Source organism: Suncus etruscus, chromosome 2 (genome assembly GCF_024139225.1).
Source record: "Suncus etruscus isolate mSunEtr1 chromosome 2, mSunEtr1.pri.cur, whole genome shotgun sequence".
NCBI classification, from domain to species: Eukaryota; Metazoa; Chordata; class Mammalia; order Eulipotyphla; family Soricidae; genus Suncus; species Suncus etruscus.
In genome coordinates, this window is record NC_064849.1 from 41,002,327 (window position 1) to 41,074,415 (window position 72,089).

At 38.4% G+C, this 72,089-nt stretch overlaps 3 non-coding genes across 3 annotated transcripts; 2 read left to right on the forward strand and 1 right to left on the reverse strand.

Moving 5' to 3' along the window:
• Window positions 1-34,199: 34,199 nt before the first annotated feature.
• Window positions 34,200-34,306, forward strand: LOC126003097 (U6 spliceosomal RNA). Its single transcript, XR_007493639.1, has one exon. It is a non-coding gene; the product is annotated as a U6 spliceosomal RNA (small nuclear RNA).
• Window positions 34,307-41,920: 7,614 nt separating this feature from the next.
• Window positions 41,921-42,058, reverse strand: LOC126002993 (U4 spliceosomal RNA). The gene has a single exon (XR_007493551.1). It is a non-coding gene; the product is annotated as a U4 spliceosomal RNA (small nuclear RNA).
• A 26,912-nt stretch (window positions 42,059-68,970) lies between these two features.
• Window positions 68,971-69,076, forward strand: LOC126002152 (U6 spliceosomal RNA). The gene has a single exon (XR_007492927.1). It is a non-coding gene; the product is annotated as a U6 spliceosomal RNA (small nuclear RNA).
• The last annotated feature ends 3,013 nt before the right edge of the window (window positions 69,077-72,089 follow it).

Here is a 72,089-nt window from a genome sequence, read left to right on the forward strand (position 1 = left end):
TTTATTATTTTTTATTTTTAATAAATAAATGCTTTAATTGAATGACCATGAGATAAGCAATTACAAAGTTGTTCATGCTTGAGTTTTAGCTATACAATGTATAATACTTTAACCAGTGCACCAATATCCCCAGTTTTTAAAATAATTATTTTCTTTAAGCACCGTGCTTACAAAATTGTTCTTGATTGAGTTTTAGTTATAGAACTGTACATCATCCTTCATCAGTGCACTTTTTCACTACCAATGCCCCAGTTTTCTTCCTACCCACCCACTCCCATCTGTTTTTGGACTGGCATTTTTACTTCTCTCTCATGCTCCCCCCCTTTCTTGTTGACACTGTAGTTTGCACTATTGTTAATGAATGTCACTTTATCCCCTTTCAGTACCCACTCTTGTCCAGAGTGATCAGTTCCAATTACCAGTCATGATGGACCTTTTTCTACCCTAACTGCACTTCCTGTTCTTCCTGGCAAGATTCCTACCATGGATTGGTCCTTCTGGTTCTCGTCTCTAGTGTATCTGAGTATTATTTCCATATTATCTTTTTTCCTTCTTTCTTTTCTTTCTTTCTTTCTTTCTTTTTTCTTTCTTTCTTTCTTTCTTTCTTTTCTTTTTTTTCTTCCTCTTCTTTCTTCTTTCTTTCTTTCTTTCTTTCTTTCTTTTCTTTCTTCTTTCTTGCTTTCTCTCTTGCTTCCTCTTCTTTCTTTTTTCTTTCTTTCTTTCTTTCTTTCTTTCTTTCTTTCTTTCTTTCTTTCTTTCTTTCTTTCTTTCTTTCTTTCTTTCTTTCTTTCTTTCTTTTCTTTCTTTCTTTCTTTCTTTCTTTCTTTCTTTCTTTTCTTTTTTTTCTTTTTTTTCATTCATTCTTTCTTTCTCTTTCTTCTTTCTTTCTTTCTTTCTTTCTTTCTTTCTTTCTTTCTTTCTTTCTTTCTTTCTTTCTTTCTTTCTTTCTTTCTTTCTTTCTTCTTTCTTTTCTTTCTTTCTTTCTTTCTTTCTTTCTTTCTTTCTTCTTTCTTTCTTTCTTTCTTTCTTTCTTTCTTTTCTTTCTTTCTTTCTTTCTTTCTTTCTTCTTTCTTTCTTTCTTTCTTTTTTCTTTCTTCTTTCTTTCTTTCTTTCTTTCTTTCTTTCTTTCTTTCTTTCTTTCTTTCTTTCTTTCTTTCTTTCTTCTTTCTTTCTTCTTTCTTCTTTCTTTCTTTCTTTTTCTTTCTTCTTTCTTCTTTCTTCTCTTTCCTTTCTTTTTTTTTTTTGGTTTTTGGGTCACACCCAGCAGCGCTCAAAATTTACTCCTGGCTCTACACTCAGAAATCGCTCCTGGCAGGCTCAGGGACCATATGGGATGCTGGGATTTGAACCACCGACCTTGCAAGACAAATGCCCTACCTCTATGCTATCTCTCTGGTCCCCTCTTTTATCTTTCTTATGTCTTACAAATGAGTGAGATTACTCTATGACTATTCCTCTCCCTCTGACTCATTTCACTTAACATAGTAATCTCCATATCCATCCATGTGTAAGCAAATTTCATGACTTTATTTCTTCTAATAGCTGCATAATATTCCATTGTGTAGATGTACCACAGTTTCTTTAGCCACTCATCTGTAGTTGGGCACTTGAGTTGTTTCCAGATTCTGGCTATTGTAAATAGTGCTGCGACAAACAGGAATAAAGAGGAATTTTCTGCATGGTGTTTTTGGGTTCCTAGAATATATCCTTAGGAGTGGTATTGCTGGATCATATGGAAGCTGAATTTCTAGTTTTTTGAAAAATATTCATATTGTTTTACAAAAATGCTGGACCAGTCTACATTCCCACCAGTAATGAAGGAGAATCCCTTTCTCCCTGCATCTATGCTAGCACTGGTTGTTCTTGTTCTTTGTGATGTGTGCCAGGCTCTGTGGTATGAAAGGATAGCTCATTATTGTTTTGATTTGCATTTCCCTGATGCAAACATTTTTTCATGTGCCTTTTGGCCATCTGTATTTCTTCTCTGTGGAAATGTCTGTTCATTTCTTCTCTTCATTTTTGGATGGGGTTATATTTTCTTCTTGCTAAGTTCTATCAGTATCTGGTATATCTTAGATATTAACCCCACATCTATTAGGTACTGGGTGAATAGTTTCTCCCATTCCAAGGGTGGGTTTTGTATTCTAGTCACTGTTTTCTTTGAAGTACAGAAGCTTCTCAGTTTATTTATTTTTAAACCTTATTTATTGATTGATTGGTTTCTGGGCCACACTCATTGGAGCTTAGGGGTCACTCCTGGCTCTGCACTCAGAAATCGCCTCTGGCAAGCTGGGAAACCATTTGGGATGCTGGGAATGGGGTGCCTCCTGGGTCAGCTGAATGCAAGGCAAATGCCCTACAGAAGCTTTTCAGTTTAATGTAGACTCATTTGTTTATCTTTTCTTCCATTTGCTTGGCCAGTGGTGTTTCTTCTTGGCAGATAGCCTTTAGTTTCAGTATCATGGAGTGTCTGTCTATATTTTCTTCTATGTACTTTATGGTTTCAGGTTTGATATCAAGGTCTTTATCCTATTTTTTATTTGACCTTTGTGAATGGTGGTAAATAGAGGTCTGAGTGCACTTTTGCATGTAGTTGACCAGTTTTCCCAACATCTCTTGTTGAAGAGGCTTTCATTGCATCACTTTGTATTGCCCCTTTATCAAAGATTAATGATAGCATACCTGAGGCCAGTAGAATATTCAAGTCTATTTCATTGATTTGAAGATGTATTTATTCCAATACCATGCTATTTTAATTACTACTACTTTATAGTACAGTTTAAAGTTGGCAAAGTTCCTAGTTTCCCTCTTTTTCCCCCTGCCATCTTCCTGCCTGCTTCTGTAGCAGATATTTTTGTCTCTCTCTTTCTTTCTTACTTTTATTTCCTTTTTGACATAGTAATTTGCAATATTATTACTGAAGAGGTATTGTACATACCTCTTTTTCAACATCCAATTCTTTTTTTTTTTTTTGTTTTTGGGCCACACCCGGCGGTGCTCAGGGGTTACTCCTGGCTGTCTGCTCAGAAATAGCTCCTGGCAGGCACGGGGGACCATATGGGACACTGGGATTCAAACCAACCACCTTTGGTCCTGGATCGGCTGCTTGCAAGGCAAATGCCGCTGTGCTATCTCTCCGGGCCCAGCATCCAATTCTTGTCCAGATCAATTGTTTCTATCATTGTCATAGTGGTCTCTTTCTTCTATAATTGCACTGTTCTAGTTTTGTGGCAAACTTCCTACGATGGGCTGGTCTTTATGGCCTTTATCTCTATTGTCTCTGGATATTAATACCATATTATATGTTTTTAATATCCCACAAATGAGTCTTATCATTCTATGCCTATCCCTTTCCCTCTGACCCACTTTGCTTAGCATAATACTCTCCATATCCATTCATGTCTAAGCAAATCTCATGACTTCATTTTTCCTAACAACTAGATAGTATTCCATTGTGTAGTTGTACCACAGTTTCTTTATTTACTCATCTGTTCTCAGGCATTTAGATTGTTTTCAGATTTTGGCTATTATGAATAATGCTGCAATGAATATAGGATCTAGCAAAAATCTTGACTTCTCACTTCCACTCATGTACATTCTATCTATAATTTTTATGCCAGCCTTTAAAATGTATTAAATATAGTTACTTCTCAATCATTTGTCATTGTCACTCTTGACTAAGCTAGTGGTTTCTTTCGCCTGAATGAATGTATTACTTCATACCAGGTTTCTCTACTTTTACCCTTATTCCTGTATTGCCCACCTAGTCTTGCTGCATTGGTAAAGGATAATTAATTATCTGTCTTCTCAGAAAAGGAGAAAGGGAATAGGCAAAGGACAGTTATCAGGAGTTCAAGATAAATACTCACCCAAATTTGTTGGGCCTTAGCAAAAAGTGGCCCATCAATTGCAGTATTTGCAAGTGAAGAAGGAAAAGGACATAGCGCAGATCAAAGATTCTGATGTTCTTGCCCAAGAAATTTTTATTTACGGGTCCTTGACTTTTTATTTAAGGGTCACAAAATTTGTCTTTTTCTGTGTTATCTACACATACTTAACATATTAAACAGCATGAGGATGTATTTTACTTATATTTGGAAATAAAATGGTATGATCATAGTTCAGAATATGATAAGAGTTAATTCTCAACACTGAGATCATCCAAGGACCTGACTATATGAGACCATTCAACTACCTGATTATATGAGAGCTTCATTACTTGGTTGCAAAGAGACAGGCGTTTGAATGCTAGGATGCATTGGAATTTCTCAAGACAACTGATAAATAAAAAGGAAACTGTAAGGAGAACACCAGATTCTCTGTGGTCTGACACTCAGCAGAAACCAGGTATTCAAAGCATAGATTAAAAACTTGTCTCCTGCCAGTGCAGCCCCATGAAAAGTGTATACAGTGAATATCACATGCATGACAGAACCATAGCTGGTTAAGAATCAGACATTATGCAGTACCTGAAAGACATTATTAGAAACAGAAATTGAGCTGCTGAGAGTAAAAGAAAGATATATTTCCCTAGCTTTTTATTCCAGAAGCTGAGAAAGACAAACTCGAGTGGAAAAAAATCTGAATCATGTGTTTCTTAGGTAACATGGCTTATTTAGCTTATTTAATGGGTAAAAGAAAAACCCAGAGATAAAATTAGTAAGAAAACAAAATGATCTTTATTTGTAATGTTTTGCAAAGAGAAACTGCTCAGAACTGGCTCTCCAAGTAAAGGATAGAGAATGATTTGGGGGAAAATAACCCTCAGGATTACTATTAGTGAGCAGGTTGGGGTGGGAAACAATAACAAGTGTTCTTACAGAGTTATTCATGTCTGTATTAGCAAGCATTTGTAGATGCTGATGCCGCAAAATTTAGGAATAAACATAGCTACTATCAAGTCAGCAATTTTGGGGACAGGACTCAAGTTATCATTTATTTTGACAACTGAGTTTAGACAGACTATACCTATTTTTACAGTTTATCTCAGTACATAAAGTGCTTTTCTTCCTGCTTACATGTATGTAGTATTAGTGTATTTTGTTACAATGGTGGTTTAAATATGGCTTATTAATTATTTGTTAGTTTGCCTCTTTAATATCTATGTTATGGCTTTAGGATGAACATTTTCTGAAAGAAAAACCTTTATAATAATGCTGTTAGATCCTGCTATGTAAACTAGTGCCCTAGTACATAGTAGGAAAATATGCAAATAATTATTTGCTGAAAAATGAATCGGGATGGAGAGTGGGTTCAAAGGTGTGAGCTATCTTTGAGTACATGCCTTACATGTATCAGGCTTTGAGTTTGATTCCTGGCATTGCATGGTCCCTTTCATCATCCTTGCAAGAACTTGAAAGGCCTGAATATTGCTGGAATGACCATGGTGGCTAACTGGTCCAGTTGTCTAAATATCATGAGAAGAAGCTCCTCTGCTCACTGAGTATTGCTTAGGAGAACCCCCTCCCAACATTACAAAAAAAAAAAAAAAAAAGAGTAGACTAGGGGCATGATTGGCAAAATGAATGGCTTAGTGAGTAAGATGAAGGTCCAACTGAGAATGGGACTCATCATGTACTGAAAACCAATCATGTTTAGGCTGTTGTTTTTTCCCGTTGACTGATTTTGGCAGCTAGGATTTATCCTCATCCTGACTCTAGTGGTTTATCTCATGAATCATTTTAGACTGCTGAAAAAGACCAGAGTTCATTCTTGTAACATTATTTACTGATTAATAAAAACAATGATTTGGTAGAAAATTTCAAAATTCAAGTTATTTTTATTTTAGTGTATTATAATAATAGTTTAAACCTGTGTTGACTGTATGCAGGGAAAGTACCTTAAATTGTATACTAGCTCTCTGTCCCTTTAATCAATAAGAATTTGTTTGTTTCTTTTTTTTACCCAGCATAGCCAACTTTGTTTTAGGTTCTGTTTTAAGCGTGGAGAAATATTTTAGTGATCTAAATGCAAACGAGCTTACATTTTTTTTTTAAATAAGGGACAGAAAATAAACAAGATAAGTATAGAAGCATAGAATAAGTTATTGAGGAGTACCAAAATAAAAGCAGGAAAAGGCTGTGGATGTAGTTCAGGGATACAGTCTTAGATTTAACTGTAAAACAACAACAACAACAACAACAACAAACAAACCCAATAAAGAAAATTAAAAATAACAACAGCATAGGGAGGTTTAAAAAATTGTCACAATTTTTCTTATAACCAGGGATACTTTTCATGAGACTGAAAATAAGGAGAAGTCAGGGAATGTCAGAGAGAAGTCTTAAGACCTTCAGTGTAAGTGAAGACTTGTTTTTTCCTGAGTAAATTGGGAAGTCTGCCTGAGAGTATTGAACAGAATAGAAGATGATTTAACAAATATTTTGAAAGGATCAGACATCATCAAACGTTTTAAAATAAGACTTTCCTCCGAGATGGAACAAGACAGAGCAGGAAGGCCAGTAAGAAGGTCTTTGGGCTGTGCTTTGGTGGTAGCAGTCAAACTGGTAAAAAGTGCTCAGACTCTGAACATATTTTGATGGCAAAGCCTTCACTTCTCTATCTTTTCAGCTAAACTTGGATGTTAAAACCGTTTCAACCAAAATCATTTCAGGGCTTATCAAATAAATAGTACCTTTTCTCTTGGTTCTTTGAAGGAACTTTCTTTGTAAGGTTGTTTTGTTTTTTGGGTTTGGTAGTATCCTGCCCTTAGGGGACCATGTGCTGGGTATCAACTTCAGGGCTTTAGCATGTAAAATGTATGCTTTAACCCTGGAGCCATCTCCCTGACCTTCTTTGTAAGTATTATTATTATTTGTTTTTTGGGTCACACCCAGGCCCGCTCAGGTGTTACTCCAAGCTCTATGCTCAGAAATCGCCCCTGGCAGGCCTGGGGGGTGGGGTGGGGTCATATGGGATGCCGGGATTCGAATCACCGTCCTTCTGCATGGAAGGCAAATGCCTTACCTCCATGCTATCTCGCTGGCCCCATTTTTAAAAATTTTTTTTATTTTAATCATAGTGGCTTACATATTGTTCAAGTAATATTTTAGGTACATATGAATTAGGGGAATTCCCACCACTGAATGGTCTTCCCTCCACCTTTGCTCCTGTCCTGCCTCCCATAGCCTCCACCCTCAACCCCCCGGGGACTGCTAGAATGAGTGGTCCCCTCTGTGCCTAGCTTACTACTTAGTGATTTTTCAACTGTTTAGTCATGGTACCTCCATTATAAACCCCTCTAATTGGGAGGTGGGACTAGATAGTTAAGGTTATGTGGTTTTGCTTGAAGAACAGAAAAGTAATAACATGGGGTAAATATTTTAAAAATATTTTTATTTAAGCACCATGATTACAAACATGTTTGTAATTGAGTTTTAGTTATAAAAAAGAACACTCACCTTCACCAGTGTAACATTCCCATCACCAATGCCCCCAACTCCCTCCTCCCCCATCCCTTGCCTACATTTGAGACAGACATATCTCTTTCACTATTATTGTCATGATAGTTGTCAGTATAGTTATGAAAAAAATGCTCCACATCACTAATCATCAGGGAGATGCAAATCAAAACAACAATGAAGTACCATCTCAAACCACAGAGACTGGCACAAATCACAAAAAACAAGAACAACCAGTGCTGGTGGAGATGTGGAGAGAAAGGAACTCTTATTCACTTCTAGTGGGAATGCCATCAAGCCCAGCCTTTATAGAAAACAATATGGAGATTCCTCATAAAGCTGGAAATTGAGCTCCCATATGATCAAGCTATACCATTCCTAGACATGTGCCCTAGGAACAACAATAACAACAACAACAAAAAAACATAATACAAAGAGGCCCTCTGCATAACTATGTTCATTACAGCTCTATTTACAATAGACAGAATATGGAAACAACCCAGATGCCTGACAACAAATGAGTGGCTAAATAAACTGTTGTACATACAAACAATGGAACACTCAGCCGTCAGAAATAATGAAGTCATGAAACTTTCCTATACATGAATGGACATGGAAACTATTATTCTGAATGAAATAAGTCAGAGGGAGAGAGATAGACACAGAATAGTCTTACTCATATATGGGTTTTAAGAAAAATAAAAGACATTATTGTTGGTTTGGGTTTGTTTTTACTTTGGGGCCACACCCAATGATGCTCAGGGGTTACTCCTGGCAGTCTTGGATAACCACATTGAATCACCTGAAGGCCAGAGTTGACATAATTCAGGGTACTTGTGCTAATTAACTTACAAAAAGTGAAAGGACTCTTTTCTGCTAAGCCTGCCTAGACTCCAAGGACTATAACCTCTTCAGGACCCGCAGCTGCGCTTATCTTGTAACCCCTGAATTCCATTTCTGCACATTTTAAGAAGCAATCTATAGCCTTGCCTATGGAGTAATTTTGCAGTACACTCCCATATTTACAGAAATCAAGATGGCTCCTCTAATAATCTAAAAAGTAGGAAACAAATAGGTATCCTCTCAAATAAGAAGTTTAGAGTAGAATTATGGAAAATGTTAAGGGAGCTTAAAAAAAAGCATCGATAAACTTGACTGGAGCAAAATTAAGCATCAAGAAGATTTGTCAACTGAAATTAGAAATTTTCACACTGAACTAACAGATCAGAAAAACTGAGCTTACCGGGGCCCTTATCCCTAGCCTGAGGAGTGCTGGGAGGCTTGGCAGGTCCCCAGCCATCCTTGTCTTTTTTCCCTGACCCCAGGCCTTCCCTGGGTGCCAGCTCAGATGGCCAGAAGTGGGTTCAGGTGGACTTTTAGTGGTCCTCAGGTTCCCCCTTCCCTCCATACACCAGGGGCAAGGCATATGGGGAGGAGGGCAGGCAGACACCTGGCTTCCGGTTTCCTCTTTGATTCTGGAGACCAGCTCTTGCCAGGTATGGGGTTTGGGGGAGGCCCCATACCAGAGCCTTTCTCACTAGCCTGGGGAAAGCTGGGAGGCTTGGCAGAACCCCAGCCATCCTTGTCTTTTCCCCCTGACTTCAGGCCTTCCCTGGGTGCCAGCTCAGATGGCCAGAAGTGAGTTCAGGTGGACTCTTAGTGGTCCTCAGGTGCCCCCCTCCCTCCGCACTCCAGGGGGAAGGCATATGGGGAGGAGGGCGGGCAGACATCTGGCTTCCGGTTTCCTTTTTGATTCTGGAGACCAGCTTTTGCCAGGTATGGGGTTTGGGGAGGCCCCATACTAGAGCCTTTCTCCCTAGCCTGGGGAGTGCTGGGAGGCTTGGCAGGCCCCCCAGCTGTCCTTGTCTTTTCCCCCTGACTCCAGGCCTTCTCTGGATGCCAGCTCAGATGGCCAGAAGTGGGTTCAGGTGGACTCTTAGTGGTCCTCAGGCTTCCCCCCTCCCTCTGTACTCCAGGGGGGAGGTGCATGGGGAGGAGGGTGGGCAGACATTTGGTTTCTAGTTTCCTCCTTGATTCTGGAGACCAGCTCTTGCCAGGTATAGGGTTTTTCTCCCCTGGACTTTTGTCTTTCCCTGGGCACCGGTCTAGATGGATTCTATAGGGGTCAACAGACTTTCCCTCTATCTCTCCCTACACTAATGGTAATGTGCTCTGGGAGGAGGGCAGGCTGTTTTAGCACTGTTTATGTTGGGACAGTCAGTGGAATTTTTTTCTCTTTGTTTTCATATTGATAGTATTGGGTGCATATATTCTATACATCCATAAAATCCATCTTGTATTGGGACCTTGATACTGCCCTACAAAGCTCATTTCGAATATTTTATGCCTCAGTCCCAACCCTTACTTACCCCCATCCTCCCATGTAGGTGCAGCTAATGACATGAAGCTCACCACATAGAGTGATAAGTGCAATTAGAGAAATAACTACACTGAAAACTATCATAACAATGTGAGTGAATAAAGGAAAAAGAAAGCCTGTCTCGAGTACAGGTGTGGGTGGGGTGGGGAGTAGGTAGATCTGGGAAATTGGTGGTGGGAATCCTGCACTGGTGAAGGGGGGTGTTCTTTACATGACTGTAATCATACAACTACAATTATATTTGTAATCACGGTGTTTAAATAAAAATAATTAAAAAATAAAATTAAAAATTAAAAAAAGTGAAAGGAAAAAGTAAAGTGATTTTATATGTGTATGACAACACAGGGGATTTAATTTGTTTGACCATGTGTAGGCACATGTCCTACTTGATGAACTATCTATCTCGACCTTATTTATAAGTTTTGAAGAAGAGTATCTTTAGAGATTTATGAAAAAAATCCTTGAAGTTTACATTCTATAAATTGAAGTATGAGGAAGCAGGTGAGGTGAAGGTAAGTGAAGTGGGATATAGTTGAAGAAGGACATGATTTTTTAATTTGTACCATGTCTGGTTCTTAACATTTATTGGTGCCACAAGTTAGGAAGATAGAACACCTTGCCAAAAGCATTGCTTTGCTTTCAGTTTATTGGGGTTTGACCTGAAAAAAGAAACAGGAAAAGTTAGCAGACTCTTGCATAGATGAGGAGAGTGGATCTGACATTTGTTGGAAGCTACTCTACTTCAGGTACACCACAGATGCTGGGATCTAAGACCAAAAAGAAGTAACAACCTTCAAGAAACTTTCAGTCTTGTGTGTCATGAAGTTGAACATATGGATAGTTTTGAGACAGGACTAAGGGCACATGGGAGGACCATCTGTCTGGCTCAGCTTTAGAGTATCAGAGGACTTTCTAAGAAGAGAGATGAGTAGGAATTATCTGGGCACAAGTGAAAAAAAAAGGAAGATGCTATTTTAAAATGGGTGAGAGAAAAGAATGTTATGAGAAGTAAGAAGAAAGTAAATTCCGAGTGTCTTAAGTGAAGAATGCTAAAAACTAGTAAAAGATGAGCCAAATTATAATGGCCACATAACTTCACAATATAAGATTTTTTGGGGGGGGGGTTTGAGTCACACCGGGCAGCGCTAAAGGCTCTACACTCCAGGCTCTACACTTAGAAATCGCTCCTGGCATGCTGGGGGGACCAGATGGGATGCTGTGATTTGAACAACCATCCTTCTGTCTGCAAGGCAGACACCTTACCTCCATGCTATATCTCTGGCCCCAAGATTTTCATCTTGTTCCTGTCCTCTGACATGTTTTGTTTTATTTTGCTTAAAATTTTTTTGGGCTATGCCCGGAAGTACTGGTGATTGGTTTGGTCAGAAATGGGTTTGAAGGAGAGGATGAAAATTGGATTGGCCAGATACAAGGAGCTTTGCTTATTGACATTCCATAGTGTGTGTGTGTGTGTGTGTGTGTGTGTGTGTGTGTGTGTGTGTGTGTATGTGTGTAAAACGGTTTGGGTTTTCCTGTTTTCTATCAACAAAGGTATTTTTTGGGGGGGGGCAGGTTGTAATGACCAAATAAGATAATTTGTTTTAGTATTGGGGCTACACTGTTGGTGTTTAGGATTTACTCCTGACTGTGCTCAGGGATCACTCCTGGCAGAAAATAAAAATTATTTTATTAAATAATAATTCCTAAGAAAAAATTGGGGGGGGCCACCACCAGTAGTGTTTGGGAGACCATATGGTGGTATGCATTGGATGGGGCCTCTAGCATACAGAGCTTGTGCCCTAATTCTTAGGACTTTTAAAAGAAATTATGAGGCGGGCGTGGTGGCACTAGAGGTAAGGTGTCTGCTTTGCCAGCAATAGCCTAGGACGGACTGCAGTTTGATTCCCCAGTGTCCCATATGGTCTCCCAAGCCTGGAGCGACTCCTGAGCGTGTAGCCAGGAGTAACCCCTGTGACCCAAAAACCAAAAAAAGAAATTATAATGTAGTATATGCAAATGTTAATACTTATATACCTGAATTCTACATAATGTTATAACACAGTTACTTTTAATACATTTGTCTTCTTTTTTTACATTTAAATTTACCCCTTTTTTCAGTAGTGCTAATGTTGTACATCTCATCTAAAGAATGATGCTTTAGAGCAGCAACAACAATATATATTTTTGTCCCTTCTCTCCACAAATTCTCCAGCTTGAGCTGAATCAGCTTCTTTTTATTCTTCCAATCTACTCTCTTGCCACCCAGTGAGAAGAGATGTTAAATTATGTGTTTATTCCTTAGGAGACTTTGCATTACAGTTATTTTAGAGATTATGTGGATTATTATTCTCTTTCCCTCTCCAAATCTCTAAAGTACAATAAGGGAAAAGATTCAGAGAGGTAAAGAATTTTTCAAAGGGTATGTGCCTAGTTAGAAAGCCCAGATAAACCCTAGACTGGAATTCAAGTTTCTGACTAGAGTTGAGGGATCAGCTCCCTTTGTTGCCTCTGGTCAGAGGTAGCAATCAAACAATTGAGGAATAAATAGCTGTCTAAAGATCCTATGAAATGTTGCTTGACGTGATTACTTGTTCAACACATGTAAGCAGTTAGCTGTTTTTTGTTATAGCAATTAATATCTAAATACTTGTGTGCATGGTTCTAAAATAGGGTAACTGACATGAATGCTGAGATTCATACAGTAATACTGGAAAGTGATTCCTCAGTGTGCAAAGTATTTTACTATCAGTACTTTTAATATACTGATAAAACTTATACCATACAAGTTCTCTCATATATTTTAAAAAACATAGATAAATATCTATATATGTATAGAATGAATTTAATCTATTGTCTGTCATCTAACATCTAAAGTTTGCATGTGACTTTTTGCAAGAACCTATTGCATGAAGTGAAGCCTGTTCATAGGCCAGCATTTTAAAACTCACTCTTGCTGTGTTAAAAGGCTCAATGAAAGTCTTTGATTTTCATGCTGAACTCTGAAGCAATTTGTAGTGGGTCAATTATGGTTTATCCTATAGAGTTCCAGCTGAGTTTGTGACTGAGCCAGCAAACAGACTCCAGCAGGAAATAGGACGTAGGAAACAGGAGATGCTTCCATTTATTGGGGTGAGAGTAGATATGACTTCTCCTGTCTTTATAGCACTAGGGCGAGCTTTTCTTATGTAAGGTTACTTTGAATCTTTAGGCTGGGACCTATTCTCTGAACATTACAGCTTTTCAAGTCCTGATACATACTTATCTCTTTAGTAGCTTCTATTTATTTTAGATGGTTAACTCTTTATGATGCTGCAGAAAGTAAGTAAGCTGTGGGGAAGCCACCATAATATTTTTCTTCCTGGAGGATCAAAACAATAAATGTTTGTAGTCTGTTCAGACAACTTGATCCTGTGATAAAATGAATGAATAAACTTAATGTCTAAATAACATAATTTATTTATAGCTGAAACTTTATTAAATATGTCTGGCAATTTCTCAAATTGATAAGGCCTAGTCATGATTAACAAAGAGGCTTTAATATTTATCATCAAAGAAACATAAACCCTTTAAAATTGGAATAGTGAAGAATAATATGACAGTGATACAATCAACAATTTTATTTGTTCTGATAGGCAGTAATTAAACTGATTAATCTAAATTAATCTAAATTCTGTAAGATTAGTGAGATGAGTCTGCAGTAAGTTTTTGTTTTGTTTTTGGGCTACACCTGGTGGTGCTTAGGGGTTACTTCTGGCTCAGAAATCATTCCTGGCAGGCTCAGGTACTATATGAGAATGCTGGGGATTGAATCCAGGTCGGCTGCATGCAAGGCAAATGCCTATCTGCTGTGCTGTAGTTTGGGCCCTGCAGCATTTTTCTTCAAGTTTTCCCATTGTTATGTAAATTAGAATAGCACAGGTAAATCTATGATAGCAAATAGTAGTCCTTATTTTTAGTGAATTAATATTACCATTATTTTAGTAATATAGCTTAATTTAGCATTTTTGCTCATGCTATATGACTAATAGAATTGGTGGGAGGTTTATACTTACTATAATTAATTAGAAATTCAGAAAGTAGTGGTTACAACTTCCAGTGATACCCAGAAAGTTTGGGAATTCTGCAAAGTCTCACCACGGTTATTAAGGATTCTACTAGCAGAAAAATATGCCACTTCTACTCACTGGATAAAATGAATCATGTATTAATACTGTTTCTGGAGACAGCGAAACAGTCCCTGATTGGGTACCTGATGGGAGATCTGGAAGAGAAGAATCAGAGTCAATTATACTATAGAGAAATTTGAGCTGTTCAGATATTATCTGCAATACTATTTTTTCTCTTCTTTACTTCAGTAAATGAGATGAAAATATTTCCATGATAAATGGTTGATTTCCAATTATGACATAAATTAGGTTTAAAAATATCTAAAATTTTATTTATTTATTTTTGGCCATATCTGGCTACTCCTGGATTTGCACTCAGAAATTAAATTATTGGCAGGCTCTGGGAACTATATGGGATTCTGAGGATTGAAACTGGATCAGCCATATACAAAGTTGATGCTTTACCTGCTGTGCTATCACTCTAGCCCTTAAAACACTATTATTTTAAAATATAGGTCATCTCCTTTGGTGTTGAAAAAATTTGGTCTACTCCCTGGTGCTTGTGGGCCACTAAAGCTATTCCTAGTATAGAATTCAGGGCCTCATACATGCTGAGAATGTGGTCAGTTGAGCTATCTCTTGGGTCCATAAGCTTTTTTTTTTTTATATATATATACCCTCCATTACTGGTTCTATATAGTTAAAGTATGTAGCCTTTGAGCTCATAGCGATTTATTTATGTGATACCCAGAAAGCTTACTTAAGTATTGAATTGTTGGTGTTATAATTTATGGGATTTACATTTCTCTTTATCTTAGGTTTCTCCCAAATCTTCTTTTATTCAATTATTTGCAAGTCTTTTAGAGAAAAAAAACTCACAATCACACTTGTATACAATAAGACAGAACCTTAAACTAAAAGCTACAGCTTATTAAACTGATTGTATGTGAGGCACATTATTAGGTACTTAACCTACATTGTCTCATTTAATCTGCAGGAATTTTGTGCATTAGGTATCATGATCTCTATTTTGTCTGTGTAAATAGACTCATATTAGTCAACTAGCCCAGTGGCGCATAATTTATGAAACTGGGACTTGATCCAAGTCACTTTGACTCCATATTCAAGCCTCTATCCACTATAATTTGTAGCCCCCATAAATTCATACTAATTTTGTAGTAAAACAACAGTTATCTATCTGATCTCATAGATGTGGTGATATTAGTGGCATCTATACCAGAAAGACTGTAGAATATCAATACTCTGCTTAGAGTTCTTGAGCTTTGGAAGGAAGCAGTTGATCTGGTAGTTAAGACTTTGAAACTAGTCTGTAGAAGAGAACAGTTCCTTAACTAGTCTCAGTTTCCTCCTCTATAAAAGGCGACAATGAAAATACTACCTAATTCATTTACAAGGCTTAAATGAATCATTATTTTTGTTTTGTTTTGTTATGTTTTTCCACACCTGGTGACGCTCAGGGGTTACTCCTGCCTATGCACTCAGAAATTGCTCCTGGCTTGGGGGACCATGTAGGATGCCAGGGGATCGAACCGAGGTCCATCGTAGGCTAGCTCCGGCAAGGCAGATGTCTTACTGCTCCATGCCACAGCTTCGGCCCAATGAATCATTATTCATGATGATAAAATGTAAATAGCAGTGCCTAGAAGACAAGGTGTTATTTTGTTTAAACAAAATCTTTGATTTTTGGTGGTAAAGGCACAAGTTGTTGATTTTTTTTGAGGTGCACAACCAAAAATGCTTGGAGGTTACTCAAAACACAGTACTTGGTGACCAAGAGTCAGGGATTCAACAAAGAAAACAAAAGAGTTTTCAGATATGATATCTTTGAGATTATGTATTGAAGTAACAATGGTTAAGGTCATTCTATTGAAATAGGTGAGATTTGGTTTGGGAATTTTTCTTTGCCTTACCTTTCTTTGATGATGGGAAATACGTGGGATTTTAGGGACTTGAGCCTTTCTTTTATTGATGTTCTTTAAGGTAGTTGCTCCCTTCAGAATAGGGTGGCAGAATAGAGTTCTTTCACAAGTACTGGCTACAGCTGTTTGACCATTTTATCTTTGAAGGTAAAATATTCATATTGTACATGAATATAAGAATATTGTGTAAGAATGTGTGTAAGAGAGAGAGAAAGATAAAGAGAAGTGAACTGTCAAATTCAGGTTCCCTTCATGAAGATGTTTATGAGTTCACATGAAATATTCATGTGGAGGAAAAACTGGATTTTTCATCTGAAGGCACATGAAACCACTGAGGCATATCTGTGACCTGCCTAGACTTCTCTTATGCTAACCTGTAACTCTTTATAAAACTTGTGAATTCTGTCAGCACTGGTGAAGGGAGATGTTCTTTTTTATTTTTTATTAATAATTTAAACCCATTTGTAATCATGGTACTTAAATAAAGATTTTATTAAAAAAAACAACTTGTGAATTTGGAGATGTTTTCCAATTTAGAACATGGAACTGGGTTTTTTAATTTGTTTAATTGATTATTTAATTAATTTCTTTGGGTATCAAATTCAGGACTTCATACACACAATGCAAATGCTATAATTTATCTATATTTATATCTATATAATTTATATCTAACTTATATCTCTGTTTACTTATCTATCTACCTAGCCCAGTTTCAACCACTTCTAGAGGTGGGTTTATTGGGGTTTTTCTTTTTTTTGGGTTTATTGTTTTTTAAGTTGAATTGAAAGTTGAGAATTGTCCTAAACCTGAGTGTGAATCTGGGCAGGTAAAGGGGGAATTAATTCCTTGGAGGTGATCACCAAATGGTTAGAAAGAGTGAGTATATTGGTCTGGGACAATAGTACAGAGGGGAGGGTGCTTGCCTTGCACATGATTGATTTGGTTCTATCTCTGGCATCCCATATGATTTCCCAAATATTCCAGGAGTGTTTCCCAAATATTCTTGAGTACAGAGCCAGGAATAATTCCTGAGCATTGCTGAGTGTGGCCAAAAATAAAAACAAAAAAAGAAAAAGAATATACTAACATTCCCAAGAAAGTAGAAGCAGAAGGTTGATGCTATTCAGTTTTTGATGAGAATGGAGTGTATTAACAGCTCTTACATTATTTTTTGTGAAAGAATGTATTTATGTGACTGTTTTTTTAGATGTCTAGCTACACTTTCCCTCCTTCATTTCCTTAGATGAACTCTAGTCCAGAATAGATGCTATTCAGTTACTTAATTAAATCAGAAAATTAGGACCCAATTAAAGACATGGGAGGAGGCTTCATTACTTAGAAGGAGATTAGGGAATGAGTTTCCTGAGTGCAGGAACTCTTCAGGGGATTACTCCACCAGTACAGTCCTGGGATGCTATATAATCTTAGTGAATATTTGGTGCCAGGAAGGCTATACTAGCAATCCGCATGGTGTCTCTAAATAAAACAGAATGAAGTCCTTTATTTTATTTTTTAATATTTAGTTTAAAATTTTTTTCCTTTGGAATTACAGACAGATTAGCTATTGCACAAAAATCACAGCCAAGGATAGTAAATTGTGTTGTTTAGAAGGAATATTATTGTTTAAGCAGAAATATTTTGGTTTATATTTTGATTTTTTTTTTTTTTTTGGTTTTTCGGGCCACACCCGTTTGATGCTCAGCGGTTACTCCTGGCTAAGCACTCAGATATTGTCCCTGGCTCGGGGGAATCATATGGGATGCTGGGAGATTGAACCTCGGTCGCGGTCTTTCCTTGGCTAGTGCTTGCAAGGCAGACAGACACCTTACCTCTAGCACCACCTTGCCAGCTTCATATTTTGATTTTTCTATAATTAATTTAAGGTAACTTTTTATTAAAACTATTTTTGAAGTTAATATAATTCTTATACATTTCTAAGCATTTTAAGTTTACTGTTCAGTGTATTAGATGAATCCATATTGCTAAATAACCAATATACAAAACCCTTTTTATCTTGCAAAACTTAATCTCTATACTAGATTGCTATTCAGGCTTTCTTTCCCAACCCCAACCACTGCTCACGATAAGTTTACTTTTCGTTTTTATAAATTTAATTATGCCAGGCACCTCCTAGTGAAGTAATTTAATATTTGTCCTTTTGATATGGCATATTTCTTTTTTTTTGGTTTTTGGGCCACACCCGTTTGACGCTCAGGGGTTACTCCTGGCTATGAGCTCAGAAATCGCCCCTGGCTTGGGGAGACCATATGGGACGCCGGGGGATCGAACCGCGGTCCGTCCTACGCTAGCGCTTGTAAGGCAGACACCTTACCTCTAGCGCCACCTTCCCGGCCCCGGTATGGCATATTTCATGCAATATAATGTCCCCAAGCTTCATATATGACAAGTAGCAGAAATTTCTTCATATTTGAGTCTGAATAATATTTAATTGCTTGGATATATAAAATTTTATTTATCTATTCTTTTTTTTTTGCCACACCTAGTGGTGCTCAGGGGTTACTCCTGGCTTTGTGCTCAGAAATCATGCCTGACAGGCTCTGGGGATCATATGGGATGTTGAGAATTGAACCCGAGTTAACTGCATGCAAAGCAAACACCCTACGTGCTGCGCTATCACTCCAGCCTCTATCTATTCATTTTTGATGGCCATTGGTTTGTATTTACTTTTTAACTATTGTCAAATATATTGCTAATGAAAATGGGTGCCCAAATATATGTATATATATTTTGGTTTATTTTGGGCTACACCTGGTGATGCTCAGGGGTTACTCCTGGCTATGTGCTCAAAATTTGCTCCTGGCTTGGGGGTTGCCCAAAGATTTATGTAGGTCTTGCTTTCTATTATTTTGTTTATATATTTAGGAATAGAATTGCTGGATCATATGGTAATTTCATTTTTAATTTTTTGGGAAGCGTCATGCTACTTTCTATAGCTTTCTCTTAGTCATTTAATTTATTTTTAACTTTTCCCAAAGTCTCACATGTACACAAGTTGATAGTATAAAAAGAAATTAGCTGCTTCACAATTTTCTTCATAGTAGTTATATCACAAATTTTGACTAGTGACTATTTTCTCTGATAATTGAAATATATATATATACACACACACCTATATATTAACTGATCATAGCATTTAAGGATTATCAATGAAATTTAAAGACAGTGATTAATTTATGAGGTCCCATCAATATTGAAAACATTCTTAAAATTATTAATACTTATTTTTTGTTGATTTTTAACTTCACAGACATTGGTATACCCCCCAAATATATCAATAGAGTTACTGAATGCCCACTACTAGTTTTTCCAAATACCATGCATGATCTCATTCCCACTGTTCCCCTGTTCTTCTGGTAATTTTCTTTTCACACTCCTGCTCTTATTCTCTACTGTGGTTGTGCTGAGGTCTAGTCTTAAATATAGATGATTTCCTGGGACTTATTTTTTCCCCTCTCTTAAACATTGTTTTTTTTCTCTTCCCAGAGGCGTTCAGAATATGAGTCTTACTACTTGGAATCTAATGGACCCTTTTATATTATTTTTATGATAGAGTTTTCTCTTCTTCTTACTTTGTTATTTAATCTCCTTGCCTCCTTTATTTGTCACACACAGTAGTGCTTGAGGCTTACTCCTAGCTTTGTGGTCAGGGATAACTCCTGGAAGACTGGGGATTGGATCTGTGTTGTCCATATGCAAGGCAAGTACCTTACCTGCTATATTATTGCTTTGACTCACCCCCTCACCATTATTTCTTAAATAGAATCTGTATTATTTCAGTGCTATAGCTCTTCTTGAATTTTCTTTAATTCTCCTGTTTTGATTTCTTGTCTTTTTGTTCTACTTTGGGAGATTTCTTTGACTGCATGCATATTTAAAACTTTATGTGTATTAAAAATTTCCAATAAAAATTTCCAATAACTTCCCTGTGCCCTCTTTGATCTTCTTTAAAAAAAGCTTTTAGTTCATTTCACGAATTTACAACTGTACATTCTCTTCCATTAATGAGAATTTTTAATATAAATTAAATTTCTTTTTTTTTTTTTGCTTTTTGGGTCACACCCTATGATACTCAGGGGTTACTTCTGGCTTGGGGACCATATGGGATGTTGGGGGATTGAACCATGGTCTGTCTTAGATTAGCATTTGTAAGGCAAATACCTTACCGCTTGTACCACCATGTCAGCCCCTAAATTAAATTTCTTTCTTTTTTTTTTTTTTTTTGTGATTTTTTGGTCACACCCGGCAGTGCTCCAGGGGTTATTCCTGGCTCCAGGTTCAGAAATTGTTCCTGGCAGGCACGAGGGACCATATGGGGCGCCGGGATTCGAACCGATGACCTCCTGCATGAAAGGCAAACGCCTTACCTCCATGCTATCTCTCCGACCCCTAAATTAAATTTCTTATCTTTTTTTTCTTTCTCCTTTTTTACTCTTTACAGTTTATTTTTACTTTAATTTCTTATTTATTTTTATGACTTCATTCTTTAAATGGAAGTCTTTCGTCAAATTTTTAGATTGTTGGTTATCTATTCCAAATGTCAGCCACAAAAGTGCTTCTGAAGACCACTGTGAACTGAAGTTGGCTTCTGGGAAGGGTGATCAGGTTATTTAGAAACCATATGTTCAGAGAAGTCTTAGCGACCTGTTAGGTTAGGCTTTTTTTTTTTTTTTCTCTGAGCCATTTAGGCTTCTCTCCAGAATCCCCCAGTCCCTGAAGAGAGGTGTGACTGACCTGCATGCAGGATGGAATCCTTTAAAGCAATTTTCACTTCATGACAATTTTTAATGTGGAATTTCTCTTGCTCTCTTTTTTGGGGCAGGCACACCAATGTGCTCAGGGATTCTGTTGGCTCTGCACTCGAGAATTATTCCTGGCTGGCTTGGGGGACCATATAGGGTGCTGGGGATCAAACCTAGTATCAGCTGCATGCAAGGCAAATAGCCTATCCACTGTTCTACTGTTCTGCCCCCTTGGTGTGGAATCTCATTCCTGTTCTCTACAGTCAGGGCTTCTGATTATGGGATTAGAATGACAATTAAATTACCTTTCTAAAGCTCTTATTTTGCTGTTTCTTTGCTCTATTAAATTTTTCCTTTCTAGTAATATTTAACGATCTATGACTGATAAATTTATAGTGTATCTACCCAGAAAACTCCTCCTAAACACAAAACAATAGCCAGGGATGGAGAGATAGCACAGCGGCAAGGCGTTTGCCTCGCATGCAGAAGGATGGTGGTTCGAATCCCGGCATCCCATATGGTCCCCCGAACCTGCCGGGGGCGATTTCTGAGCATAGAGCCAGGAGTAACCCCTGAGCACTGCTGGGTGTGACCCAAAAAAAGCTAAAACTAAAAAGCAAAAACAAAACAAAACAAAACAAAAAAACATTTGCCTAGCCTGACACTCAAGATATAACATTCTGGGAAGTGACAGAAAAAATACATAGAAGAAAGGTCATAATAAAAGGAGGAAGAGTTTTTCTATGCAAAGATGTTTCTATAAGATTTATTTTTTGATATGATAAATACAACTGGTAAAAAAGGAAAAGACAAGTTTCTTATCTGCTATTATGTATGGTCTAGTAGTGACCTAAGGCATAGGACAATTTGTATATGAGCAGAAATGACCAACATAAGGTTCATAGTTTGGAACATGAATAGAAGTTAAACCACACCCAAACCATCTAAGTGCCAAGAGCTCTCCATCAGGATAATAATCCATTTTCCCCCCTTTGTTTTGTTTTTGGGCCACACCAGGTAATTCTCAGGAGTTATTCTCCCCTCCCGCTCCACTCAGGGATTACTCCTGTTAGTGGTTGGAGGGGACCATATAGGATTCTGGGAATTGAATTCAGGTCTGCTGTATTCAAGGCAAGGTATTCAGCCTACTGTATTCCAGTCCCCAGAGAGAGCAATTCTTTTTTTTTTTAATTTTTTTTTTGAGAGCAATTCTTAACATCAGGGTCTCAGAGAAATGTGTGTGAGAGAAAAGCTGTAGCATTGAGAGAGCATTCTATTACTGATGTAAAATAAAACTCAGGAACTGAGACCAAGAGGTACCCTGTGATGACATGATGTTGATTCCTCTCTATGACCAGAACCTATCTCTTCCTTAATATGGGAGCCATGAGCCACCCTGTTCTGGGAGATGGAGGGTGTCCCTTAATCCCTTAATTCTGTAAGTCTACATTATAAGTGTGTTTTAGGGTCTCTTGATTTTAGCCATGTAGCTGATTTAAATCTTCCTCATTTCCAGCTGCAGAGTAAACTTTTTTTTTTTTTTTTTTTTTTTTGCGATTCAAGGCTTCTCCTAGGATGTATTTCTGCTCCTCTATGTGTTAGTACTTCAGGCAACTTTGTTCTTTTCTGAGAGTGAATATTGTTTTGTAACTCACCAAATTTCACTTCTTCCCTTCCCTGTCATTGGAAAAGGATAATCCATATAGAGGTTATAAATATAAATTTAAAAGAAGAAAGGGAAAAAAGAAGAAAAACAAACCAAAACAACAACAACAACAACAACAAAAACAAACCCAGCAACTACAAATAAAAAGCACCCAGCTACTAAACACAACCACCATCTTATAGTAACCACAAGAATGAAAACAGTGGTATGAACGTTGAGTGAAAATAAAAAATGATCAAACTCACACACCAAACCCAAAGTCAACAACAACAGGATAGATACCCAATCTTTACAACAAGCTATACACAGAGGGAGCAGTTACATTAGTAGTCCAGGGGACAGATGAGGGAGATATGGAATGCATGCTGAAAACAAGGGTGGAGGGAGGAGAACACTGGTGGTGGGAATGGCCCTGATTAATTGTCTCTATGTACCTTAAATATTACTGTGAAACGGGGCTGGAGTGGTGTTGCAAGCGGTAGGGCATTTGCCGTGCTACATGCAAACCTAGGACGGACCATGGTTTGATCCCCCGGCATCCCATATGGTCCCCCAAGCCAGGAGCGATTTCTGAGTACATAGCCGTGAGTAACCCCTGAATATCACCAGGTGTGGCCCCAAAACAAAACAAAACAAAACAAAACAAAAACAAAAAAAAACATTACTGTGAAAGATTCATAATTCACTTTGGTGACAATAAAAATTATTTAAATAAAAATAAAAAGAAAAATTCAGGCTTTCCCCAAGGCTTTCCCTTTCTGGTCTACTCCTTAAACATTTATTTCTGGTTCTGTACTCAATGATTACTCCTGACAGTGACTCAATTTTGGAGAGAAGTGGGGTACCTGATTCTCTGGAGTGGTGTCTGGGTTTCTGGAAGCAGTAGGATTTGGCTCTCTGGGTAATCTGGGGTGATCCAAAGACATTTCTGTAACTTATCCGAAGTGTTTTATTGTTATTTATTGATTTATTTTTGGCTACCTGTAGTGGTGCTCATGGGCTCCTCCCAGCGCAGTACTTCAGGGTCTTTATGGGCTTTGCTCAGGCCACTATGAGGGGAGGGAAATTGAACCCAGAACTTTTTTTTAGGGTGTATGATATTTTTATTTTGTTTTACTTTTAAAATAATTTTTGTTGAAGTACCAGAATTTACAATACCATGAATTGCACTTTTCATACATTTCCTAACATCAGACACATAGTCAGAAAGCTTTCTTCCTTCCACCAATGCCTTAAGAACCCTTCCATTCCCCTTCACCCCACAAGCTCAGTTCTATAGATTAAAGTTTTCAGTTCCAATAATTTTTGACCATATTTTTTTCTGTTTCTTTTCTAATTCGCATATGGAAAAGTTTTTTTTCCTTTTTGGTGGAGGTGGTCACACCTATACACATATAGATAAATATATATAATCTCGTAAAGAATTATAAAATTACAAAATCAATTGTAAGGTAAAAATCTGAATAGGCCTATAGAACAACAGAGTTTTATTATAAAAAAAAGGAATTTTGACTTTATGCATAAAATGTTATAGATAATGCTTAGGTATCTATATTATAAGTAAAGGATTATAATAAAAATCTCTAAGATCAGACATAGAATATCCAATATGAATGAGACATTAATTATCACTAATTTTTCATTAATTTGTCATAAAATTTCCTAGGAAGATACTTTTCTTAAGTTAATATAGGGCAGCCATGAACAACATGGGTGAGTACCAGACTTGTTACCATGTGCTAGAAGTTTGTCTTATTCTTTAGAGAAGCTTCCTTAGCATGTCTTAGAAAATGTTTCAAGGCTATGAAGTCCCTAAATTGTTGCCTGTCCATGAAGCTCTGTATAATTCGTTAAAATCTGACTGATAACCTAATTGGATAGAACATTATTTCTTTAAAAATGAAGTATTCTGTTTATGGGTGATTGTCTTCCTACTGTAACTTCATCTTGTCCTCTCTCTTTGTATCTTTGTCTTCATAAAAAAAAAACACAAAAAATTATTTAATTGAATCAAAATAATAAAAAATTACGCTTCTTTATTTTATTTTATTTTTTAAATTTTTTTCTGGCGCGCACCCACCCATGTCAGCCCCCAGAACCTAGAGTTACATTAAGGTGTGGCCTGTCTTGCCAGGATGTGTTTTTATTGTCTTTTTTTTGTTGTTGTTGTTTCCGCTGTTTGGGCCCACCCGGGGACTCTCAGGGGTTACTCCTGGCTATACACTCAGAAATCGCTCCTACCTTGAGGGACCATCTGGGATGCTGGGGGATGGAACCTCGATCCCCAGTCAGGGTTATTGCCTGCAAGACAAATGACTACGGCTTGCGCCACTGCTCCAACCCCTGTCATTTTTTTTTAACGCTTCTTTATTTTAGACAATGATTTGCAGAGTTGTTCATAGTAACAGTTATTTCTGGCATTTAGTATTCCACCACGATGTAAAATTACTTCCATCAGTTTCCCAATCACCCTGAAGCCTGTCCCTTGGCAGGTAGGAATACTTCCCTTAACATTTTGTGTATTACTACTGGGAAATCAGAAAATTGGGGGGTGTCACATGGCTGCTTGTGTTCCTGCACAATCAGCAAATTTGATCATCCATAGTGCTGGACTGATGAGCTGATATTGTGACAGCAGTGGTTCATAGGAGCCCTATGAAGGATCTCAGTGCGATCAGCAGAGAGGCTGGTATATCCATGAGTTTTTCTTGCTGTTAGACCTTTTTTTCCTGAGAGTTTTATGAGTCTATGGGTTTGTGCAGAAAAGGCAGAAGGCTCTGATTCATGGGCGTGGCTGCCAGGAGCTTCTGGAAGTGCAAGATGACTGAAGGGGAGATAGCCTGGGCCTGGCCCCCAAAGCCCCTTGAAGATGTCAGTTACCAAACTGGCACACCTGGAGTGTTTGGCGCCTTGGAGTCTCTGCAGAGATGAAAGGAAAGGCGGTGAAGCTGGTCCATTGGCGTGGAGGCAGTTGTAGGCTGCATTTCTGTGTGCAGATCCAGGACTTCTGCAAAGAGGGGGCCTTGCTCTTGCCCTCTCCCCCGCCCCAAAGGTCCCCTATGAAATCATTCAGCTGCGAGGCTAGTATGTCTATTACATTTTTCCTGCTAGTTGGGTCTCAGATACAGTTTTCTTGAGGAGATGTTAATTTTGTTGATTGTACTATATTCCTCTAATATCTTCTGGTTCATAGAGTCCCATTTGATAGATCTGCTGTGAATCTTTTGGACTTTTCTTTGGTTCTCAGGGACATGATTATTCTTAGATTGTTCCTTTGAACTTATCTTATAGTTCTCTAGCATGCTATTCTTTAAAAAATTTTTTTTTATAATTTTTATTGAGACCAATGTGAATTACAAGTCTTTCACAGTTTTATTTCAGGTACATAGTCACAGTGAATTAGGGCCTGTTTATCAGGTCCCTTTCATTTATAGCTTGCTGTAGTTTGGGTTTATTGATTGTTATTGACTTTGGTTTGGGTATTTAGGTTTAACCATTTTTTATTTCTACTCAATGCTCTTGAGATGGCTTGGTCCCTGAACCCAGAACTTTTACTGCAAAACAGGCTGTAAGCCTGTTAAGTGGTCTCCCTGATCAAGAGTTTTTATTTGAAAAAAAAATTATGCTATTAAACAATTTTAAATCTGTATAATATTTGCATTGCTTTAATGTTTACATATTAGAAAGATATAAAGGTTGCATAAATAAGAATATTATTTCTTCTCTAATGATATACTTTGCTAATTGAGCCTTGCCATCTGACTGTGAGCTCTTTGTGATCTGTTCTGTGATCCTTGGGAGGTTATGCATAAATGAGCTTGAGAGTAAAGGACTGAGAAGAGCATTCACCCAGATATCAGACAAGAGTGTGGCTCTGATCTTGATTCTTCGTTCACAGACCCTATATTTGAAAGTCAATCGTCCTCTCTAGACCTTTTCCTTGTCTGTAAAATAGAGAGACGGGAAGACATTTTTCTCTTAATTTTGGCTTAGCACTTTTGTTTATTTGTTTTTGGGTCATACCCAGCTGAGTTCAGGATCTGCACTGAGGGATCACTCAGGTGGTGCTTGGGTGACTATTTGGAATGCTGGGAATCAAATCCTGGTCTGCTGTGTGCAAGGCAAGCACCCTACCTACTGTACTATTACTCTGGCCCTGGCTTAACTTTTTTTTTTGGGGTCACACCCGTTTGATATTCAGGGGTTACTCCTGGCTAAGCGCTCAGAAATTGCCCCTGGCTTGGGGGGACCATATGGGACGCCGGAGGATTGATCCGCGGTCCTTCCTTGGCTAGCGCTTGCAAGGCAGACACCTTACCTCTAGCGCCACCTCAACTGCCCCCTGGCTTAACATTTTTATCTCTCACAAATTACCCAGATTATTTCCTCAACATTTTGTTTTATTTCACACACAATTATAATCACCCTGTCATCTCCCTGAACCATCTCATATTTGTAGTACTGATGATAAAATGACATAAATTCTTCCTGTGGAGATGTTGGAAATCATCAAGAATTAAAGTCATTGCAAAGCTCTTTGTAGTAAATTGAGAATAATAGGAAGAAACCTTAATTAATTTTATGCTCATTTGGTTCTTTTCACTTTAACATACATATATGTTTTAATTTAATTTTTTAAATTAAAAAATTATTGAGACCATTATGAGCTACAAGTCTATCACAGTTGTATGTCAGACATATAGTGACAGTGAATTAGGGCCATTCCCACCTCCAGCATTGACCTCCCTCCACCAGAGTTCTCAGCATACATCCCATACCTCCATCCTTAGCCCTTTGGATGATTAATGTAATAGGTCCATTTTGTGTTTAGCTTGTTATAGTTTGGGTCTCTTGATTCTATCGTCATTGACTTTAGCTTGGGTATTTAGATCTAACCATTATTTTTTACACTCAATGCTTCTGAGACCACTTGGCCCCTGGGTCCCATCCACTTCTTTATTCTTTTTTCAATTTGTAGAAAGACATAGACATATGAGGCAGAACGAAATGATTCAAGTTCTAAAGTTTATGAAAAAGGTGGGAGCCCCTACCTGGAAGATACAAATAAAATTAAAAGAAGAAAAATCAAATCAAAGCAAGGCAATATATTTGTGCAGGAAATGTGTGTGAACTTGTGTTTAACTAGTTTTGTCAAATGATATTCATAGCTTATTCTCTTAAGCATAACTATTTAAAAAATAAAAGCAATTCATTATAGAGTTGTTTGGATAATTATCATTGGAAGAGACTTGTGCAATGGATAGAGATGGTTGAAGATGCATGCTGCATGTCTTAGATCTTTTTTTTAGATAATAGAAACTGATATAATATTTCAAAATGTTTGCATTGAAATTTAGGAACTAATTTTTATAGAAGGTTTTTTTGGGTCACAGTGGTGCTCAGGGGTTACTCCTGGCTCTGCACTCAGAAGTTGCTCCTGGCAGGCACGAAGGACCATATGGGATACTGGGATTTAAACCATCATCAGTCCTGAATCAGCTGTGTGCAAGATAATTGCCCTACCACTGTGCTATCTCTCCAGCCCTATAGAAGTTTTTTTTTTTTTTTAATAGAGATTTTATAGAGCTATTTTTTCAGAGGAGCAAAAGTCCTGAGGTAGAGTAGTCATCTCTTTTTATGAGATAACTCTATCTGACATGGGATAATATATACAATAAAAATTGGGCCCTGGTTCCTCAGGGAAGGAACTCGGCAGTGTTGTAGTTTTAAGATGGGGCTGTTCAGTGAACCAAAGCAATAGCTCAGCAGGTAGGGTATTAACCATGCATACAGCTGATCTGGGTTTGGAGCACTGTATGGTCTTCTAAGTACTACCAGGAGTGATTCCCAAGTTCTGGGGTATTTCCTCCCCAACAAAGTTACTTCAAATAGGCCCTATAGCAAAGATCAGTACCCAGAGAGACAGATTTTAGCCCAGGAGACAACTTAACTAGTTACAAAAATATCCTAGTCAGTGTAAGACTACTACTGTAGTAAGGGTAGTCTTATTATTTGCTTGGCTAATGTGTACTTTTTGAGAGTGTCTACTCTCTGTGTTGTCAGAGGACAGGTATCTCAGATAAGTCTGATACACCCTAGCTTTCCATTCCCATCTCCTGACATTTCTCTGGTGATGTTCAACTTGGACCAGTTGAACCATTTGCTTTTTGCTAAATAAACATGCGATTTCTGGTTTCTCCTCAGTACTCTTATGTTCTCTCCTTCTGTTAAGCAGATTTTAGCAGGTGAAAACCCAAATAATCTTTAGTGTAAGCTCTAGCATTATTCTTTCATCTTTGCCTCCACCTCCAGCGAATGAAATGTCCACACTATATGTTGAACTCATCAGTTTTTTCATATGGGAAGTATGAAAAGACAGTGGTGGTGGAGGTAGGGGAGAGGTTGGGTGCCCTCATTCATTCTCAAAAAAGTCTTAGTGATGTAATCTCAGATACAAGAATACCTGGAGTTTTGGTCAGATTGGTGTTTCTGCAGAGCAGTAGATAGGTGGTGAAGCACGACCATTGGTGAAGCAGCGATTATGGGTAATGGGTGCATCAAGCATGGCTTTGGCAGAGCAGGGGCTTGGCCTACTCTTTCCTCCCAAGATTGCCAGCTTTCAGCTGTGTGGCCTGTGTACCCATAAATTCTCCTGGCTTAGTTTACATCTCTTTTAAGAACAGAATGAGTCTTTAGAGCTGTCTGAATGCAGACATAGTGACTGCAAATGTAGGTGTGGTTTTGGCATATATCTATATCTATATCTATATCTATATCTATCTATCTATCTATCTATCTATTATCTATCTATTATCTATCTATCTATCTATCTATCTATCTATCTATCTATCTATCTATCTATCTATCTATCTATCTATCTATCATCTATCTATCCATCCATCATCTATCTATCTATCTATCTATCTATCTATCTATCTATCTATCTATCTATCTATCTATCTATCTATCTATCTATCTATCATCTATCTATCTATTTATCATCTATCTATCTATCTATCATCTATCTATCTATCTATCTATCTATCTATCTATCTATCTATCTATCTATCTATCATCTATCTATCTATCTATCTATCTATCTATCTATCTATCTATCTATCTATCTATCTATCTATCTATCTATCTATCTATCTATCTATCTATCTATCTATCTATCTATCTATCTATCTATCATCTATCTATCTATCATCTCCATCTATCATCTATCTATCTATCTATCTATCTATCATCTATCTATCTATCTATCTATCTATCATCTATCTATCTATATTTGCTACATCTGGTGGCACTCAGGGATTACTCCTCACTCTGCACTTAGGAATTACTCCTTCTGAGCTTAGGAGCCCATAAGGTACCAGTGATTAAATGCAGGTTGACCATGTGCAAGGCGAACACCCTACCAGCTGTACATTGATCTAACCCCAAATTTTAGCTGTTTGCATGTCTAAAAACTCTCTAGTTTGTGGCACCAAAATCATCTGTTAAAATAGATAAAATTGGTTTTGTCTTCATCCCATTAAAAGAAGGTAATCTTATCTCTGAGGGTCATTGGAGGATAGTTCTATCATCTATCTCTATCTATCTATCAATCATCTATCTATCTCTCTATCTCTATCTATCTATCTATCTATCTATCTATCTATCTATCTATCTATCTATCTATCTATCTATCATCTATCTATCTATCTATCTATCTATCTATCTATCTATCTATCTATCTATCTATCTATCTATCTATCTATCTATCTATCTATCATCTATCTCCATCTATCATCCATCCATCCATCCATCCATCTATCTATCTATCTATCTATCTATCTATCTATCTATCTATCTATCTATCTATCTATCTATCTATCTATCTATCTATCTATCTATCTATCTATCTATCTATCTATCTATCTCCATCTATCATTCATCTATCTATCTATCTATCTATCTATCTATCTATCTATCTATCTATCTATCTATCTATCTATCTATCTATCTATCTATCTATCTATCTATCTATCTATCTATCTATCTATCTATCTATCTATCTATCTATCTATCTATCTATCATCTATCATCTATCTATCTATCATCTATCTATCATCTATCTATCTATCTATCTATCTATCTATCTATCTATCTATCTATCTATCTATCTATCTATCTATCTATCTATCTATCTATCTATCTATCTATCTATCTATATTTGCTACATCTGGTGGCACTCAGGGATTACTCCTCACTCTGCACTTAGGAATTACTCCTTCTGGGGCCGGGCGGTGGCGCTAAAGGTAAGGTGCCTGCCTTGCCTGCGCTAACCTTGGACGGACCGCGGTTCGGTTCGATCCCCCGGTGTCCCATATGGTCCCCCAAGCCAGGAGCAACTTCTGAGCACATAGCCAGGAGTAACCCCTGAGCGTTACTGGGTGTGGCCCAAAAACCAAAAAAAAAAAAAAAAAAAAAAAGGAATTACTCCTTCTGAGCTTAGGAGCCCATAAGGTACCAGTGATTAAATGCAGGTTGACCATGTGCAAGGCGAACACCCTACCAGCTGTACATTGATCTAACCCCAAATTTTAGCTGTTTGCATGTCTAAAAACTCTCTAGTTTGTGGCACCAAAATCATCTGTTAAAATAGATAAAATTGGCTTTGTCTTCATCCCATTAAAAGAAGGTAATCTTATCTCTGAGGGTCATTGGAGGATAGTCATCTCCTATGCCTGCTGGTCTTTTTCTAGTCTGCCACTCTCTGGCAAACAAATGGAAGGCAACTATTCTAATTCCATTATTATCCAAAGTACCTGCTCTTAGGGCTTTTTGTTTCATGGAGTGGTTACTTGGCCACGTACATAACTTAAGCACAGTAAGCAACTTAACTTATGATACTGCTTCCCTTGGAATGATCCTGTGTTTATTTCCACCTCTGGGATTTTTTCTTGTTTCTCTTTTGGATTTGGATACTATCATGATTCTGGGTCCCTCTTTGACTTCTGCTTTGCTCCTGAATCCTCAAATCCCTGTTAATTTATTTAATAGACCAAGCTTAGCTGTTTAATTGTTTGGCTTGTGCTCAACTGGTTTCTGTCCCTAGGCTTTTATTTGCATAAGCCAATTCCATAATCACATGAGGAGGGAGAACTGGGATGTATTAAGAGGGTGGACTCTGGGACCTAATAGTTAGGTTTCAAACTGAATTTCCACTTATAATGAGAACATGGTCTTCCCGATGCTAGTCCATTTTTGCTGCTTCGGTTTCCTCACTTTTAAGACACTCACCATTTATTTAAGAGGCAATTTTGAGGAGATTAAATAAGTTAGTACACATGTAGAATATTTAGATGTGATACATGGCAAGCATGTGCTGAATCTTAGGTATTATTTTGTTTTTGCTTTTGTTTTTGGGTCATACCTGGCAGTGCTCAGGGGTTACTCCTGGCTCTATGCTCAGAAATCGCCCCTGGCAGACACAGGGGACCATATGGAATGCCGGGATTTGAACCATTCTCCTTCTGCATGAAAGGCAAACACCTTACCTCCATGCTATCTCTCTGGCCCCGAATCTTAGATATTTTTTTATTAAAGCTGCATATCAAGAGAGCTTTCTTCCTGAGAGTCATTCTTCAGAAAACAATTTTAGCAATGTTTCTTTTTCTTCATTCTACTAATTCTATAGCATCTGTTAATTTTTCTAGGATGTCTTCTGACTCTGTCAGCAATAGGTCTGATTTCTATGGCCAGTTCTAAATTTGACCAGTTGTGGAACTTGGTTCCACCTGATTTTTTTTTTTTTTATAGAGTTTTTGGAAAGCAATAGGATTCTTAGAGACTCAATTTCCTCAATTATACAATGGAGGAAAATAACAATCCCTAGAGTTTATAAATGTGTGGGTATGAAATTAGCTAATGAACATGAAGCATTCAACAGTGTATAGTTGGTGAAAACCTTTGGAAGCTTAAGTGACTATTACTATTATATTCTTTATTGTTATAAGTTATAATAGTCAAAAACATTTGTTTCCAGAAGGCTGAAGGACTAAATAGCACTTTGCTTCACAATACCCTGTGGTGTGAATCTCTTCTTGTTTATATAGAAGCAATTAGTCTTCATGTTCAATGGAGTTGTTCCATAGGGAAAGGGAAGAGGCATGAACTGTATTTTGTGAGGACAGATGAAACTGTATGGTATTTCTACCTTTGGCAAAACCAGAAATGATTTAACAGAAAGCTTCCCTTTTTGCAAAGGGACCACAGCTCTATAAGAGCTGAGCTTTTTCCTCTTTGACCTGTTAATGCAAGAATAAATGTAAACTTGCTATCCAGCAGAGAGACTGATTGAGTGATATCCTAATGGAGCCATTGGCAAAGAATAAACTAAGCTAGAAACAAAGCTGCATTCCAAATAATGCTCAGTGCTTTTCTTAATACTTTTTATTATAATTCATTCCCATTAGAGGCACTTTGAACCATTTAAAGCCATTACATTGTAATTTCAGAGTTGACTGTAAATCGAAAAGAACACACACACATATAACACACACACACATTTCTTAACACTTTAAAGAGAATGGAAAGCAGTGTACGATTTATCATCCTGAATCCAAATTCTAAAACCAGTGCAATCTTGAGGTAATGTTATGCATTTCATTTGAACTCAATAGACACCACATTTTATAAAAAACATCCACAAACTTTAAATAATCATTTCCATGATAATTATATAAACACATCTTAAAGAGGGTAGAGCATTGAAGATCCAAAGGAGGAAAGGACTTTTATGAATCAAATGATCCTGAAATTGAGTTTGGTTCAACTGTTCAGACATACTAAAAAATGTGAACAGCTGCTTCTTTAGTCAGGTGGCAGTTAAGTTATAAGACAAGGCATTAGAACAGTACAAAGAATAATGTATCCTATACAAAAAATAAGTTCCTCTTATGTTATTCAAAGGCACCAATTCTTCTATATCTGGACCAGCAAAGAGGTGGGGGGGGGAAATCTGGGTTAGTCAAATGAAGGCTCTTGCCAAATGTTTTAACATACAAATTTTACTAGGCAATAAAGTTTATGTAGCTTTATTACATGGGCTATTTTGCAGACAATCTGTAGTTCTGGCACACTGCAGACTTTATTTATTATTTTCTTTCAATAAACATCTCACACACTAAGATTTGTTGATAGTTTTAATTGAAATTGCCTTGACTTCTATTCAGTAATTACTTAGGGAACTTTGCGGAAAAGAAGCTCAAGAAAAGATAAGCACAACTTTTCTTATCCTTTTCTCAGGTGTCTATACCCTGCCCTAAATTAGAGGGCTCAGGGGGACTATATGTGTTGTGAGGGATTGAACCCAGATTGGCTGTGTACAAGGCAAGCACTTTAACCTGCTATAGCTCTCTGGCCTCAGATAATGGAATTAAGATCCTTTTAGATAGCACACTAGGCCAGTTTCTCTAAAACTTGATTGAGCATAAGAATCTGGAACTCGTTTTTAAAATTGAGTACAGAAATTTGACATTTAACAGTGAGTATTAGTCTTAAAGCCAATCCAGGAACAGGCAAAGATCAGAATTTTTTGAACTTTAATTCTCATATCTTTAAAATATTACATGGGGGGGGCAGAGCAATGGCACAGCTGTAGGGCATTTGCTTTGCATTCAGCTGACCTGGATTTGATACCCGGCATCTTGTATGGACCCCAAGCTTGCCAGGAGCGATTTCTGAGTGCAGAACTAGGAGTAATGCCTGAGTGCCACCAGGTGTAGCCCTCCCCCAAATATATTACATAAAGTTTGTATTTTAACATTGCATTCCCATTATTTCGGGGCAGATTTGTCCAATACTGAATTACAATGAATCAATTTTGTTTTGTGTCTTTAATTCCATTGTTTATGGGTTCTTCACATATGAATTCTTTATTCCAATTAAAAGGTGGGTAGTACTCACTTCAGCAGCACATATACTAAAATTGGAATGATACAGAGAAGATTAGCATGGCCCCTGTGCAAGGATGACACGCAAATTAGTGAAGCATTCCATATTTTTTGGTGAGGTCTCAAGCTTAATTCCTGGTGCTCTTTGCCCACCCCCAGCACTTTTGAGGTGTCCCCCCACAGTAAGCCATGTCCATTAGAAAAACTGAACTATTGGGGAACAGAGTGATAGTACAGTGGGGAGTATATTTACCTTGCATGTGGCTGCTTAAGTTTGATCCCAGTATTCCATATGGTCCCCTAAACTCTGCCAGGAGTGATTCCAGTGGGTAGATCTAGAACTGACCACTGAGCACCCCACCAAAAAAAAAAACAAGAAAAAAAGGTGGGTAAAGATTAATATTTCACTTTACTTTTGATTACTTTGTGTTTTATGAGAACATTTATGTATTCCAGTTTAATGACAATCTTTTTTTCCCTTTATTTAAACATCTTGATTACATATATGATTGTGATTAGGTTTCAGTCATGTAAAGAACACCCCCTTCACCAGTGCAACATTCCCACCACAATGTCCCAAATCTCCCTCCATCCCACCCCATCCCCACTTGTACTCTAGACAGGCTTTCCAGTTCACATGATTGTGGTAGTTCTCTGTGTAGTTATTTCTATAACTGCACTCACCACACTTTGTGGTGAGCTTCATGAAGTGAGCTGGAAGTTCCAGACATCCTCTCATTGTCTCTGAGGATTGTTGCAAAAATGATTTTTTATTTTTCTTAAAACCCATAGATGAGTGAGACTATTCTGCATCTCTCTCTCCCTCTGACTTATTTCACTCAGCATGATAGATTCCATGTACATCCATGTATAGGAAAATTTCATGACTTCATCTCTCCTGATGGCTGCATAATATTCCATTGTGTATATGTACCACAGTTTCTTTAGCCATTCGTCTGTTGAAGGGCATCTTGGTTGTTTCCAGAGCCTGGCTATTGTGAATAGTACTGCAATAAATATAGGTGTGAGGAAGGGGTTTTTGTATTGTATTCTTGTGTTCTTAGGATATATCCCTAGGAATGGAATAGCTGGGTCGAATGGGAGCTCAATTTCCAGATTTTGGAGGAATTTCCATATCACTTTCCATAGAGATTGGACTAGACGGCATTCCCACCAGCAGTGGATAAGAGTTCCTTAATCTCCACAACCCCGCCAGCGCTGATTGTTCTCATTCTTTGTGATGTGCGCCAATCTCTGTGGTGTGAGGTGGTATCTCATCATTGTTTTGATTTGCATCTCCCTGATGATTAGTGATGAGGAGCATTTTTTCATGTGCCTTTTGGCCATTTGTATTTCTTTGTTATCAAAGCGTCTGTTCATTTCTTCTCCCCATTTTTTGATGGGATTAGATTTTTTTTCTTGTAAAGTTCTGTCAGTGCCCTGTCTATTTTGGATATTAGCCCCTTATCTGATGGCTGTTGGGTGAATAGTTTCTCCCACTCAGTGGGTGACTTTTGTATCCTGGGCACTATTTCTTTTGAGGTGCAGAAGCTTCTCAGTTTAATGTATTCCCATCTGTTGATCCCTGCTTTCACTGGTTTGGAAAGTGCAGTTTCCTCCTTGAAGATGCTTTTAGTCTCAATGTCATGGAGTGTTTTACTGAAGTGTTGTTCTATATACCTTATGGTATCAGGTCTGATATCAAGGTCTTTAATCCATTTGGATTTTACTTCGTACATGATGTTAACTGGGGATATATGTTCGCTTCTTTGCAAGTGGCTAACCAGTTTTGCCAGCACCACCTGTTGAAGAGGTTTTCCCTGATCCACTTAGGATTTCTTGCTCCTTTGTCAAAAATTAGGTAATTGTATGTCTGGGGGACAATGTCTGAGAACTCAAGCCTATTCCACGGATCTGAGGGTCTGTCTTTATTCCAATACCATGCTGTTTTGATAACTAATGTTTTGTAGTACAGTTTAAAGTTGGGGAAAGTAATGCCTCCCATTTTCCTTTTCCCTAGGAGTGCTTTAGTTATTAGAGGGTGTTTATTGTTCCAGATGAACTTCATAAGTGTTTTATCCACTTCTTTGAAGAATGTCATGGGTATATTTAAGGGGATCGCATTAAATCTGTTTAGTGCTTTGGGGAGTATTGCCATTTTAATGATAATCCTGCCAATCATGAGCACAGTATGTGCTTCCATTTCCATGTGTCCTCTTTTATTTCTTGGAGCAGGGCTTTATAGTTTTCTTTGTATAGGTCCTTCACATCTTTGGTCAAGTTGACTTCAAGATATTTGAGTTTGTGTGGCACTAATGTGAATGGGATTGCCTTCTTGACTTCCTTCTCTTTCATCATTGGTGTATAAAAAGGCCATTGATTTCTGTGTGTTAATTTTGTATCCTGCCACCTTGCTATATGAATCTATTGTTTCTAGAAGCTTTTTGGTAGAGTCCTTAGGGTTTTCTAAGTAAAGTATCATGTCATCTGCAAACAATGAGAGCTTGACTTCTTCCTTTCCTATCTGGATTCCCTTGATATATTTTTCTTGCCTGATCGCTATAGCAAGGATTTCCAGTATATGTTGAAGAATAGTGGTGAGAGCGGACAGCCTTGTCTTGTACCAGAATTTAGAGGAAAGGCTTTTAGTTTTTCTCCATTGAGGATAATATTTGCCATTGGCTTGTGGTAGATGGCTTCAACTAGATTGAGAAAGGTTCCTTCCATTCCCATCTTGCTGAGAGTTTTAATTAAGAATGGGTGTTAGACCTTATCGAATTCTTTCTCTGCATCTATTGATACGATCATGTTATTTTTATTTTTTTTTCTTGTTGATGTTGTGTATGATGTTGATAGATTTACGAATGTTAATCCATCCTTGCTTTCCTGGGATGAAACCTACTTGGTCGTATTGTATGATCTTTTTGATGATGCATTGGATCCTATTTGCCAGGATTTTGTTGAAGATCTTTGCATCAGCATTCATCAGGGATATTGGTCTGTAATTTTCTTTTTTGGCAGCATTTCTGTCTGGTTTTGGTATCAAGGTAATGTTGGCTTCATAAAAGCTGTTTGGGAGTGTTCCCGTTTTTTCAATTTCATGGAAGACCTGGCTAGGATTGGTAGTAGCTCCTCTTGAAAGATTTGAAAAAATTCATTAGGAAATCCACCTGGGCCTGAACTTTTCTTTTTGGGCAGATGTTTGATTACAGTTTTAATTTCCTCAGTAGTGATGGGGGTGTTTAGATATGCTACATCCTCCTTACTTAAATGTGGAAGGTTATAAGTGTCCAAGAATATATCCATTTCTTCTAGGTTCTCATGTTTAGTAGTATAAAGTTTCTCAAAGTAGTCTCTGATTACCCTTTGGATCTCTGCAATATCTGTCGTGATCTCCCCCTTTTCATATTTAATACGGGTTATCAGATTTGTCTCTGTCTCTTTTTTTGTGAGTTTTGCCAATGGTCTATCAATCTTGTTTATTTTTTCAAAGAACCAACTTCTGCTTTAGATGATCTTTCAGATTGCTTTTTGGTTTTCCACTTCATTGAGTTCTGCTTTCAGCTTTGTTATTTTCTTCTGTCTCCCTATTTTTGGTTCCTTTCGTTGGTCATTTTCTAATTTTTTGAGCTGCGTCATTAAGTTATTCAGGTATGCCCCTTCTTCCTTCCTGATGTGTACTTGTAGAGCTATAAATTTTTCTCTCAGGACTGCTTTTGCTGTGTCCCATAGATTCTGGCAGTTTTTGTTTTCATTATCATTTGTTTCCAGGAAAGTTTTGATTTCCTTTTTGATTTCATCTTGGACCCACTGGTTGTTCAGTAGCAGGGTGCTTAATTTCCAGTTGTTAAAGTTTTTCTTTTGTGTGGCTTTGTAGTTCACATCTAATTTCAGAGCCTTGTGGTCACCAAAGGTGGCCTGCTAGGTTTCTATCCTCTTGATTTTATGGAGGTATGTTTTATGTGTCAGCATGTAGTCTATCCTGGAGAAAGACTCATGTACATTGGAAAAGAATGTGTATCCAGGGTTTTTGGGATGGAGTGTCCTATATATATCTACTAGTCCTCTTTCTTCCATTATTGTTTTCAGGGCTAGTATGTTTTTGTTGGGTTTCAGTCTGGTTGACCTATCAAGTGTTGAATGGGCCGTGTTGAGGTCTCCCACAATAATTGTGTTATTATTGATGTCTTCTTTCAGATTTGTCAGTAATTGTATTAATTTGCTGGTCTCTCATTGGGTGCATCTATATTTAATAGTCTGATTTATTCCTGTTGCACATATCCCTTGATTAGTACATAGTGTCCATCTTTGTACTTTTCCACTTTTCTGAGTATAAAGTTGGTGTCATAAGATATTAATATGGCCACCCCAGCTTTTTTGAGGCTGTTGTTTGCTTGGATGATTTTTCTCCAGCCTTTGATTTTGAGTCTATGTTTGTTCTGACTATTCAGATGTGTTTCTTGTAGGCAGCAGAAGGTTGGATTCATCTTTTTGACCCATATTGCCACTCTGTGTCTTTTAGTTGGTGAATTTAGTCCATTGACATTGAGAGGGATGATTGTCATAGGATTTAATGTCGTCTTTGTAGATAAGTTTGGTGTGTTTGTTGGTCTCTCTTGTCTTAGAGTAGACCTGTCAGTTTTTCCTTTAAGGCTGGTTTTTCATCTGTGAAGTTTCTGAGCTGTTGTTTATCCATGAAGCTATGTATTCTTCCTTCAAACCTGAACGTGAGTCGGGCTGGGTGCAGTATTCTTGGTGAGGCATTCATTTCATTCAGTTTTGTCACAATATCCCACCACTGTCTTCTGGCCTTGAGAGTTTCTTGTGACATGTCTGCTGTAAGTCTTAGGGAAGCTCCATTGAATGTAATTTCTTTTTGATCTTGCTGCTTTCAGTATTCTATCTCTATCTTTGGGATTTGTCATTGTAATGAGGATGTTTCTTGGGGTGTTTTTCTTTGGGTTTCTTTTAGCTGGTACTCTTTGGGCATGCAGGATTTGATTGTATGTGGTCTTTAACTCTGGGAGTATTTCTTTGATGATGTTTTTGACAGTTGATTCTTCCTGGAGATCTCCTACCTGGGTCTCTGGGACTCCGATGATTCTTATGTTGTTTCTGTTGAGTTTATCAAAGACTTCTATTTCCATCTGTTCGCATTCCTTGAGTACTTTTTCTATTGCCTGTTCATTTGTCTTAAGGTTCTTTTCCAATTTCTTCTGTTGTGTTGAGTTTTTCTGCATCACATTTTCCAGTACTCCGATTCTCTCCTCAGCTGCTATTACCCTGCTGGCGAGGCCTTCTATTGAGGTTTTCAGTTGAGCTACCATGTTTTTCAGATTTCAGTTTGGAGTTTTCTGATTTCTGTCTTTGTGTTCTGTTCAGATTGATCTATGCTTTCTTTGAGTTCCTCAAACAACTTCTATATTGCTATTTTAAGTTCCTTATCCAAGAGGTTAATCAGGTGATTGGAATTATTAGGTCATCCGAGCTTTCATCTTCATTCTCTGTGCATGATGTTTGCTTGCGAGGTTTCCCCATTGTTATGCTTGTAGTGTGGTTTTTCCTGCGTGTTGTGTTGGGGTTCATTGGTCAGAAAGAGTGCTTCCTGGCAGTGCTCTTCTGCTGCTTCTAGTTGATAGTTTTTTTGGCAGCTTCAAAATGTAGTTTTTTGGGGGTGCACTCACTAGGCCTCTGAGGAGACCATCAGGGATTCAGAACACAGGCAGACAGACACAGAAGTTTCCCTTTAAGTCCTCAGAGTGAACAAAGGCACAGCAGGGCGGAGCCTCCGCAGGCCAGAGAGCTCAGCTTATTGGAGGGCAACCCCCACAGCCAGAATTTACTCACTGGGCAGCTCCAAAATGCAGTTTTTTGGGGGTGCGCTCCCTAAGCCTCTGAGGAGACCTTCAGGGATTCAGAAACACAGGCAGACAGGCATAGAAGTTTCCCTTGAAGTCCTCAGAGTCAAGGTTTTCTTTTATTTCATTTTCTTTAATATCTTTAATATCTTGAGATCTGATGACTTTGACAATTTGTTTCCTTCCTTCCATCTTCTTTCTATCTTTCCATCTCTTCTATACTTCCTTTAATCTTTTCTTCTATCCTTCCTTCTTTCCATCCATCCATCTTTTTATCCTTCCTTCTACCCTCCCTTTCATACTCCCTCCCTCTTTCCCCCCTCTGTCCTTTCCCCTTCCACCAACCTCCTTCCTTCCTTCCTTCCTTCCTTCCTTCCTTCCTTCCTTCCTTCCTTCCTTCCTTCCTTCCTTCCTTCCTTCCTTCCTTCCCTCCTTCCCTCCTTCCCTCCCTCCTTCCCTCCCTCCCTCCTTCTCTCCTTCCTTCCTTCCTTCCTTCCCTCCTTCCTTCCTTCCTTCCTTCCTTCCTTCCTACCTTCCTTCCTCCTTCCCTACTTCCTTCCTTCCTTCCTTCCCTCCTTTCTTCCTTCCTTCCTTCCTACCTTCCTTCCTCCTTCCCTACTTCCTTCCTTCCTTCCTTCCTTCCTTCCTTCCTTCCTTCCTTCCTTCCTTCCTTCCTTCCTTCCTTCCTTCCCTCCTTCCTTTCTTCCTTCTTTCCTTCCACCCTTCCTCCTTCCTTCCTTCCTTCCTTCCTTCTTTCCTTCCACCCTTCGTCCTTCCTTCCTTCCTTCCTTTCCTCCCTCCCTCCTTCCTTCCTTCCTTCCCTCCTTCCTTTCTTCCTTCTTTCCTTCCACCCTCCCTCCTTCCTTCCTTCCTTCCTTCCTTCCTTCCTTCCTTCCTTCCTTCCTTCCTTCCTTCCCTCCTTCCTTTCTTCCTTCTTTCCTTCCACCCTCCCTCCTTCCTTCCTTCCTTCCTTCCTTCCTTCCTTCCTTCCTTCCTTCCTTCCTTCCTTCCTTCCTTCCTTCCTTCCTTCCTTCCTTCCTTCCTTCCTTCCTTCCTTCCTTCCTTCCTTCCTCCCTCCCTCCCTCCCTCCCTCCTTCCTTGATGGATTCCCATGCTCCATGTCTGAGTAGGACAAGAGATGAAGGCCTGGCAGCAACTCCAATGTGCGAAATAATTCAGACACAGTTGGGAAGGTATAGCAGCAAGCCAGAAACTCACACCGAAAGCTGTTCATCTACAAGCCAGTCACTTCACCACGTGGAACCATGAGCCTAGAAAGCAGCTCCTCCTCCAAGCCTCCTGAGTAGTTTTTATTAGGATAAACAAAGCCCACCTTGAAGGGCTGGAAAAAAAGTCAGATGAGGAGGCAATGAGGAAAAACCTTTTTGACAAGAAAACCAAAGGAACTAATCGAAAGACATCTAATTTGAAGGCAATATGAGAGGCCGGAGAGATAGCATGGAGGTAAGGCATTTGTCTTTCATGCAGAAGGATGGTGGTTTGAATCCGGGCATACCATATGGTCCCCCGTGCCTGCCAGGGGCGATTTTCTGAGCATAGCGCCAGGAGTAACCCCTGAGCACTGCCGGGTGTGACCCAAAAACCAAAACCAAAACAAACAAAAAGACTATATGAGAACCTTTCCAAAGGCCTCTATCAACAATCAAACAAGATATATATTTAAGGAAGAATACAGTTTTAAAGAGCAAGCCTATGTTTCTTTTTCTGCTCATATTTGGGATAAATCTTTCTCTCTTTTTTAAATTGTGGAGGTGTGGATACCTCCACATGTAGATGCATAGAACTAAACTGGCATTCCACAAAATTATAAACCAATTATAAATTGAGGCAGTAATTTTTTAAATCAGTCTCTGTAGAGACTGTCAAAAATTGCCAATGTTGACTATATTTCAAGTCGTCATGGCAGGGTATTGGGAAAAGTTTTCAATTAGCAATAATCGTGCCTCGGATAAACCTCATTGGCTATGATAAGGCAGTACATTTTTTAAAAATGATAGTTTTTTACATGTAAATAGTTTCAAATGTTTATATTATGAATAATTATGTTAGTGCATCTTAAGATTTACATGAAATAGATAGATCTTATAAATGCAAAAAATGTAGTAAGAGTGAAGAGTTAAGATAAATTTAAGGAGAGAATCTGAAGAGAGATATATAGTAGTTATTATTATTTTTTTTAAATTTGGACCACATCCAGTGGCATTCCATATACTCCTGGCAGGTTAGGGGCACTATATATGATGCCAGGGATTGAACCTGGGTCATCCATGTACAAAGCAAACACCCTACCCACTGTGCTATCTCTCTAGCCCAAGGACAATAGAGTGTAAATTTTTTTTTGATTTTGTTTCTGGGCCACACCTGGTGACACTCAGGGCTTATTGCTGGCTATGGGCTCAGAAATCGCTCCTGGCTTGGGGATCATATGGAATGTTGGGGGATCGAACTGCGGTCTAGATCAGCAGTGTGCAAGGCAATCAAATGCCCTACTGCTGCGCCACTGCTTTAGCCCCATAGAGCATAAAAAATTTTTTTTTGGGGGGTCACACCTGGCAGTGCTCCGGGGTTACTCCTGGCTCTATGCTCAGAAATCGCTCCTGGCAGGCTCAGGGGACCAGATGGGATGCTAGAATTCTAACCACCGTCCTTCTGCATGCAAGGCAAATGCTCTACCTCCATGCTATTTCTCTGGCCAGAGTTTAAATTTTTTTAACCTGAAAAAGAAAATAGTGGCTTTCCTTATTTAGAAACTAATATATATATACTACTTATCTGTCTATATTAATATGTAAAGGATTATAATAAAAATCTCTATGGCTATAAAAAAAGCTACTTGATTAGCTATGTAAAACTTGATACAAATGAGAAATTCTTTATTGCAAATCATAAAATTCCTTGTCATGATAGGAATAAACAAACCTTTCTTATTCTAGTGAAGGGCAACCAAGCATCAGTGCCGTGAGTTAATGCCATACTTCATGCCAAGTGCTGAGAAGTTTGTCCTGCCATTTAAATAAACTCCTTTAATGCTTCTTGCAAGTCTGGTTTTGAGGCTATAAATTCCTAAATCTGTTGCCTGTTCTTGAAGCTCTGTATCATTTCTTTACATCTGAATGGTAATTTAGCTGGATAGAGTATTCTTGCTAATATGTTCAGGTCATTGAGGTTTTGTACTATATCTCTCCATTCTCAGATAGCTGTAGAATTTCATTTGATAGATATGCTCTGCATATTATGCATGTAAATTATTTTTTTGACCTTCCTGCTTTCAATATTCTATATCTTTGTATTTTGTCACGTTGAGTATAATGTGTCTTGGAGTTTTCCTATTTGACTTTGTTTTCACCCGGAATCTCCCCCCCACTTTTTTTTGGCAACACTCAGCAATGCTCAGGGCTTACTCCTGGTTATGTGCTCAGAGGTCATACCTGGCGGGGCTTGGGTCAGTGATGGTCAGAGTTTACTCCTGGCTCTGTATTCAGGGATCATTCCTATCAGGCTCAGGGGACCATATGGAGTACCAGGGATCAAATAAGTGCATGGCATATGCCCTATCTGCTATAACATATATGTATAAGTAATATATATAATACAAAATTATATGTAATATATAATATGCTATAAATAATATATGTATTTATTTATAGATATTAAATAGTTGCTCATTTGCTTCAAAACTATCTCACCACCAATGCAATATTTTCTCCACCATTGTTCCCATGCATTCTCATGTTTAAACCCTTGGCAGGCACAAAATAATTTATTTTATATTGTTTATAAGTAAGTGTAAATGAAATTATTAAAAATATAGTAATAAGAAATTTTATGAAAATCAATGTATCTTGCAATGAGGTTATTAAGTGATTGTCAGAATCTTGCTAAGAAATTTGTTATTAGTTGATTTTCTGTTATTTGTTTTGTTTCTGAACATTAGCTTTGAATTCATTCTGATGTTTAAAGTGGTGTGCTCAAGGATACTGGAATGACAGTATTGAAAAAAATTTGGAGTTGGCCATGTATGTGGTTGTGCTATCCAGGAATTCCAGTGGGGTGTGGTTTTGTCTGCCAGGACTTCTAGAAGTATGAGAAGGTGGTGATGGTGTGGTGTGGAAGTACCTGAACTCACTCCAAAGAGCACAGGAGATGTCAGCCCAAGTAATAGCATCCCTGAACTTTTGGTCTATTTGGCATTTCTGTAGAGCCCCATGATTGAGTGGTGAAGTTGTGCCATTGTTGAAATGGCATTGTGGGTGGTGAGTGCAGTTGGCATAGCTTAGGCAGGGCAGGGGCTTGGGCCGCCCTCTCCTCCTGAGATTGCTGCTTTCAGCTGTGCAGCAGGTGTACACATGATTTTTCATGGTTTAGTTTATATATATTTAGAGAATAGAGTGAATCTACAGAGCTGGTCAAATGTAGATATATATTTGACTGCATTTGCCAAATTTCTATTGAGTTTTTAAAAAATATTACTTTCCAGAACCAGAGCAATAGTACAGTGGGTAGGGTATTTGCCCTGTACACAACTGATTCAGAATTTTTTTAGTTTTATTTTCTATTTTATTTATTTATTTATTTTTAAATTATTTTTTATTTTTTTTACTGAAACCCAACTACAAACATGTTATAATCACGATGTTTAAACAAAGACACTACTATAAGAAAAGAAATAAAAAACAATCCTCAGGGGCCGGAGAGATAGCATGGAGGTAAGGCATTTGCCTTGCATGCAGAAAGATGGTGATTCGAATCCCAGCATCCCATATGGTCCCCTAAGCCTGCCAGGAGCAATTTCTGAGCATAGAGCCAGTAGTAATACCTGAGCGCTGCTGGGTGTGACCCAAAAAACAAACAAACAAAAGAATACTCAATCCATTTTTTCCCTCTTCTTTTTCTTCTTCCTCTTTCTGAGATCAGACAAGATTTGGGCAATTCAGGGTGGTATGGCTGTAGACTCTTCTTCCTCTTTCTCCTCTTCTTTTTTTTTTTTTTTTTTTTTGGTTTTTGGGCCACACCCTGTGACGCTCAGGGGTTACTCCTGGCTATGCGCTCAGAAGTTGCTCCTGGCTTGGGGGACCATATGGGACACCGGGGGATCGAACCGCGGTCCGTCCAAGGTTAGCGCAGGCAAGGCAGGCACCTTACCTTTAGCGCCACCGCCCGGCCCCTCTTTCTCCTCTTCTACTTCTTCCTCTTCTTTTTCTTTCTCCTCCTCTTCTTCATTTTCTTATTCCTCTTCTCTTTCCCTTCTTTTTTTTTTTTCTTCTCTTCTTTTCCTTCTTCCCTGATCCAGATTTGATCCCTAGCAGCCATCCATACAGTCCCTTGAGCCTGCCAGGAGTAATTTCTTAGTGCAGAACCAGTAGTGATTCTTGAGAGCCACTGGGTGTGGCCCCAAAACAAAAAATATTTATCATACTATTACTCATTTATGCTTATAGTTTTCTCATTTTAGCACTCATACTTGTACTTTGCTGACTGCTTGTGCCATTGTTTCTTTGAGCTAAAGTCATTATTTGAGAATTTAATGAGTTGGTGGTGTTGGTTGATCTTTGTGTTACTATTTACTGTTTTTGCTCACTCAAGTTGAAGTGTGTATCTGCATCTTCCTCAATTATGTTTACCAGGCTTCTCCTGTGTTGAGGATGAATCTTTGTAGTTAGCCTCTAACTGTAGTTAGCCTCTTCTGAGTTATTAGGTTGGGACTTGCTTTATTCCTTCCCTGCTTGCCTTCACTCAATAATATGAAGTTTAACTATGAACAGCCTGAACTTTGATGAAGAACTGCCATATAGCTGTGTACACTGTCAAGAGCTTTTAGGAAATGTTGAAATATGAGACTGAGTATGGAGATTGGAGATTAATCTCATCTGGTAGAGTGTGGCAGTGAACAGAGGTTCAGGAGATGTGGAACTGAGTCTGTTGAAATGGCTGAAAACCAAGAGTGGAGACTGAGATTAATCTCATCTGGTATTTTTTGTGTCCGTATGTTCAGTATGTTTTGTGTCAGTGGTTCAGGAGTTGTGGAGCTGGGCCCATTGGAATGGCAGAGATCAGTTATGAAGGCTACTGGGACCTAGCTGGTAGTAACCTGCTTCCAGTTCTTAAAAGGCCTCAAAGTTATGTATTGGGAGGGAAATCACCTGGTAAAGTGTGACAGTGAGCAGAGATTCTTAACCTGTAGAATTGGGCCTGTTGATATGGTCTATTTTGTCTATTGAAAAAATTTTAATTGATGCATTTATAATTCATTTAATGGTTTATAATATTATTAACCATATTTTCCCTTGCAAATAATTCCAACACCACAGCCAATACCAGTGTAGGCACCTCCTCCCACCAAGGACCCCAATGGCCTTCTATTTCAACCCCCCCACCTCATTTGAGTGTATCAGTTCTTTGGCTGTACTGCCTATGACTCTTTATTGCTACTTTGATCTACATATATAAGTTCCACACACAAGTGTGATCACCTTTCTGTATCTATCCCTTATCTTCTGACTGACTTCATTTAGCATTATATTTTATCCTCTATTTCCATCCATGTCATGACAAATTGATTGCTTTTATTCTTTCTTAGAGTTGAAATTGTATATATACCCACATTATACAATATATAATAATATATACTATATACTATGTAATATATACTAATATATATGTAATATATATTTCGACTTCTTTATCCATTCATCTACTCAGTTGGGCATTTGGATAATTTCTTTAACTTAGCTATTGTACTAAGCATTGAAATGACTATAGTATGTATATATGCTTTAGAATTTTTGAGTTTTGAGGATGGATGCTAAGATATGGTTGAATTTTGTGATGTTTTAGAGAAGTCCTTTTACAGTGAAAGTAGAGTATTTGGGGTTGGAGAGATAGCACAGCAGCAGGGTGTTTGCCTTGTATGCAGCTGATCCAGGAAGGACAGTGGTTCAATTCCTGACATCTCATATGGTCCCCCGTGCCTGCCAGGAGTAATTTCTGAGCTCAGAGATGGAGTTGAGCACCACCAGGTGTGACCACAAAACAAAACAAAACAAAAAACAAAACAAAAAAAAAGAAAGATAGAGAATTTGTTCCTTTTTATCTACTGTTTTCAGTTTTTAGCTAATCTGGACATTATATGGATTATCTTGGTTTAAATCGTCTTGGTTCACCAAACATAAAGATGGTGACGATGAAGATTGTAATGAGGATTATGATGATGTCAGATTCTTCATTAAAAATCAAGACTTTGTGGGGCCAGAGAGATAGCACAGCTGTAGTGAGTTTGCTTTGCATGCAGCCGACCTAGGACTGACAGTGGTTCGAATCACGGCATCCTGTATAGACCCCCGAGCCTGCCAAGAGCGATTTCTGAGCGATTTCTGAGGGAGTAACCCCTGAGTGCCGCAGGGTGTGACCTCCAAAACAAAAACAAAAACAAAAATCAAGACTTCATATTGCTTTTGGTGTGTAAAGTGTTTTAAGATATAGAAATATCATAGATAGAACCTTTTTTTTTTAAACCAAAAACTATAAATATTTTTTCTGAAAAACAAAGGACTATGATACACTGTCAGGCAGGAGACTATTGCCAACACAGCTCAATACAGCACAACGAGAGCTGTTCCTTAATGGAGACATTTTATTTGCACCGTGTGTAAGATTCTCTGTTTTTGGATACACCTGACAGTACTCATGAATTATTCCTGGCACTACTCAGGGCTTACTCTTAGTGGTGTCCAGCGACCATGCACAGTGGTGAAGAATTGACTCAGGTTGACTGCATGTAAGTGTCTTAAATCTTGCGGTATCTTTCTAATCCTTGTGGCAGCTTAGTTGGGTAGCTCTGAGGAGAAAACTTTCATTTGGTTTGAAAGTAGTCATATGTGTTGAGTAGAAATATTTGGTAGCATTAGTATCAGTAAAAATACAGTTTACTGAGACAATTCAGGCATGACTAATCTTATTCTTTATCTTAGCCAAATGCAATAAAATATTACTGACTTTGAAATCTCCAGATGTACATATGGTCTGATTTCTCTGGCATGTTCTGATTTTATTTAGTCAAAAATCCCCAGAAGGTGCCTTTGTGTTTGCCCACATTTGATGAAAATGGTTGGCCGCACTTGTTGAAGGGAGACACAGGATAGGAATATATTAATTTACTCTAAATGGCAATTAGGGAGATCTGTCACTATTATCATCACGACTCTGTTATCTGTCAATTTCTAAAATATGAAAAAAGGAAATGTGGTTGCTGCACAATCTCTAATGGAAAAAAAGGAATTTTCAAATTTGTAACATTTTAATAAGTATCATGAAATCTGTGAGGTGGGAAAGACTGCTACTTGCAATTCTGTAAATTGGCTTAGTTTTTGAGGAGGACAAATGCAACCAGGAATTTTCACATTACATAGTCAATTATGCAGAAACCTCATTGAAGCTGAAATCTAACAGTGATTAGATTCCGTTTACTCTTCTACCATTTCAACTACTCTATTTTGGGAGTTCATAATTTAGATGATACCTCGCTTAAGGAATTTTCTGGGAAGGAAGATTTATCACAACAGAAATGTTTGATAAGGATAAACTTACAACCTACATCAGTTATATATAATTGTAAATTATACCAGGCTCAATTTTTTTGTGCCATTTCTTAAAAACAAATAACCCAGCCTAGTTCAGAAATTTAACATGGGTCTCAATAGGCCATGATAAAGGAATTGACTTGCCAAATTCATTTTTCTCTGGGAGAATACATTTATTGACCTTTCTTGCTTCCAGGCTGTATGTGTTTCTTGGTTCATGTCCCTTTGTTCATCAAGAGAGAATGTTATGTGGATCAAATTCTTTGTTGGTTATGTCTCTCTGACCCTGTCATTGCACCCCTTCCACCCAGTCCCCCCTGCACACATATATCCTATTAGGAAAGTTTCTATACTTTTTAGAACGTATATGACTAGACCGAACCAATGCAAATAATGCAGGATAATCTCCTGATCTCAAGGTCCTTAACCTGAGTGACATTATGAAGTAATGTTAAAGTTTTGGATAATAGGATGTGGACATCTTTGGGGCCATTATTCTACCAAACACAGAGTGCATAAAGAGGTTATTCAACTTATATTCTTTTCAAGTACATTTTAAATAAAGAAAAGTATGATTTATGAAGCATTCTTATTATTTAATAAATAAAAGATAAAGCTACATTCTTTGCTAATTTACTGAAGGCCATGTTAATAGATCTTTTCAATGTATTATTTGGCTCTTAGAGGGCAAAATGCTTTTTCTATAACTACAATAGAAACATACTGAGTGGCTAAAATATTAATAACAAAAGAATCAGTAAATGGAGAATAAAAAGATCCACAGGCATGCCAAATTCAAGGAAAATATAGGCTAATGATTTGTACTATATTTTGCTTCTTAAAAGGCAAAACCCAAACAGCTTAACTGAATTTAAGAATTTCACATGAACAAGGACAAGCTTTTACTTCTTTTTAAAAAATAATTTACTTTTGGGGTGAATCTTGCTCAAAATAGAAGATCTGGAATGCTTTGTTAGCTTTGAGCAAATGGGTTGAGAGTATTTCTTTGGCACACAAGGAAAATCTGTTTTCTGAGATGGTAGACTTGTCCAGTGCAGATAGAAAAGGATGGAATATAAATGAAACGATGCTTTCACTATGGAAAGGGAGAGATGAGGGAGTTGCTGGATGGGACACATGTTTAGATACCATTATTTTCTTTGGTTTAAGTAGAATTTCATAATAAACCCTTTTCTATTCACCCACCCCCATTTTTTGGTATGTGGGCCGTACCTGGCAGTGCTTAGGGCTTACTCCTGGCTCTCTGATCAAGGATAATTTCTGCTTGCACTTAGGAGACCACATGTGATGCCAGGGATCAACCCAAGCCACTATATCATATGTAGGACAAGATTCTTTACAAGTGCACTATCTCTCTGGTTTTTAGAATAAGCTTGTGATTTTCCTGAGTGTAGGACAGGAGAAATGTTGAGGGAAGTGAAAACAGAAAACTGAAGGATGCAGGTAGATCAGGAAAGAAGAATGTGACTAGATTCTGGTAAAAAAATGATGTGTGGTCATTTTGGATAAAAGAAGTCTAGTTTTGGATTTTATGTTAACAGTGCTAATAATCATAGTCTATGGAATAACAGATACCTTGTTATACGTGTTTCTTTTGTTTTGTTGTTTGAGCCACACCCAGTGGCAATTAAGGGTTACTCATGGTTCTGAACTCATAAATTACTCCTTGCAGACTTGAGGGACCATATGAGATGCTGAAGATTGAAGCTGGGTCTGCTGTGTGCAAGGCAAATGGCCTTCCCACTGTGCTATCTCTCTAGCCCCTGTTATATGTTCTTTGTTTCGTGCATTCGATTCCCTGGGCAGTGAGATAAGAATGTTATGATCCCCATGTTGTAGATGAGAAACTGAGAAAGAGTAAGCAACTTGCTTGAGCTCATGCATATATTTTATTTCATGATTTTACTTTTATTGTATTAATTTAAATTATTTTACTGTATTAATTTTCTTTTATTCTATTGTATTTTAGGATTTTATTGTTTTAACATTTGTTATTCTGGATTTTTTATTGGGCAGGGAAGACAAACTTTTAAGGGAAAGGTCTGAAGTTCTCTGGCTTTCAGAGAGGTGGCTGTCTTTAGGGATTCTCTCTCCAGAGTGTGCAATCTGTGTGTTGGTATTTCAGTGTAAACAAAACACAAGGTTAGAGTGGGCACAGGGGAGAGTCTGGCATTGTTTGCTCAACTAGGACTTTGGCATCAGCAGCTAACGAACTTCCTACCATGCGGGTCGTGGGCCTCTTAGTGCAATGGATGCCTGCAGAGATTGAGTGCATTGGTTTTTTTTTTTTTTTTTTTTTTTCATGCAGGCTCCCAAACAGACTGCTGCCTGCCCAGTGCCAGGAGCATGTCCTGAGATGTCTTCTGTTCATCCCTCGCATGCATCCATTATTGTAAATGCCTGATCTACTCTTGTTGTGATGGAGAGTATCAGACTCTAGCTTAAAATAATGCTGTTTCTATTCAGCATAGCAGAGATAGAATCCGCCATGCTATACTAATGACACTTGTACAGATTCATTAGGATTTTTTCCTTCCAAAAGGAACCCAAGTAGGCCTGTCAGGTTTGTAGTTGTGAACCAACATTACATTTATTTGTGGGTGTGAGCATTTCAGTGACCCCCCAGGAGCACCACAGCCATAAGCTGGGACCTTGCTAAGAATGTAAACTCCTGTGAGCCAGGGTGGATGCTTGGAAACCAAAGGAGTTCAGAGCTCCATAAGCACTGTACTGAAGGTGGGAGTACCAAGCCTGAGATGGGGTCCCTGGTGAGAACCACAGTTAAAATGATTATGTGTAAACAACGTTGTCAGGTGTATGTAACCAACTGATGACCTGGAGCGAATAAGAACAACCTTCCAGAAAGTGGGGCTGATGGAACAAGCAAGAATCGGGCTGACTTCCTCCACTGGAGGAATTTATTTTTCATCTGGTGGGACAGTGTGGTGTCACAAGACAGTCATTTGTTGAATGGGAGTGAAGAAAAATTTAGAAACCATGTATAAATTTAGTTGGAATGAGCTTTCAAATCTATTAGTTTTTAAATTATTTAAAAAGTAGCACATTTATTATAAATATAATTTTAATGTAAGTAAAACAATTATAATAAAATATCATAATCCCTCTTACTAAGTAAAAATGTTACTCATTATGAGAATAGGAGTTAGCCCTTTTTTTGGTTTTGGGGTTACACCTGGAGATTCAGGATATCATGTGGTATTGGGTTTCAAACCAGGGTTTTAGCAGAGAGCATTTACCCCTTGCCCCTGACTAATCTGGATTTGATTTTCAACACCAGGATCTGATCCCTCAAACCACACCAGGAATTATAGACCACAGAGACAGGAGTAAGTTCTGAACACCACTGGGTGTGGCCCCAAAGACAAACCAGGCCTTCTACATTCAAAACATGAACTTGCCCACTGAAATATCTCTTGGACCTAGTTTTCTATATTTAAATTTCTCCTCTATAAGGGATCTCAGATGTGCAAGGCATGTGTTACCCTCATTACTGGCCTCAAATTTGTAGTTATTATTACTTTTTGGGTATATTATATATATATTCCACAATCAGAGGTGCTCAGGGCTTAATCCTAGTTCTGTGCTCAGGGATCAGTCCTGGTGGTGTTTGGTGGATGGGGTGGGGACCATATGGAAGCCGGGTCAGCTGCATGCAAGGCAAACAGTTAACTCCAGCTTCAAATTTCTCCAGCCTCAAATCTTGAAATTTGAAAATATTTATTTCAAACATAAACATATAATTTTTTATTATTTGAAAATAGAATTAGAAATTATTATAAAGAATCAACTGTTTCTTTTTATGGAGCTGGAGTTAGAGGGATAGACACTACATAAGAACTAATTCTTTTTTTTTTTTTGTTTTTTGTTTTTTGTTTTTGGGCCACACCCGGCAGTGCTCAGGGGTTACTCCTGGCTGTCTGCTCAGAAATAGCTCCTAGCAGGCACAGGGGACCATATGGGACACCGGGATTCGAACCAACCACCTTTGGTCCTGGATCGGCTGCTTGCAAGGCAAATGCCGCTGTGCTATCTCTCCGGGCCCAAGAACTAATTCTTTAGAAGGGGTCTGTCTATTGCCTTGTTTTTCCATGAGGATAGAGAGGGGAGGTGGCAAGCAGAAACTAATTGCCTCGAGGGTTTTGGAGTTCCCTAGGTCCACTATGGGCCTGTGGGAAGTGTTTTGTTAAGTCTCAACAAGAGGGTAAAGAGATAGCCTGCCGGAAGCAGCCCAAGACCTGGGCATAAGCCTGCACATCTCTGGTGCAGAGAAACTTTTATTCTCCAAGAGCTCTGGGCGCTGCATCAACTTCATCTGGTATCCCCCTAAGCCCAGCTATTATAGACACCCTGCCAGGAAGCCACTCTAAAGACCTGTGTGGGGCCCATTAGCGCCTCAGCAGCGGCTCCCAGTGTGCCCAGGAACAGCAAGACATCACTTCAGTGACTCTAGTCTATATCCACAGCACGAGAGCCATTTTAATCTTGACTTCGCCACCTCACGCTTCATTGTATTTAGAACTGGGTGTTTTTCTGCCATTATTTGGTGATTTTCTTGCAAGGAAGCCATTTTATGAAAAATGCCCGATTATTGCTGCCAGAAAAATAATATCTAACAATTTTCCTTTAAATGACATAGTCTTAAAAGTTAGTGTTATTCAGACAAATGCAAATAATTTCAACAAATTACTCTGTATTTAATCACCACAAATTTGGGTCCTCCCCATGTCTCTTCTCTCACTCAGTGTGCAATAATGGAGTGTTTTAGTGAAGTAAACACTGAATGGAGTCTTAGTAGGAAGGTATTCATCCCTTTCCAGCATGTCTTGTAAGCAGCCTGATCCATTGCAGCAAAAACAAGTTCACTATTAGTGACCCTAGGTAAGTATTTATATTGTTAGGTTTCAAACAGTCAACCAAGGGACATCACACATTCCTTCCAAGTGGTGATGCTGAGAATTCAGCTTCAGAATTCAGAATACAGGGGAGTTGAGCATAGAGATGGGCTGCATTGGGGGCCATTAGCACTAGGTTTTGTAAAGAAAAAAACATTTTACTACCAGTGCATGAAGCATTTCAAACAGAAGCAGAGCTTAGAGGACAGAAGGTGGTCAAATGTTGCTCACTCAGAAGAAATTTTCAGCTTCTGAAACAAGATCCTGTACCTTCTGGAATATGTGGCAGACAGGTTCACAGTAGCTCCCTAAAAGGATCTACTGGGTATCCATTGATATTCAGCAGAGTAAATCTAAACCTTCCCAGTGCTTAGCACACTCTCACTAATATGCACGGCAGAGTAATCACAACTAAGTAAAATGATCTGGGAAATACTTTTCCAGCTTCACCACCAACAAATGAATCTCTTTGTTGGAAATCTCAAAAGACTTCTATTACAGAATCCTCTCTGAGGAATCCACCAAACCCTCTTTATAAGAGGGCAAAAGTGAGCAACCTTGATTGATTCCATGTGTGTGTGTGTGTGTGTGTTTGTGTTTTTTGGCAAAAATACCAATGAGGGTTGGTTATCATAAGATTTTTGAATTGCTAAAACGAGGAGCTTAGATTTTCTCTGTCTTCCAGAGAGGAGATTCTATTCACAACCATTGTCAGGTAGCTTTTAAGATCAACATCATAACTGGAACCTTTCATGGGTAAGTCTTCACAGACAAGAACCATCACAGTTGTCTTGAATGATGGGGTTTGTTTCCAATAATTTTCTCCTGACAGAGAACTCTGGATGGCATTGTAGTACCTAGGAATCAATATGGGTGTGAACAAATGGCATTCTAACTTATGATAATTAAAAAAAAATTGGGGGCTTCCACTCCAGACTGGTCTTCAGGGCCGGGCCTGGTAAATCGGGCCCTGAGGGGAGGGTTGGGGAAACAAACTCCTGTTGTATGCATACTGGACCCCATTCAGGGGTTCTTTTCTTACTATTATTCATTTTCAAAAGCTTGAGGGCTCAAATATGCCTGCAGTACATATATACTTTTTAACTTCACCCAAAAATGTTCTTAATTCTTGATTGTTTCTAAGAAAAAAAATGGAATGCTTTAGATTTGGAGGATAACATTCAAATAGGTCCCTAAAATCAGTGTATATGTAGACATGACTTCCTATACAGTGGTCCTCTGACTGCCAAGCCTAATCCATAAACAATTCAGCTATACAATGTATATAGCCCCTCTGATATATTTCCCCTCCCCCACACCAGAGCCCCTTCTACTCCCTCATTTCCCAATCCGGATTCGTTATCTTCCCCTTAATTAACCCTCTTTACCCTCAGTTCTTAACTTTTTAGGCACCAAGACCGACCTTTTGGCCCAACAGATTCTGTCCTTTCGCACACCCCTACAAAGCTCATTATTACTCCTCAACTCTCTCACCCCCAACCATCAGTACCCCACATTTACTCTTTTTAACTTAAGTACTGCACAGTCCTAATCACAGACCAAAGTAATGCATTGGATTTAATAACCCCCAACTATTTCAAAAGAATTAAAATGGACACATATGTTTTTTGAATATTTTATGTGTATTTTCTTTGACAGCTATAACTCCTACTAAGTATTCTTTTACAGTGATGATTCTACCCACTTTTTATCTTTTCTTCTCTTTGTGAGCTGTTCAATAAGGAATTTTGGTGAAAAAGTTCCTCAGTTTAAGGCTTATGATTGAACCATGTCATGGGAATTGTTGGACTTGTTCTGACAGCCCCCATATGCGCCAATAACGCCACGTGGCATTGCTCCTTGTTTGTATAGGCACATTAAAATGGGAAAATACTATACATACAAATAATTTCTTATCTAATAGGGATTGGAACACACAAATCTTGTAGTGCAATTGGACCTTATACCCTGAACATTGATATAATGACCTGGCACAGGCCTCAAAAGAATGGGCATCCTCCATTCAACCCTGAATCAGGGAAGCTATCTATGAAACATCCAAGGTTTTTTTTTTATAACAACACCTGGAAGCAATCCTCTACCAGGGAAGACCCTACCACTGCTCTGACATTGACCTGCTCAAAAGAGACTTCCCTTAACACTAAGAAGACTTGACAACAACAACGACCTGCTTACAGGACAGGGCTCTCTGCATTGCCCTTTAATTGTGAGGTAAAACGAGAGGATGCTCCACACCATCCTGACTGCAATGTAGGATATGCAGATTCCAGGATCTTTAATACAGAAACATGATACCAACAACAGAGACTGTGTGAAAAATAAAAGTGTAATGGCACTACAGACAATGACTTTGATTGGACAAACTAGTTTGCCTGAAGCCTAGAGTTGGTCTTATGTCAGGAAACTTCAGGGGTAGGGTCTCCTTGTATTTAGGCCAAGGCTTTTTCTTTCCATGTCCCTCATATTTTGGTGGGCCTATGCAAACAATAATTGCCACTCTAACACCGTTTTTACTGTGCTCCTTTGACTCTAATCCTTAAGAAAAACAACCCACTTAAACTTCTGAGGTTAACTTAAACTAATATCCATGTGCATGGAAATGTAAAAAAAGTACTTTGCCTTCAATGTTTAAGGAGTTACATAAGTTTTATGGCTTTAGATTGCTTTGTGTGCTGCTAAGAAATATTATGTGTTACAGTCTGGGGACTTGTGGGACAAAGTAATTGTACATGGGTTCTGTTTTGTTTTTCTTAATGTTCTTTGGCTGAAAGTTCAAAGTTCAGATATCAGCAAGGGGATTTCTGAGAATTCTGTTTATGGGTGATTGTCCTTCCACTGTAACTTTACCTTGTCCTCTTTCTTTGCATCTTTGTTCTCATAATTAAAAATAAAAAATTAAAAAAATGGGGGCTTCACTCAGCAGTTCTCAGGGATTATTCCTGGGACTCTGGAGACTATATGAGGTGCCAAGGATAAAACCTGATCAGCCATGTGCAAAATAAGCACCATACCCAATGCACAACTGATTGCTACAATCCCAAATGATTTTCTAGTTTCCTGTGTGTCCATATGCTTGTGAAGTGGGCATAAAGGCAGCTCTATATTCAGAAAATCATTTACTTTGTAAATAATACATCCCTTGCTTTCAGCAGACCACTTGCATTAGGTTCACCTGCTTGTTAAATATGTCCCTGTTGATTCAGAAGTTCTGGGAGGGTTTGAGGATATGCATTTTGAACAAATATTTAAGGTAACTTTATGGACACTAATGTTTGGAAACCAGTGGATTAAAAAACAAAATTCTGATTTTTTGACTCAAGATATGTGTCCCTTCTCAATGTAGCCCTTGCCCATATGTCTGCACTCCCCAAGGCTCAGAATAACTCATGCATTCCTCCTTCATTTGAATGTTCTGTCTCCTCTTTCTCCTTACAATTCCTATATATACTCCTGAACCTTATTTTAATGTTGGTATCCTTGTAATGACTTTATGGAGTTTGAAAGTTTTATACTTAACCCTGTGTTTATTTCTTCATGGTACACGCAGACTCTGAATACCTTACAGCAGTGCCCGGATTTTGGCATATTGGGACATCACCCTCACTTTCCATCATAGGGGAATGGCTTCCCTACTTGTTTGAGCATTCTGCGTATATAGGTAAATTGTCAATATAGTAATTAGTTTTTGTGAAAAAAAATCAAACAACTCACCCAATTTGTCCTGTTAATTTGGTTTAATTAACCTAGAACTTCTTTTTTCTGTTTTTGTTTTGTTTTTGAGTAACATCTGGTGACATTCAGGGATTACTCCTGGCTCTGTGCTCAGAAATCATTCCTGGCAGGCTCTGGGGATCATATGGGATGCAGGAAATAGAACTGGGGTCCATCCTGGGTTGGTTGCATGCAAGGCAAATACTCTGTCACTGTGCTATTGCTCTGATCCCTAATGTAGAATTTTTGAAGAATGTTTATGAGAAAAAGAAAAATATGATAAGACAGGGCAATAATTTTCAACCTTGTTTCATTTGTGGACAAATGAAAATAGACATAGTTGCTAAGGCAGAAATAAACACCAGTTTTTAATAATAGTATTCTGTATATTTGTTTTAAAATCTAGTTATTAAATGTATTATTAAATGGCTATAGTTATTTAACTTTAAATCAGCTAATCTGGCAGTGGATTAATACTTTTCTCCAGATGTAAAACGGTTGAAAACTACTTAGTTGGAGAATCCAGGGAATGGGGGAGTTCCTTAGTAGGTGAACATTAACAGAACCAATTTCTCACACTTACTTCATTTCAGAAACAGTAAGTGTTGTTGAGTAGCAACAACATGGATGTCCCCCTTTAAATGAGTGCTAATTTGTGGTGTCAGGAAAGTTCAGCAGGCTGAGCACTTGTTTTGCATCCAGGAGGACAGTCTGGATTATGAAACATTCCTGTAACTAAATGGTCCCCATGAGCACTACTAAGAGTGAGCCCCAACACACCCTATCCTCACAACAGTGCTAATTGAACAAATCAGAATAATAAGGACATCATAAAACTTTGAGAGCAAGGGACTGGAGAGATAGCTCAGCGGTAGGGCATTTGCCTTGCATGTAGCTGATCTAGGACAGATGGTGGTTTGAATCCTGGGATCCCATATGGTCCCTGAGCCTGCCAGGAATGATTTCTGAACACAGAGCCAGGAATAACCCCAAAAAACAAACAAAATAAACCAAAAATCCTGTGAGAGCAAAATATTAGTGCTGGATCAGAGAACTTAAGAGAAGGCCTTATACTCAAGTTCTCTTGAAAAGCAGGGTGAGGGTCTGGGGAGTTAGTATAGCAGTAAGATACTTGCCTTGCTTGTGACTGATCCAAGTTTGATTGATGGCAATGAATAGGTCCCACACGCCTTTTAAGTAGAGATCCTTTAGTAAAGAGCTAGGAGAAAACTCACATGTGGTCCCCAAGATTCCTCCTCTACTAAATAAATAAAAGCTGGGTGATGGTACATACATCTTGTATCACTCTATCTCTAGGCTGATGGTTTGTGATTTATGAGATACCTTGCAATTGTGAGTGTCAAGAATCAGTTCCATAATCTCATATGGCAATTTTATTATTAACTAAATTCTTGCAAGGATCTTCACAAGGGTATAAGGATTCCTGTAGCCTTAAATTTCTTTCTTTTTGGAGTGGGGTGTATCACTCTCAGTGCTCAGGGGTTGCTCCTGGCTTTGCACTCAGGAATCATGCCTGGTGGGCTCACAGACCATCTGGGATGTGGGGGATTGAACCGTGTCGGCCGTATGCAAGGTCAGAGCCTTACTTGCTGTAAGGTCCAGGGATGTACAATACTGTTAATCAGACTTTCATGCATACATCATTCCAACTACACAAGCATCACCAGAGTGCTTGCTTTCCTCCATAAGTGTTATAATGGTCCCTCCAATTAAACCCTCCCATGAAAGCTCATTGGTTTGATACAAAACCAGAGAATTTAAAAGCATGATCTCAGATGTCTGCCATCATGGAGGTCTGTTTTCTAGTCATGAGAAAAGGGTTAGGCACAGATTTATGGGTTCAGAATTTTCTCATTTTATTTATTCACTGTGTGATCGTGGACAAGTTATCCATCTCCTTCAAGCTTTAGGTTTTCACTTATAAAATGAGTTAATAACTTTACCAACTGTAAACTTGAGAATGCTTTTAAGAATTAAATGTATTAATACATGTGAGGTAGTTAGAACAATGCCTGTCAGATAGAAATTAGTTTTATAATAATAAAATGCACATCCTGCAAACTGTTGTTTTTATAATTAGTATCTTCTAGAGAACTTTGACTTCTACAAAAGCTTTGTACACCTACTTTCTTTGAAAATATCTTTTCTACCCCTCTACTTCATAGCCTTACCAGTTTAAGGAAGAGACCAACTCCTCCTGCCTTTTCATTGAAGTATCCACAGTGTTCTTGTATTAACAAGATTCTTTAGTAGATTGTAGTATTAGATGTATTCCTATTTTTCTCATTGCTGATCAATGTTGCCCTGAATTCTTCAGAGATGTGCTCTGCACAGCTAATGTTTTGCATAATTTTGCATTTTCTGCATAATTCTGTTTTGCTGCATAACAATGTGTCAGTTCATTTTCCCTCTTTCTGTGCCCTGGAAAGAAAGAAAGTCATCTGCAATAGCTGGCAATCTCACAAGTGTTTGCTTGTTAACATTACATCTTTGAAACATTCCCCAGAGGTATGCTAATAGGCAACAAGCAAAACAACAATAAAGAAAATCAAGGGAGAAAAAAATATACAGTACTGCAAAACAGATTTGTAGCTTTCACTGCTTACCAGTCACTCTGCTGCTCAGCCTCCGAGCTGTTAATTGTATGTAATTATGAAGTGCTGAGCTATGAATGGTCCTGACTTGAAGCTGGGAACACAGAATGAGGCTATTTTCAAGTGATGCATTGATCTGTGAAGAGTGATATGCTGTTTACAGTCTCAATGAGTTGCTTTCCCCATAGCTTTCTGATTCTTCAGTTAATATTTTTTGGTTGTGGAGAAAGTTAAAGACTGTGCAGATGAGAGCCTATTCCATATCAGGAGTTTAGGGAATTAAAAATAGGAAAATTCTGTTTTCATCAGCTTATACCTCAGGACAGAGGATTTCATTTTGATAATTTGGAGCTAAATCTTACCCTGAATAATATACAAGCAGCTCCCTAAAGCAAATAAAGCAAGTGCTTGGGAGTTCTAGAAAGAACCAGAAAAGAATCAACAATATTTATGTGAGATGCTGTGAGGTCTCAGAGGTGCAGAGGGCATTTTGAGTTGACCTTTATAACAGTCTTGAATAGTACTTGTGTTTATGCAAGTTTTGAAAATGGTCATCATGGTTTTGTTTGAACTGTAGTAACATTGAAAGTAATTTTGAGCAAGGACCCGGAGAAATAGCACAGCGGCGTTTGCCTTGCAAGCAGCGGATCCAGGACCAAAGGTGGTTGGTTCAAATCCCGGTGTCCCAGATGGTCCCCCATGCCTGCCAGGAGCTATTTCTGAGCAGACAGGAGTAACCCCTGAGCACCGCTGGGTGTGACCCAAAAACCAAAAACCAAAAAAAAAAACAAACAAAAAAAAACAACAAAAAAAAACCCCAAAACAAAAACAAAATAAAACAACAACAAAAAGAAAGTAATTTTGAGCAAGGTAGGATTCTGAAAAATGATAAATGCTCTTCGTTTTATTTAATCTTTTTTTTAAGTTTATACCCAGAAGTTCTCAGGGCACAATCCTGGCTCTGTACTCAGAGATCACTCCTGGTGGGGTTTGGGAGATCATATAGGGTGACAGGAATTGAACCCAGGTAGGCTACATGCAAGGAAAGTGGCTTACTGCTGTGTGATTGCTTCAGTGCTTCTCAGTCTTATTTAACTATTGCTCTTTTAAGCCCTGAAGAAAGTATTCTTTAAACTGAGAGTGATTCTAATTGCAATGACTGTGGAGACTATAGAGTGTCTATGATCTCCTAGATTTTTAAACAAGAGCTGAGATATTGAGTTCTTGACAATCACTTAGTAATCATATAGTTTATAGATTTAGTTAGCCTTTAGTTGTCTCAGTCTGTAAAACAGAGATCATAATAATTTGCTTTTCTCCTTTGTCACTGATATTGTGAAAGGGGCCAATTAACTGATATTATATACTTATTAGCTTTGCTATAGGGTAATTTTCCCTCTTCCTCAGTTGCATAAATTATTCATATCATACAGTATAACAATTGCCATTTTGAGATATTGGGAATTGTGATAGATATTATATTATGTATAAATATATGGATAGATATAGAAATAGTGTGTATCTGTATATGTATAAACTCTAACTAGATTCTTGGAATTATTCTATGCGATAAATACCATAATTTTCCCTCTTCTAAAATGAGAAAATTGGACCTGAAAAAAAGTACAGTAGATAAGGTTCTTGCCTTGCATCAGCTGACTTGAGTTTGATCCTTGGCAACTCATGTGCCCCTTGAGCTCTAAGTATAGAGCTTCAAAAACACAGAGCCAGGAGACCCCTGAGCACTGCCAGGTATGACCTAAAACACAAAACAAACAAACAAAAAATAAAGCAACATGGACCAGAGCCATAGCACAGTGGGTAGGGTGTTTGCCTTGTAGAGACCAACACAGATTTAATCTCCAGCATCCCATATGCTCCCCTGAGCAGCTACCAGGAATGACCCCTGAGTGCAGAGCCCTGAGCACTGCTGAATATGAAACAAACAACAAACTACAAAACACACGACAACAAAAAAAAGAAAATTAAGGTGATATGGTTGGATTTGTTTATGGAAAGTCTATACAAGCTCTTCATGGTGTGGATGTAAAAGTCTTCCATTCTCACTAAAGGCAGCCATCAAGCTATACCTGAGACCTATTTGATCTACTAGGGGTGTGGGGGGGAGAATTAGTTCTTGTCATTAGATTTTCAGAAAATTATGGTTCTTGGGCAGAGAAAAAGTTCTGCTCTTCCCAGGAAAAGAAGTTGGACGCAACCTCCAGTTGCAGTTCTGATTCTTTGTCTTTCTCACAAAATATAATTTCAGGAGAAGATAGACTGTGAAGCCAAATCATTTCATCAAGGGAAGATGCCAATTTTAAGGATAGTGTGATTTTCTTCAGGGAGAGGACAGAGCTCTGAAAGTAAAGGAAATACCACACCCTTAAAGAAAATGGCAAGGGTAGATCCTGATAGAAATGACAGATATTAAGACCTTGCTTTGCATGCAGCCTGTTGTATTAAATAATTAATGATGGGGCTGGATGGCGATGGATGGTGAAGAGTTTCTTTCTGCCATCCCAGGCCACGTGGCTCAGCAACCCCCAGGAAGCCGGCGGGTCCCAAGTTAGGCAAATGGTAAAATCAAACTCACAAGCAGGCAGGCCTCAGGAAGCATTATCTTTATTTAGGCCCTAGCCACCACATGTGTGTGGCCTATCTCATAACCTTTCAAGCATAAAGCCATTCTAGGCTTGCCCTGCGTCTTATCCTCTTTCAGCCATCTCCCTCAGAGAGCCCAGCAGGGCCAAAAGCCAAAAGACCCTTAATCCCTTGGCTTCCGGGTTTATCTACCTATTCCAAGACCCCTCCCAGGAATGGGCCGGGCTTTGCAGGTAAGGTCACACCTATTATCCGGTTCCCAAGACCCCTCCCAGAAATGGGTGGGTCTCAGATAGGTACCCTACAGCAGCCAACCCTGATTTAAATCCTGGAACCACATATGATTGTCCAGATAGGGTAGCCCTAGCCCTTAAATGGTCTTGTCTCTGCAAATATTTCTTTATATTTTGACTTTTAGCCTCACCAAACATTTCTTGGCATTTGGCTGTCTAAAATTTACTGCCAATGGGCCCCCAACTTGACTGCCTACCTTAAAGACTTAGTAAATTAAATAATTTATTATGCTCATATAGCAGAAAAAGTATGGACAGGGGACATATCTTTTAGGCTATAGATTTGTATTATTCTAGCTCATCTGGACTGTCATGTTCAATAAAAGTAGTAATGCTCAAATTTCATAGAGTCCATGATTTTGATAAAGGCTTTATACTTCTTGAGTTATTTGAAGCCTTTGATTTAATTATTGCAAACTACATGCTTTGTGAAATGTGGCATGCTGTGATTCTCAGATCACTTACGCTTGTGAAGTAAGGTCTAGTAGACATCTGACATTCTAGCTAGAAAGTCTGGTCAGGGAGTGCTTAGGGCACTGTCTTTTGAGTAGTATCTGGTATGGCTGTGGACTATAACTAAGAAACTTAGAATCTGTCAAGAGTATTGAGCAGATTGTTTTTCCCTTTACACAAAGATTTTTACTCTTGCCACATAGTTCTTTCGGTTAACAATGGATGATGAGCCTTCTTAAGACATCATAGGTTGATTCAAGTGTGGCTAATGCTGAGAGACATTAAAACAATCAAACCTCTACTAGTTTTTTTCCCCTATTAACTTTGCAAGAAAGTAGGTGATAATTGCTGCAAAATGAAAGTCAAGTAATGAAAATTTTGGACCTATTTGAATTTTGAGCTTCAGAGACACATTAAAAAAATCTCCATTAACTTTTTCCTTCTCTAATAACTTTAAGAATCATTGACTAGGATGAAATATAAAAATATTATTGGCTAGAGTGATAGCACAGTGGTAGAGCGTATGCCTTGCATGTGGCTGACCCAGGACAGACCTGGGACTGACCCTGGATGATCTCGGTTGATTCCAGGCATCCCATATGGTCCCCTGAGCAGGCCAGTAGTGATTTCTGAGCATAGAGCCAAGAATAACCTGAGCGTCACCTGGTGTGGCCCCCCAAAGTAAAAGATATTGTTAGGGAGTTGTAACTATGACCACAAATATAGTCATCATTTTTTGAACTGGGCCAGATCTGTAAACTTATTCTTTCCTTGAATTAGATGTAAACAAAGCCATGAAAGATTATGCTGCACCAGCCCATGCAGCCCAAAGCTGGCCATTTCAGGAGAAGGTGGGCCAAGTCCGAATTCTTCTGAAGCCAGGCTTACTACCTCGGTCACCCAGAATAAGCGTTCTCTCGATGGCCTGCCTCATTCATAACTGAGCCTCTATGATCCTTGTGGAGTCTCTAATATGACCACACTCCGGGTGTGCAGGTTGTTGGGCTGATATCACTAGGGCTTTTTGTGGAATGAGTGAGGGCACCTTCCCCTTATCTTCTTTCTTCTGAGAAAGGCTGGCAGCTATAATTATGCCCACAAATGCAGTCTCCTTGTTCAAAATAGGCCTTCTTTCAGGAGGCTCTGCAGCTGGATATATGTCCCTAAAATCCATAGTTCTGTGGCTTTGAATTTCTGTACAACTGCATTTGTTTGATGCTGTCATCCCTAAAGGAATACCCCAATTTAACAGACTGAACATATAAAAAGTGCTTAGATGAAAGATAAACACAGAATGATAGCACTATTCTGGAGCACCTAGAAACTACACCATATATACAACTAATATTCAAAGATCAAGTAACAGGACTTAACAGGGTAGAAACTCCAAACATACCACACATATACTGGGCAGAAGTGCCCAAAACACATGAAAGAGGAACATCATAAACTCTTGACCACACATTAAACCATAAAGAAATCAGCAACTGCAGAAACAGCAGCGTAGAGTAAACAGGTATGTAATCAGCCTGTAATTGCAAAGGCTCATAATAATCTCTTAGGGATCTTATAAAAGGTTACAGGTAAAGAATACCACGGGAAATCACTGACTACAACTGAAGTGTTTCAAAATAATAGGTGTTAATGCCTTAAGCTTAATATATTTAAAGTAACCTCTCAGCTTTTCTGTCCACAGGCGTTCTTGGATACAAAGGATGGACAACCTAAGATGGCATCTCAGAGCTAAGCCACACCAGATACTATACCCAGGTTGCATTACAAAAATGTCTGGACAAAACTTTTTAACACACCCTTTATCTCTAGGGCATACCTTCTTTTAGGACCTGAAGCATATGACCAGCCAGACCACCGAAGCAGCAACGGTGACCTGCAGACTTATACTACGGGGCCTACTCATCAAACGCATTCAAGCAAAATGACATGCCCCCGCTCTTTTCACCTCTCTTCTCACTACTCCCTCTTCCTTTTTTCCCCCTATTTAATCTTATTTTCCCCTTTTTTCCTTTCTGCCCCTTCCAAATACTCTCCCCTATCCCTCTTCCAGGAATCTGACTGCCCCTTCACTGCTCAATCCCATCCAGATTTTCCAATTTATTAAAACTCTTCACCCTCAGTTCTTAATCTACTAGGCATCAAGACTGACCTCCTACCCCAACGAACCAGTACCCAGCACCCAAGCGAAGGGACATCCACTCAAACTCACACCTTGTCCCTGGCAGGAAAAGACAACCAACACCCCTACTGACTCATGCTGTGTGGCTCTCCCTACCAACTTATCCTAACGTGGACTGTTGCTGGATACCGGACTTAGCCCTAAAAGGACTCCCAATGCAAGAACTTTACACAAGACCCCCCCCCCCTCAAATTTTTTACCAAACTCAGGAAGGGCAGGGAGTGCAATGAAAAGGGGCCTGGGAACCCACACCCCACAAGAAAATCTCAAAAGGCAATGGGGAAACCTATACTTGCATTATAAGTATAAGACCTGTATAACACTACCTCTTTATTTTTTATTTCATTTTACTTAAAACCATTTTCACTATACATATGTGAGCAAACATATATTTTTTATTTCTATTTTTATGTTTTTTGGGTGTGTGACTTGTTTCTCTGTTCTTTTCACCCCCAAATGCACCAGCAATATAATGAAGCACCATTTCTTCCTGCAAAGGCACACTAAAAAAGGGGAAATCCCACGTATATAAACAAGCTCTTATCTACTAGGAATAAGAACTCATACTTATTTACAATACAGGGGAATCTCCCACCTTGAAAATATGTCATGTGGATCCATCTTAGATGCCAGAAGATTAATCACCGACCGTCCAGACTTGAATCCTGAACCCCAGACATAGAATCGACACATTCTTCACAACAGCTACAGGAACCAAAGCCTGCCTGGGACATCCTGAATACTACTCAATCTCCAACATGTGCCAGTTCTAATATGATATCCTGACAACGAGGAAATTGGGAACAAATGGACATAAGAATAGATTATCCTACCTTACCAACTAATGATAAAACAAAATCGAAAGACTTCCCACACTATGGGCTGTGCAAAAGCCAAGAACTGATCTACAGATGACCGGCTGATAGAACCATGACCGGGCAGTATGTATTCTGGGACCAACAAGAAAGCCCTAGTCTAGGGTTTGTTCTACATCCTGCATAACAATCATGACCTCCAATTCCAGAGTCCTGACTGAGGCAATTGCAAATGAACGAGTCTTCTGGAAACATAATGAAAGACAATATCCCAGGCTCCATCCGAGTTTCAGCGCAAGGGCCAAGACGACTAACCACAGAAGACAGAGTAAAATGACATCGAGGAAACAGAACTTCTAAAATCACAAAGAAAGTCTTCATCAGAAGTTCCACTCCTTGACCTGTGCACAGACTGAGACCTCTAGATTTAGAGGTCTGTCTTTATCATCCAGATCAGAGCAGAAGTCTTCCATACGGCACAAAAACACCAAGGGGAGAGTAAATGAACGTGAAAGGAGTCTATAGATAATCCCATGACAATATATTCCAAGGGTAGAGAAACCCTGTATCTCTTAGGCCAAGGGGATTCCCGTTACGGATGACCCCAATATTTACTGTGCCTATGCGGGGAGGGGGGAGGAGACAAAAAACACTAAATAATCCTTCTTTTTTTATTTTTTTTTTATCTAGTTTTTGTCAATTTCTTTGTTTTGGGGTATATATTGAAGTAGCTGTCCATTTTTTAAATTATATAGTTACTTTTTCTTTCTTCTTTTCTCTTCTTCCTCTTTGCGCCTTGTCATATTTCCTATCTCAAGACCATGGCAACTATGTGGTACATATTTTTAGTGCTGCAGTGCTCACTGGATATCTTATTTGATTCCTCTTTTTGAACTGTTGTGGTGTCTCACCTTCTTTTTTCCCCCATCGTCCCTCAAATCAAGGATGAGAGCCTCTAGAATGACTCTGCTCATAGTCGGCGTAGTCGATTTTTACCCCATTATATTACCTTTCTCTTCCTCAAACAAAACCACATAACTTGAACTTTCTAGTCCCGCCTCCCAATTGGAGGGGACAGTAACAGAGGCACCAAGACCAAACAGCTATAAGACCACTAAGTAATTGACTAGACACAGAAGGGACCACACATTCTAGCAGCCCCTGAGGGGGAGAGTGGAGGATATGGGAGGCAGGATGGGAGCGGTTGTGGGAGGACAATTCGGTGGTGGGAATTCCCCTGATTCAATGCAAATATGTACCTGGAATATTACTGTGAACGATATGTAAGCCACTATATTTAAAATAAAAATTATATTAAAAAAATAAAAAGTGCTTAGTAAACTTTTTGCCATTTTATTGATTTAATTGGTAAGACAATTTTCATAAATGAGCTTGCTACTGTACTTTTCCTCTTCCTTCTTTCCTTCCTTCCTTTTTTCTTCTTTCTTTTAACTTTTTTTTTTCTTTTTGGTCTTTGGGTCACACCCGGCAGCGCTCAGGGGTTACTTCTGACTCTATGCTCAGAAGTCACTCCTAGCAGGTTCGGGATACCATATGGGATGATGGGATTCGAACCACCATCCTTCTGCATGCAAGTCAAATGCCCTACCTCCATGCTATCTCTCCTTCCCCCTTTCTTTTAACTTTTCTTTTCATTTTTAAATAACTTATATATAATATAAATGTATTAAACATTTGTACTATTGAACTATGTCAACTATGTGATACATTTTATTTAAATAGATAATAAACACAAATATTATTAAGGAGATTTCTTTTTTGATTATATCAAGAATTGAACTTAGGGTTTCATATATGTAAAGAAAGTTGCTGAACTACATTCCCAGTTTTGAGAGATCTCTTTTTATGAGCAAAGAAATGAACAGATACTTCCATCAAAGAGAAATATATTTGGAATCATTAAAATTTAATAATAATAAAATTAATATATTAAAGTAACCATACTTTAAAATATGACAAATTGATAATATTTGAAAAATGGGCATGGGTGACAAGAGTCCAAGAGTTCCTTTAAACACATTAATACAGTAACTTTATTAAATATGTGCTATTTTATTTTATACTGAAGAAACTGAAGCACATAGATTCATAGGCAGTAAAATATATTTTTTGTATGCTAGTGGGAATAAAATTGATATTATCTTCATTAGGTAATTTGACTTTGTTAAAGAGCCTTGAAAACATTTATTACTTTAACTCTGTAATTCCAGTTCTACTAATTATTCAATGAGAATAGATTCTCACAAAAATCTATGCACAAGAATAGTCTGGTAGCTTTATTTGTAACACAAAAAATAGAACGTGTAGTGGTCCAAAAAGAGAAACATTACTAAATAGCTGGCGACTTACCTTTGATAGATCTTATAGACATAGCCACTAAAAATCATAGTTTAACAAATGACTTGAAACTATGAGAAAATAATCACAGCAGAGCCTTTTTATGGGGTGGTGGTGGAAGGGGACACAAAGCAGGCTTTGTTCGAGGTTTATTCCTGCCTCTCTGCTCAGGAATCACTCCTGATAGGTCTCAAGGGACTATAGGTGGTGCCTACAATCCAACCCAGATATGCTGCACACAAGGTAAGCGACTTCCCTACTGTACTATCAGTAGAGATAGTATAGATGTTTCTTTTTCCTTTTTTTTTTTTTTAAGTCTTTGAGTGCTTGCTTTGGCAGCACATATACTAAAATTGGAATGATACAGAGAAGATTAGCATGGCCCTTGCACAGGATGACACGCAAATTCATGAAGTATTCCATATTAAAGAAAAAAGAAATAAAAAGACTTTGAGCTCTTTTTCCTCATTTTTTCCTTTCCCCCTTTTCTTTATGACATGCAAAAAATTACTTCAGTATTACTGTGCTAATACAGAATAAATGCATGAAGACTGTATGATTCTAGGCTATACAATTCTGCTCCCAATTCCAGTGAATGCTTTATTTTCCCTATATCAAGCAATTCTTAAGATACAATTTGTGCTTCCTATTCAGCTTAGTTATAACTTTTTCCACCTGGAGAGAGCATCAAGTTCCACAAATTGGGGCTTAACCCCACAAGTTCAGGTTGTAACTTGTGCCTCTGACTAATTATAATCCTCAAGTTCATCTAGTTTTCTAGAGTGACTTGCAGAACTTAGGAAATTTAGTTGCTAAATTACTGGTTTATTGCAAAAGTACATAAAGCAGGAAGTGTCAAACAGAAGAGAAACGTAAGACAAGTAGTGGGATAGAAGGGTGGAGCTTTTATACTCTTTCCAGGTATGCCGTTTTCCTAAATCTATTCATGTTTTTCAGTCCTGAAGCCCTCAAAATTCCATCCTTTTTAGTCTGTCTTCTTTCTTTCTTTCTTTCTTTCTTTCTTTCTTTCTTTCTTTCTTTCTTTCTTTCTTTCTTTCTTTCTTTCTTTCTTTCTTTCTTTCTTTCTTTCTTTCTTTCTTTCTTTCTTTCTTTCTTTCTTTCTTTCTTTCTTTCTTTCTTTCTTTCTTTCTTTCTTTCTTTCTTTCTTTCTTTCTTTCTTTCTTTCTTTCTTTCTTTCTTTCTTTCTTTCTTTCTTTCTTTCTTTCTTTCTTTCTTTCTTTCTTTCTTTCTTTCTTTCTCTTTCTATCTCTTTCTTTCTCTCTCTCTCCCTCCCTCCCTCCTTCCTTCCTTCCCTCCCTCCTTCCTTCCTTCTTCCCTCCCTCCTTCCCTCCCTCCTTCCTTCCTTCCTTCCTTCCTTCCTTCCTTCCTTCCTTCCTTCCTTCCTTCCTTCCTTCCTTCCTTCCTTCCGCTTTAGTACATAGAAAAATAGATTAAATCATTGGTTTTTTGATGGTTCCAGTTCTTCAGCTTTAGGAGAACTGTGGTAGTGGAAGTGAAAAATGAAAAGTTCCAAATTGCCTTCACCTTATCTTTAGGTGACCTAAAGGATTTCTAAAAATCACTTAATTAACAAACAGACACTTTTATTGCTTTTATCATTTATAAAATTCTAAAAGTTTTAGGAGCTCTGTGCCAGAAATGATGAGGGAGACTTAATACATATTTCTTATTATAAATCATAATATCAGTCATAATTAATTTTTGTATTATATTAAATATCCATAAAATAATTTTTGTAATATTTAAAAGCATTCATTATTTACCTCTCAATCTTCTCAAGTTAGGGGAGCAGGGCATTTTGGGGGAGGTGTTCCATCTATTAGAGAACTATTTTATTTTATTTATTTATTTTTAATAATTTTTATTGTGACCAAAAGTAAATAACAAATCTTTCACAGTAATAGTTGAGGTACATAGTGACAATTAATCAGGGCCATTCTCACCACCAGGGTTGTCCTCCCTCCACCCCTTTTCCCAGCATGTATACCATATTTTTAGAGAACTATTTTAAACTTCTTTTACTCATCTCTCCTTTTTGCTCATGGGTTAGGGTGCCCCTATGGTTTGGATGACCTGTTAGGAAGAGTTCAGAGGCAAAGGTCTAGCTTCTTTTTTTTTTTTTTTTTTGGTTTTTGGGCCACACCCGGTAACGCTCAGGGGTTACTCCTGGCTATGTGCTCAGAAGTTGCTCCTGGCTTGGGGGACCATATGGGACACCGGGGGATCGAACCGCGGTCCGTCCAAGCGCAGGCAAGGCAGGCACCTTACCTTTAGCGCCACCGCCCGGCCCCAGGTCTAGCTTCTTGCAGCTATATTAGAGGGCTTTGGTTGTTCACTTGAGCCAAGTAGAGGGTGAGAATATGGACTCAGGTGGTCTTGGGATTATGCTTGTCATTACTCTCACTTCTAATGTTGGTTTTGTGGCTCCAGAACTGTGGAACTGCTAAAACTGTGTCAACACCAAGAACACATAAAGACATGAAGACAGAACAGCAGTAGGGCGTTTGCCTTGCACAAGCCAACCCTGGGCAGACCCTGGTTCTATTCCTGGCATCCCATATGGTTCCTCAAATCTGCCAGGAGTGACTTCAGAATGCAGAGCCATGAAACCCCTGAGCACCACTGGGTGAGACCCAGAAACAAAACAAAAGAAACACATGAGGATCAGTGAAGAATATGTTGCAGATAGGCAGACAGGTAAGGCCCTGGTGATGTGAATTGGAAAAAGTCACTATGTCACAGAGTGAAGGCAGCCCTAAAACATGGAGGTGCAGGAACTTTCAGTGAAACCCATTGAGATGCAGAAGTGTCAGATATAGAAAATTTCTGAGAGGACCCGTTCTAATACAGAACAAAGGCTGTGATGCTACCAAAGACCATCAACAATTTCAACAATTTCACAACCTAGCACAGACCTTGGGGGGCAGTTTAATAAGTAATTTAATAATTAATTACTACTAATTAATTTTTCAGCAAAAAAAAGGCATGGCATTCTTCAGTTGGGGAAGATCAGGTAAACTCAGATGTAGTCTGACAATTGTTCAGTGGGATTTCGGGAATTAGCTGTTTTGATGCATATGTTCTTCACTCAGACTTTACCAATTCTGAATCTGTCTGTGCCCCATTTCCTAACTCCCTTCATTACACACTTCCCCAGGTGATTGTTGCAAGTCAGCCCTTGAAGAGATTGACTGATGTAGGGATGGAGGATGAGGCCTTTCTCTTCCAGCTCGGAGCACGCGTCTGCCACCCTGTCTAGCCGTGGATTCTGAGGTGAAACGGTAGGTAAACAGCTCGCAGACAGTCAGGCTTGTGGAAATATTAGCTTTATTCGGTGGACAAGACTGAAGTCCAAAGACTCAGCCTCAGTTCCAGCAAAAAGCCTCTCGCCTTCCACAGACCCTTGTTTTTATCCCCCAGA